Raw genomic sequence first — 72,089 nt, forward strand, 5'->3', positions numbered from 1 at the left:
TTTTCAGCAACGATACCACAGTAGTACAAGCCACCTGCTTGCAACCAAGGCTTGAAGGAACTGAAAATATCACCAGCATCAGTCCAGAGAAGAAGGGGTATTTAAGCACCAAGAGAATAGTGATGATCAGCAGCTGGAAGGAGAGCTCCGCTGGGTCCAAAAGGGGGAGAGATGAATCCAGAAGTAAAGATACCTATACCAACAAATGTATCACACACTTTCCAGCCCAAAAATTAGCAGAAAAAAAAACCAAAACAGTGTCAAAGTCAAAATGAAAATATTTTTATTAAATATAATTAAAACCAGCAAAAAAAGGTGCCTTATATAAACAAATATAACAGGGACATAACCGCTTTAAACTATAAAACAAACCCTGGTGGAATACTATAACAACGGCCTGTGCACAATACACAATAAGAATAACTTCCTAACACTACGCCAATGAGGTATGGACACAATAGTATTGAAAGAAGAAAGAAGGAAAATTCATGTGTTTTAAGCTGAGATCAATGGTGGCAGGGAAAGAAATCCGAGTGGCCATGTCCCCTCACCTCGACACGTTTCGCTCAAGTGTCCTACAAATGGTAGCTGAATGAAGGCCTCCTTCACACATCGTTTTTTTTTTGGATCAGGTACAATCTGTTTTGTGACTGATGCGACGGATTCGTTGCAGATTGTGGTAAAACTGATGCGACGGATCCTGTAAAAACAACGGATCTGTCGTGCCATTATTTTTTCATGGCAAAGATTATTTTCTATTGAAAACCTATGTGAAGAGAGAGATTGTATGACCAGAAGTGAATTTACAAACAGATATAAAAAAACGGAACCGGTTGATGGATCCGTTATTTGACAGATGACAACTGATCCTGCGCCCATAGGCTTCCATTACAAATGGAATGTCCGGTGCACCGGAGCACTTTTATGTTGTCATTATTGTCACTTTCGTGATGTAAATTTTGATGGTTTTGTCAGCCGTGTTCCGTCTTGGTCATGACGGAAATCTCCACCCGCCCTTCAAAATGGTGGTGCTGGATAAGACTGGTGTACACACAAGGAAAGTTGAATTTTACGAAAACTGAACAATCGGGGCTATGTGTAATTTTTTTTTTAAATAGTATGAAAAGCAATACTAATAAAAACAACTAATTTTATTAATGTAAGAAAAAAAACCCCCACAAACTGGCCCAACTTTCCCCACCTCCTCCTTTATTAATACTGAAATGCAAAATTCCGTTCTTCATGAATTAGGGATATAATTGTGCATGACTGTCTGCCAAGAAATAATGAAACACTGCAGAGACTTCATTCTTGATGTCTCACTATGGAGATGACTAGATCGGAGTTGCTGAACTGAAGCTCATGATATCTGAGCTCACAGTACTGTGTATAAGGACAGCCTCGGCCAGTCCACGCGTTCCAAGATCGTACCAACATGCATAGAGTTCTGAATACATGAAGGCTCCCATACACAAAAGGCTAAAGTTGCCAGGATCAGACAACAATCTGATGTGTATGGAGGCTTCCCTCCTCTACCTCGAGAATGGATGCCAAGGGAGAAGGAACTGGCCCATTGCAACTCCAATTGTTGATCCTTTTGTTCATTTCAAAGATGACCTTCCATCAGAGGAGGCCGACATCTGTTCTCTGATAGAAAACACAAGTACACTTGGCCGAGCACTCCTGTATGTGATACTCAAGACAGAGCTGTTGGACAAACAATTGTAGGGATTTGTTGTTTCTGGGCCTTAAAAGGGTTTGTGTAGTGAAAACAAGTTCTCAACCATCCATGGGATAGGCGATATTTTGCTAATCAGAGTATCTGATCACTGGGACCTGCACTGATTGAGAAAACGGGGAATTTTTCTCTATTACAGAATGGAGCAACAAGTTGCACATCTCTGACCACTGCTATACTCAATGTGGCTGCCAGACACAGAACATCAATTGGCAGCCCCATAGGACAAGAATGGAGCTTAGACTTAGCCGGTGCACCACTGCTCAAATCTAAAACAGATAAAAGCACCGCATTCTGCCGGAAAGATGACGCAATAAAAGGGATGGCTGCTCACTCTCCCCAGTCTCACAAGCTCGGTGCCTCGGAGTGACCCTCGACTCTGCTCTATCCTTCAAGCCACACATCCAAGCCCCCTTCACCTCATGCAGACTACAACTCAAAAATATCTCCCGGATCCGTGCTTTCCTTAACCAAGAATCAGCAAAAACATTAGTGCATGCCCTCATCATCTCCCGCCTCGACTACTGCAACCTCCTGCTCTCTGGCCTCCCTTCCAACACTCTTGCACCCCTCCAATCTATCCTAAACTCTGCGGCCCGCTTAACCCACTTCTCCCCTCACTACTCCCCAGCCTCGCCACTCTGTCACGTCTCCACCAGAGCCCGCTCCTGCGATTTCTGCTCCGATTGCCAGACGACGCCATGTTCCCACCATGGATACTGCTGGTGATGGGAGAGGAGTCGGTGCCCGTGGCTCTGCGGAGCACAGGCTCTGCTCATCCACTAGGCTGGGTTTCCCTGGAACCTGCAGAACCACTGGCTGACTGTAGGTGGCGTGTGTCTTCCAGCTAAAGTTGCCAACATTCACCTGCAGCCAATGGGAAGACACCACACCCTTCTTATTCCCCCTCCTGTCATGTGACCACTGCCAGAGATAGTTCTGTTCTCCTGGCTCATGTGCTGTTTGTATGTTGATTCCTGTGCGCTGCCCTTTGCTTGTTGTTTGACTACCCTCCTTCCTGTCGTTTTTGTACCTTGCTGCCAGTTCCGGATATGACCTCTGCTTTGTCTCCTCACTACGCCCTTGCCTGCCGACTCTGTTCCTGTTTTGCATCTCCTGGTTTTTGACTTTGCCTGGCGACCACGGACTACAGCCTACCACAGGTAGTGATCTCTGGAGCTCTGTGTAATTCCAAATCCCTGTATAGGGGTTAAAGGGTTGCAGAGTTCTTGGGGTCCTGCTTTGTGAACAGCTTTTCTCTAGACTCCCCTTACAGCCAGTCTGAGTCTGTGGCTCCAATCAGGCATTACACAATCCCTCTACTGGCTTCCCATTGCCCAACGACTCCAGTTCAAAACATTAACCATGACATACAAAGCCATGCACAACCTGTCTCCTCCCTACATCTGTGACCTAGTCTCCCGGTACCTACCTGCACGTAACCTCAGATCCTCACAAGATCTCCTTCTCTGCTCCTCTCTTATCTCCTCTTCCCACAATCGCGTACAAGATTTCTCCCGTGCCTCTCCCATACTCTGGAACGCTCTACCCCAGCAAATCAGACTCTCTCCTACAATGAAAAGCTTCAAGAGGAACCTGAAGACCCACCTCTTCCAACAAGCCTACAACCTACAATAGCCCTCATTCCAGTAGACCACTGCGCAACCAGCTCTGTCCTCACCTATTGTTCCACCACCCATTCCCTGTAGACTGTGAGCCCTCGCGGGCAGGGTCCTCTCTCCTCCTATACCAGTCTGTCTTGTACTGTTAATGATTGTTGTACGTATACCCTTTTTCACTTGTAAAGCGCCACGGAATTAATGGCGCTATAATAATAAATAATAGTATTCTGGATCCCCATCTATGTAGAATAGATTTGAGTTTCTGCACATTATGTTCTCTTCCTTGGCTAAAAATACTTCTCAAAAGTAGTGAGACGAGTATTGCTACTTATCTGTAAAATATGTAGTGTGACCTCTCCTATAGCCTGTCCTATGGAACAGTGGTGGCAACAGTTTCATACCCTCAGCAAAAAGAAACTTACACTACAGTTCAAAAGTTTAGGGTCACTTAAATATTTCCTTATTTATTTATTTATTTTTTTTGCAATGAAGCTAACATTAAATTAAACAGAAATCCCCTCTATACATGGTTAATGTGGTAAATGACTATTCTAGCTGCAAACGTCTGGTTTTTAATGCAATATCTACATAGGTGTATAGAGGCTCATTTCCAACAATGACCACTCCAGTGTTCTAATGGTACATTGTGTTTGCTGTGTTAGAAGGCTAATGGATGTTTAGAAATCCCTTGAAAACCCTTGTGCAAGTTTTGCTGATTAGAGAAGCTATAAAACTGACCTTCCTTTGAGCTAGTTGAGAATCTGGAACATTACATTTGTTGGTTCCATTAAACTCTCAAAATGGCCAGAAAAAAAGAACTTTCACGTGAAACTCGACAGTCTATTCTTGTTCTTAGAAATGAAGGATATTCCATGCAAGAAATTGCCAAGAAACTAAAGATTTCCTACAATGGTCTGTACTACTCCCTTCAGAGGAGAGCACAAACAGGCTGTAACCAGAGTAGAATGAAATGGAGGCCGTGCTGCACAACTGAGCAACAAGACAAGGACATTACAGTCTCTAGTGTGAGAAAGCGACGCCTCACAGGTCCTCAACTGGCAGCTTCTTTACATAATACCCGCAAAACGCCAGTGTCACCGTCTACAGTGAAGAGGCGACTCCGGGATGCCGGCCTTCAGGGCAGAATGGCAAAGAAAAAGCCATATCTGAGACTGGCTAATTAAAGGAAAAGATTAATATGGGCAAAAGAACACAGACATTGGTCAGAGGAAGATTGGAAAAAAAGTGTTATGGACAGATGAATGGAAGTTTGAGGTGTTTGGATCACACAGAAGAACATTTGTGAGACGCAAAACAACTGAAAAGATACTGGAAGAGAGCCTGACGCCATCTGTCAAGCATGGTGGAGGCAATGTGATGGTCTTTGGTGCTGGTAAATGGGAGATTTGTACAATGTAAAAGGGATCTTGAATAAGGAAGGCTATCACTCCATTTTGCAACGCCATGCCATACCCTGTGGACAGTGCTTGATTGGAGCCAAGTTCATCCTACAACAGGACAATGACCCAAAGCCACCTCCAAATTATGCATGAACTATTTAGGGAAGAAGCAGCAGCTGGTATCTATCTGTAATGGAGGGGCCGGCCCAGTCACCAGACCTCAACCCTATAGAGCTGTTGTGGGAGCAGCTTGACTGTATGGTACCAAAAAGTGCCCATCAAGCCAATCCAACTTGGGGGAGGGGGGGGGGGGAAATATCTCCAGATTACCTCCGCAAATTAACAGCTAGAATGCCAAAGGTCTGCAAAGGAGCATTCTGTGCCGAAAGCGAAGTGTGAAGAGAAAATTATTATTTCAAGTAAAAATCATTATTTCTCACCTCGTCAATGTCTGCACGATATTCTCTATTCATTATGCAACTCATCTGATAAATAAAAGTATGATTTTTCATGAAAAAGACAAAATTGTTTGGGTGACCCCAAACTTTTGAACTGTAGTGTATGTCCCAAAAAAAAAAGTTTCGCTCCATCGGCCCTAAGCAGGTGGTATGAGCCACATGGAGCCAAGTCACCACTGAGGCACAGGGCTGTAATCTAATACAGTGGTTGCATAAGTGAGGATCATGTTTATTTTAAGGGAGTTGCTAAAGACAATAAATAAATGGTCACCGATATCTGCACAATTTACTGTGGGTCTACATGTGGGGACTTTGTGAGTTGTTGAGGAAACTACCTTCAGCAATGTGTGAACGCAGCCAGATACAGATCCAACCGGCAGTAACTGTTACTAAATGTCACGCCAAGCTTTATAACTATAGAACTGAAAATGCATCCCATACTTCTAAAACTGTTAACCCCTTAACGACCGCAGGCAGTAATATTACATCCTAGCGGTCATATTGTTACTGCCTGCAGTCTGCCGCCGGCAGCATGCCGCGATCGGCGCACATCTCAGCTGATTTTCACAGCTGAGATGTGTGCCTGCTAGGCACAAGCAGAATCGTTATCTGCTCGTGCCGTTTAACCCCTTAAATGGCGCTGTCAATATGTGACAGCGCCATTATAACAGCATCGGCGGTAAACATTTACTTACCGGCCGATACCGGAAGTCTCGTGACGTGATAACGTGACTTCCGGTGGTTGTCATGGTAGCACAGGGTCATGTGATGAAGAAAAAAAAAAAAAAAAAAAAAAGTTTTAAAAAAATTTACAAAAAAAAAAAAAAAGCAAAAACCTAAAAGTTCAAATCACTTGCCCCATTGAAAAATAAAGGGTTAACAAAAAAAAAAAAAAAACACACATTTGGTATTGCCTCGTTCAGAAACTACCAATCTGTCAAAATATAAAATCAATTAATCTGATCAGTATACGGCGTAGCGGCAAAAAAATTCCAAAAGCCAAAATTACGTTTTTTGGTTGCCACAAATTTTGCGCAAAATGCAATAACAGGCGATCAAAACGTAGCATCTGCGCAAAAATGGTAGATAAAAACGTCAGCTCGAGATGCAAAAAAATAAGCAGTCACTGAGCCCTAGATCCCGAAAAATGAGAACACTACAGGTCACGGAATATGGCGTAAAACGTGCGCCACTTTTTTCGGACAAAGTTCCGATTTTCTTTTAACTTCTTATACAAAAGTAAACCTATACATGCTTGGCGTCTACGAACTCGCACCGACCTCAGGCATCACATCCACACATCAGTTTTACCATATAGTGAACACAGTGAATAAAATATCTCAAAAACAATAGTGCCATCGCACTTTTTTTGCAATTTTTCTGCATTTGGAATGTTTTTGCTGTTTTCCAGTACACTATATGGTAAAACTTATGCTTTCATTTAAAAGTACAGCTTGTTCCGCAAAAAAATGAGCCCTCACATGACCATATTGACTGAAAAATAAAAAGGTTACGTCTCTCGGAAGAAGAATGGGAAAAAAAAACAAAAAAAAACAGAAAGTAAAAAAAAAAAAAACAAACAAAAAAAAAATGGTCGTGAAGGGGTTAAAACAAGTATATGAAAAATTCTAACAAAAATAAATGTATTTATACATTTTTATTATTATACATAGAGAACCATTGATTCCATGCTGTACATGGGAATGGGTTACTCACAAATTATGGATATAAATTACAGTGAATAAACCAATCTTGACAGACGGGTACAGAGGGGAGCGGACCCTGCCCTCGGGGGCTACAGTCTACAGGGTAATGAGGGTGGGGGAGACAGAAGGTCGGGGATACAAATATATAACAATCAACTTTACAAATCAATACGTAGAATAAAGCCATGTTGGACATTGGTGACAATGAAAGAATAAAAATCTTTTGTATCCGAGTCCCGTGCATTTTAGGTGTAAAAATTTTTGTAAAACTTGTATTTCTGCATTTACCACAAAAATCGTCTCTCGTTGAATACATTGGAGTACACAGGAGGGGTGATGTGGATTACACCACACTTTTCTCTCAGTCTATAAAGGTGGGACGACGGGGGGCAATTAAGCTGGGTTCACACATAGCGACAGCGACATCGCTGTTACGTCACCATTTTCTGTGACGTACCAGCGACCTTGTAAGTCGCTGTTATGATCGCTGCTTAGCTGTCAAACACAGCGACGCAGCAGCGATCATAACGTCGCTACATGTGCAGAGAGCAGGAGCCGGCACTGGCAGCGAGAGCGGCGGAGGCTGGTAACGAAGGTAAATATCGGGTAACCAGGGAAAGGGCTTCCCTTGGTTACCCGATGTTTACCTTGGTTACAGTTTTCCGCAGATGCCGGCTCCTGCTCGCTTCATTTCGTCGCTCTCTCGCTGTCACACACAGCGATGTTCTTCACAGCGGGAGAGCGACGACGAAAAAATGAAGCTGGACATTCAGCAACGAGCGGCGACCTCACAGCAGGGGACAGCTCGTTGCTGGATGTCACACACAGCGACAGCGACGGGACGTCGCTGCAACGTCACAGAAAATGGTGATTTAGAAGCGACGTCGTTGTCGCCGTCGCTGTGTGTGACACCACCTTAACACCCAGTGCCGATAATCACAAACTGGATTTGAAAAACGAAAGGGAGAAGATTAATAACACAAAACAGAGTTCCCTGGTGTGAGCCCCCCCCCCCCCAACGTGCAAAATCACCCACTTCTCTGTGCAAACCCCCAAACACGCAGCAGCAGCACCCCCCCCGCCCAGTACAAGCCCCCAAACACGCAGCAGCAGCACCCCCCCCGCCCAGTACAAGCCCCCAAACACACAGCAGTAGCACCCCCCCGCCCAGTACAAGCCCCCAAACGCGCAGCAGCACCCCCCCGCCCAGTACAAGCCCCCAAACACACAGCAGCACCCCCCCGCCCAGTACAAGCCCCCAAACACACAGCAGCACCCCCCTGCCCAGTACAAGCCCCCAAACACACAGCAGCACCCCCCCGCCCAGTACAAGCCCCCAAACACGCAGCAGCAGCACCCCCCCCGCCCAGTACAAGCCCCCAAACACGCAGCAGTAGCACCCCCCCGCCCAGTACAAGCCCCCAAACGCGCAGCAGCACCCCCCCGCCCAGTACAAGCCCCCAAACACACAGCAGCACCCCCCCGCCCAGTACAAGCCCCCAAACACACAGCAGCACCCCCCCGCCCAGTACAAGCCCCCAAACACACAGCAGCACCCCCCCGCCCAGTACAAGCCCCCAAACACACAGCAGCGCCACACGCAGCAGCGCCCAGTACAAGCCCCCAAACACGCAGCAGCAGCACCCCCCGCCCAGTACAAGCCCCCCAAACACGCAGCAGCAGCACCCCCCCGCCCAGTACAAGCCCCCGAACACGCAGCAGCAGCACCCCCCGCCCAGTACAAGCCCCCAAACACGCAGCAGCAGCACCCCCCCCGCCCAGTACAAGCCCCCAAACACACAGCAGCACCCCCCCCGCCCAGTACAAGCCCCCAAACACACAGCAGCACCCCCCCGCCCAGTACAAGCCCCCAAACACACAGCAGCACCCCCCTGCCCAGTACAAGCCCCCAAACACACAGCAGCACCCCCCCGCCCAGTACAAGCCCCCAAACACGCAGCAGCAGCACCCCCCCCGCCCAGTACAAGCCCCCAAACACGCAGCAGTAGCACCCCCCCGCCCAGTACAAGCCCCCAAACGCGCAGCAGCACCCCCCCGCCCAGTACAAGCCCCCAAACACACAGCAGCACCCCCCCGCCCAGTACAAGCCCCCAAACACACAGCAGCACCCCCCCGCCCAGTACAAGCCCCCAAACACACAGCAGCACCCCCCCGCCCAGTACAAGCCCCCAAACACACAGCAGCGCCACACGCAGCAGCGCCCAGTACAAGCCCCCAAACACGCAGCAGCAGCACCCCCCGCCCAGTACAAGCCCCCCAAACACGCAGCAGCAGCACCCCCCCGCCCAGTACAAGCCCCCGAACACGCAGCAGCAGCACCCCCCGCCCAGTACAAGCCCCCAAACACGCAGCAGCAGCACCCCCCCGCCCAGTACAAGCCCCCAAACACACAGCAGCACCCCCCCCGCCCAGTACAAGCCCCCAAACACACAGCAGCACCCCCCCACCCAGTACAAGCCCCCAAACACACAGCAGCACCCCCCCACCCAGTACAAGCCCCCAAACACACAGCAGCAGCACCCCCCCGCCCAGTACAAGCCCCCAAACACGCAGCAGCAGCACCCCCCCGCCCAGTACAAGCCCCCAAACACGCAGGAGCAGCACCCCCCCGCCCAGTACAAGCCCCCAAACACGCAGCAGCGCCACACGCAGGAGCAGCACCCCCCCGCCCAGTACAAGCCCCCAAACACGCAGCAGCGCCACACGCAGCAGCACCCAGTACAAGCCCCCAAACACGCAGCAGCAGCACCCCCCACCCAGTACAAGCCCCCAAACACGCAGCAGCAGCACCCCCCCGCCCAGTACAAGCCCCCAAACACGCAGCAGCAGCACCCCCCCACCCAGTACAAGCCCCCAAACACGCAGCAGCAGCACCCCCCCGCCCAGTACAAGCCCCCAAACACGCAGCAGCAGCACCCCCCCACCCAGTACAAGCCCCCAAACACGCAGCAGCAGCACCCCCCCACCCAGTACAAGCCCCCAAACACGCAGCAGCAGCACCCCCGCCCAGTACAAGCCCCCGAACACGCAGCAGCAGCACCCCCCCGCCCAGTACAAGCCCCCAAACACGCAGCAGCAGCACCCCCCCACCCAGTACAAGCCCCCAAACACGCAGCAGCAGCACCCCCCCACCCAGTACAAGCCCCCAAACACGCAGCAGCAGCACCCCCCCACCCAGTACAAGCCCCCAAACACGCAGCAGCAGCACCCCCGCCCAGTACAAGCCCCCGAACACGCAGCAGCAGCACCCCCCCACCCAGTACAAGCCCCCGAACACGCAGCAGCAGCGCCCCCCCGCCCAGTACAAGCCCCCGAACACGCAGCAGCAGCGCCCCCCCGCCCAGTACAAGCCCCCGAACACGCAGCAGCAGCACCCCCCCGCCCAGTACAAGCCCCCGAACACGCAGCAGTGCCCCCTCCCCCCACATGCATTGCCCCCCTGCCCAGTGTAAGCCCTCCCCAACACATTGCATTGCCCCCCTGCCTTGTACAAGTTCCCCAAGATCTCCCCTTACTCCTGGAAGCCTTTGCGGCCCCGTGCTGCAGCTTCGGGACATTCCCTGTGAAATATACACGATGCATCTTGGCGTCTTACCCCCGCTTCTATTATAATCACCTCTATGCTGAAGTGGACGTAGAAGAATAATGTATCTTCTTCATATGAGCAATGTGGGTGGAGCCGCCCCTTCCTGGTCACATGGGCGTGACGTCACAGAGGTCCTTCTGGCCACTGGGATTAGACGTTACCGCCCTTTCCGGTGATGTCATGTCCTAAAAAAAAAAAATAAATAAAATAAATAAATTAACTCCTCCACTGACGCTACAGACACAGACGGAGAAGTCTCTGCAGGCGCCGGATGGACAATGGAGGCCAGTGCTGAGGTAAATGACGGGGGCTTATGGCTGCGGTCTGTGCCGGGACATCAGTGTTCGGTGCAATGTGTCGGGGCACTCCGCCCGCTGTACGGCTCTTTGGAGTTATCGGGTGGTACACTTTATATAGGAGACACTGTTCAAAGTAACTGGGCTGCTGTTACCTTGGACGCCTGTCTCCTTGGTGCTAGTTGCTATGGCAGCTGCAACAGTTCTTTGTCTGTTCTTTTGTTTGTGTGGTGTTTTTTTTTATACAAATTTGCTGATTTTTTTTTTTTTTCCCGCTGTGGTCATTTAAATTGCGCTGTCACATTTTTGTCATCTTGATCTACCTGGTTAGCAGGTGTGTGTAGATCTGTGATCCACCTGTGCCTGTTAATCGCATACCTTTGGATTGGATCAGCGGGGATTACTGCGGGCTCGCAGCCAGAGCTAAGTGCAGGGACACGACCTAGGATGTATATATGTCCAAGGTCATGAAGAGGTTAACAACGGATAAAAAAAAAAGTTGTGTTTCCAGAATTTCTTTTGTCAACGGATCTCTGCAGGATCCGATGTAACGGATGATTGCCGGACATGAGAACGTACGGCTGCAGCTGCGCCCCCACTCCCCTCTCTTAGCAACAAACCATTACTGTATATGCCTGGCAGTACCAAGCCATTTCCTTGTGTTGTGCTGGATGTGCTCTATGGCAAAGGGGTCTGCACTGTTCCACTGATCCAGGCTTCGTGGCAGCCAGCTCAGCCGCTACGTGTCACCTTCTAGCTCGCAGACTGAACAACCTGGAGGAGGAGATGTGTGATACGAACCAGAAGCTGCACCTTGCACCAGCACTTCCCATGAATGACAGCATTGCAGAAAACATGACTCTGCAGACAAAGAGGTGCCTTGTCTCATGCAGATCTGGTACCATAATGTCCAACAAATACACTAATTGTTTGCTGCTTCAGGTGCATTTATGAAAAGATTTTGGGGGTTACTCACTCTAGAGCAAGCAACATTTGAGCAGCACATACCAGATCATTCCAAGATAAATTTTTTTGTTTTTTTATCTTGATAATGTTCACATATTACGGCCATTTTGGCTATTATGACTTTCAGATGTGACCTGTAGTCCGGAATTGGGTTGTAGTGAACTAGTGATGAGCGGGCACTACCATGCTCGGGTGCTCAGTACTGGTAACTATTGATGAGTGGGCACTACCATGCTCGGGTGCTCAGTACTCGTAACTAGTGATGAGCGGGCACTGCCATGCTCTGGTGCTCAGTACTCATAACTAGTGATGAGCGGGCACTACCATGCTCGGGTGCTCAGTACTCATAACTAGTGATGAGTGGGCACTACCATGCTCGGGTGCTCAGTACTCATAACTAGTGATGAGTGGGCACTACCATGCTCGGGTGCTCAGTACTCATAACTAGTGATGAGTGGGCACTACCATGCTCGGGTGCTCAGTACTCATAACTAGTGATGAGCGGGCACTACCATGCTCAGGTGCTCAGTACTCGTAACTAGTGATGAGCGGGCACTACCATGCTCAGGTGCTCAGTACTCGTAACTAGTGATGAGCGAGCACTACCATGCTCAGGTGCTCAGTACTGGTAACTAGTGATGAGCGGGCACTACCGTGCTCAGGTGCTCAGTACTCGTAACTAGTGATGAGTGGGCACTACCATGCTCGGGTGCTCTGTACTCATAACTAGTGATGAGCGGGCACTACCATGCTCGGGTGCTCAGTACTGGTAACTAGTGATGAGCGGGCACTACCATGCTCGGGTGCTCAGTACTCGTAACTAGTGATGAGCGGGCACTACCATGCTCGGGTGCTCGGTACTCGTAACTAGTGATGAGCGGGCACTACCATGCTCGGGTGCTCGGTACTCGTAACTAGTGATGAGCGGGCACTACCATGCTCGGGTGCTCGGTACTCGTAACTAGTGATGAGCGGGCACTACCATGCTCGGGTGCTCGGTACTTGTAATTAGTGATGAGCGGCCACTACCATGCTCGGGTGCTCAGTACTGGTAACTAGTGATGAGCGGGCACTACCATGCTCTGTACTCGTACTGTGAAGGTAGCCTGGGCTATAGGTTGGTTGTTCAAATGTAATAAGATTCTATGTGTATGTAAATAATCAAAATATAGGTTTCATTGCATAATTATCTGTGTGTCTATATGACAATCACACAGACTCCTTAATATGATTCTATCTGTATGTTCAAGAAAGGGTTTAACCAAGGACGAGTGAACAGATGTATAAACAATGATCAGAGAAGGCATTCATGCTTATCAGTGGTTTCACACAAAGAAGGATTGTATCTGTGGGATGCAATGTGTGTTCCTACACTCACCAACCCTCCCTATGCGGCTTCGATGTATAAGAAAAGACAGATTTTGATTCTTTTGTACATGTCTGAAAGTTGAAATGTTATTCTAAAATCTGAGCTATTGATTACACGAGTCAGTCACCTGTACTGGCTGGAAACAGTGAACACTTCTCGTAGTAACTTCTGGAATAAAGGAAGCACCGCAATAGATAATAATGTAACTATACAGCTTGGGGTGCTAATGTGTTGCCTCAACAACAGTCGAACTGCTCGGATCCGGGGTTCCTGGGGCTCGAGGGTCTCCGGACCCGGGGGCTTGCGGCCAGTTCAAATGTAAGGGGATATTTACAGGGGATGAATGTTCGTTACACCACCCGCGGCTTGCGGTAAGGTGAGTACCGCCGCTGCCGATGGGAGTACCTGGGCAGATGGTGTGGGGCAGCAAGGTGTCAGTCCCTCTGCAGGTAGGGAAGACCCCAGATTGTGGGGATTTGGTGAACGGGTAGCTTGCTTGGCCTTTTAAAGCAGGGTGCAGGGGTCAGAGTACTCACTGCGGTAGTCTTGGTGCTTGATCAGGTGGATTTAGCAGATACTCACACAAATGGTAAACCAAAGTCTCTAGGTACCGCAATCTCTGCGAGGGGAGCCCGTCCAGGTCCCACTCCCACCAGTGTCACTTGGTAAGTCCGGAGCCCTGCCCCCACAAATTAATTGACAGTTGTGGCCCCTCGGCTTGAAGCTTTCGGGGCCTCGCTACCAGTGTGTATGGCAGCTGTGCTCTTGGTGGCTGTCACTTAGGATTTTAGTGGGTAGTGTGCTTTGGAGAACCCTATCCCCTCGTTGTGCTGATGCCTCCAGTCTCTGAGCTCTTGGGGACAGTTCATAAAGAGACTATCCTCCATAGTCTAATTATAGGCGCTTGAAGCTCTTCCCTGATCTAGGGTCCTGTTCCCCGCCGTGCTTGGTACCTTTAAGGTGGCTGGGCTTTCTGGTGCCAACAGTCCTCCTAGACTGTGTCTGTTACACTCCTGTCCGGTGTTCCTGATACCGGTCCCCGACTCCTGTGGTCCCGGACCACCGTTTGAGACCCAACCTGTCGCCTCCCTGGGAGCTCCAACTCCCCAGCTCCTCACTCTCTGAGGGCTCAACTCCTTGTCTCCCCTCCTAACAGTCTCCCTGACCCCTAGGTGGGCGGTCATTCTCCAACTTTACCAACCCACTGGTGTCTGTCCAGCCCTGGTATGAGGTGTGGCTGGGATTTGTAGTGCGGATGTCAGTGACACTGTTGATGGGAACCATGGGGGGGTAGGCTCTGCACCCTGGAGTACGGGATGCAGTTCCCTGTAGCAGCCTGATATAGTCAGGGGCGCTACACTAACATTATATAAACCAGACAAGAGGAATGAAGTGCAATGAAAAAGAGGAAGCTGCCTGGTGTTGCTATGATGCCTGCTTCCCTGTTCTGTATACAACACCTCCTTTATATACTGGTATTACCATGACACCTATGGCTATGTGCACACGCTGCGTTTTTGTTTTTTTTTTTTTTTTTTGATGCTGCGTTTTTGGCCACTAAAAATGCACCCGCGGCAAAAAAACGCATTGGTAAAAAATGTATGCGTTTTTACCGTGTTTTTCTGCGTTTTTCCAATACATTGCATGGGGGAAACGCAGGAAAGAATTGACATGTCTGTTTTTTTTTTTGTTTTTTGTTTTTTTTTAAAGCTCAAAAATGCAGCTTAAAAAAAAAAAAAGTTGTGTGCGGACAGTAAAAATGAAAAGTCATAAGCGGGCTTTACACGCTATGATATCGCTAGCAATTTCTAGCGATATTGAGCGTGTAAGTACCCGCCCCCGTCGCACATGCTATATCGTGTGATCACTGCCGCAGCGAACATTATCGCTACGGCAGCTTCACACATACTTACCTGGTCGGCGTCGGTGCTGTGACTGCCGAACAATCCCTCCTTCAAGGGGGAGGGACGTTCGACGTCACCGCGACGCCACTAAGCAGCCGGCCAATCAAAGCGGAGGGGCGGAGATGAGCAGGATGTAACATCCCGCCCACCTCTTTCTTCCGCATTGGGGCCGGCGGCAGGTAAGGAGACGTTCCTCGCTCCTGCGGTGTCACACATAGCGATGTGTGCTGCCGCATGAGCGATGAACAACATGGATAAACAACCCTTACCGATTTTTGAGTTTGGGACGACCTCTCCATGGTGAACGATTTTCACCACTTTAGAGGTCGCTAAGGCCCTGTGCGCACTAATGCGTTTTACCCGCGGATTTACTCGCTGATTTGCAGCGGAAATTTCTTGAGAAATGTCTGCAATCTTTGTGCAGACATTTCCCAGCGCAAATCCTATGTGAAAAAAAAATAGCTGTGCGCACGCTGCGGATTTTTCTCAAGAAGTTTCCTTGAGAAGAATTTCTTGAGAAAATGAGCATGTCCGTTATTTTCCGCAGGTACCTGCGGTATACCCCCGGTATTTCACTCCATTCACTGTAATGTAATCGCGAAATTCCGGGGGTATACCGCAGGTAGCAAATGATGTGCGGTATATCCCCGGTATAGCCGCGATTTACCTGCGGTAATGCTCATCACTGCCTGCAGTTTTGCAGGAAGTGATGTCATTATGCCAGAAGAGGAAGCGGAGCAGAGTAAACACACACATCACGCTCCCTGGACGCCGCACAGAAGCGCTTCCGTGTGACCTCCAGGTGCCCGTGCAGTCTGTGTCCCGCTCCAGCCTCGCAGCTGCCTGCACTGCAGCGTGTCAGTGTCTGCCTGCAGTGTCAGCAGCCTGTCACGCTGCAGCGCAGGCAGACACTGACACCCTGCAGTGCTGGCAGCCGCCGGGATGACGATCGCTGCTGTCAGGAGGTGAGATCATTACCTGCTGTGACGATCTCCTGCCTCCTGACATCACTGCTGTCTATGCCCGTCTCGCGAGCGGCCCGAGACTGTCACTAGCGGTGACATCACGGGCTCTCGCGATACTTCTGACAACGCGGCAGTCATAGTAGTCAGTGACAGCGCTGATGTCAGCAGTACAGGAGATGATCACAGCAGGTAATGATCTCATCTATCCTCCTGACAGCAGCGCTCGGCATCCCATGCAGTGACCTGGGCTATTGATGTTCGCTCAGGTCACTGCATTGCTCTCCTAGCCAATGGGGAAATGGGGAACATTCTGTTCTTCATTGACTGGGACAGTGACCATGGTATGGATCGCTGTGGGACCCCCCCTTATTGGATTACACCGGACGTGGAATTGATTGTTCTTTTCAATAAATTGGTGAAAGAGGGAATGTTTTGGGGAGTGTTTTTTTCAAATAAAACTTTTTTTGTTGTCTATTTTTACTGACTGGGTTGGTGATGTCGGGTATCTGATAGACGCCTGACCTCACATACCCCAGGGCTTGATGCCAGGTGACATTACACATCTGGCATCAACCCCATATATTACCTCGTTTGCCAACGCACCAGGGCAACGGGATGAGTTGGGGCGAAGCGCCAGGATTGGCACGTCTAATAGATGCGCCACTTCTGGGGTGGCTGCGGCCTGCTATTTTTAGGCTGGGGAGTGTCCAATAACAGTGGACCTCCCTAGTCTGAGAATACCAGACCACAGCTGTCCGCTTTACCTCGGCTGGTGATGCAATTTGGGGGGGACCCCACGTTTTTTGTTTTAAATTATTTATTTAATGTAAAATAACAGCGTGGGGTGCCCTCTGTTTTGGATTACCAGCCAAGGTGAAGCTGCCAGCTGTGGTTTGCAGGCTGCAGCTGTCTGCTTTACCCTAGCTGGCTACAAAAGATGGGGGGACCTCATGTCGTTTTTTTTTGTTTGTTTTTTTTTATTTATTTATTTTATGGCTACATACAAGGCTAAGCACCCTTTAGTGCCACATAAAAGTCACTAAAGGGTGCCAGCTTAGAAAATGCAGGGAGGTGGGACATTATGTAGGTCTTTCTCATCTATCTATTATCTATCTATCGTTCCCTCTATCCATTATCTGTCTATCGATTATATATATTATTTATTGCAAAACCGCAGGGACCAACCTGCAGTAAATCCGCGGCAAATCCGTATGCATTTTTTCCCGCGGATTTTTCCGCAGGTGCGGAAATCTTCAACTCCCAGAAGTTTCTCAAGAAATTTTCTTGAGAAAAATCACTTTTCTAGTGCGCACATAGCCTAAAGGTCGATGGTCAGTGTCACACGCTGAGATATCGTTAATGACGCCGGATGTGCGTCACTAACAACGTGATCCCGACAATAAAACATTAACGATATCGTAGCATGTAAAGCCCCCTATAGACTTTGCTGGGGAAGCAAAGTCATGCAGTTTTGAGCCCAAAAACGCACCCGAAAAGTGCACTGTGTGCACATAGCCTACTTCTGCGTCAGTGGAACGCATCTGACGCCTGCCTGACCTCGCTCTTTATACTTCCGGGTGTCCTCCCAGCACACACGGCTTTCTCTAACGTCACCACATCCTATTGCACGGTTTCCTGCCGCGCACTGGTCACGCCGCTCCTGAGTAAGTGCACTTACCACATAAAGACTCGCTTCTGACAGACAGAAGGCAGACAGCACAGGATGGGACCGACCCCTGAAGAAGCTACTGAGGCAGCGATGTGCGTAGCGGAGCAGGTAACGCTGGACGTAGGTTTCCTTATTTGTTGCAGACAGTTATTGGGGCTGCAGGAGAATTCTCTTCTGTCTTTTATGCGGTGGTAATATCACATTCTGCATGTTTGTGGTTATCATTACACTTTGCAGCCATTCATTTCTTTCACTGCTAGATACTGTATTTTCCGTATTTTAAGAAGCACTTTTCACCCCAAAAATGTGGGAGGAAAATGAGGGGTGAGTCTTAACATCCGAATGTAGCTTACCGGGGGTGATGGACACGGGTCACAGGAGGCAGGCACAATGCTGCGCTGCTCTGTGCGGCTTTGGACGGCGGCCGGTGGCTGCGCTGCTCTGTGCGGCTTTGGACGGCGGCCGGTGGCTGCCCTGTGCGGCTTTGGACGGCGGCCGGTGGCTGCCCTGTGCGGCTTTGGACGGCGGCCGGTGGCTGCCCTGTGCGGCTTTGGACGGCGGCCGGTGGCTGCCCTGTGCGGCTTTGGACGGCGGCCGGTGGCTGCCCTGTGCGGCTTTGGACGGCGGCCGGTGGCTGCCCTGTGCGGCTTTGGACGGCGGCCGGTGGCTGCGCTGCTCTGTGCGGCTTTGGACGGCGGCCGGTGGCTGCCCTGTGCGGCTTTGGACGGCGGCCGGTGGCTGCCCTGTGCGGCTTTGGACGGCGGCCGGTGGCTGCCCTGTGCGGCTTTGGACGGCGGCCGGTGGCTGCCCTGTGCGGCTTTGGACGGCGGCCGGTGGCTGCCCTGTGCGGCTTTGGACGGCGGCGCTGCTCTCTGTGGCGGGAGGTGAGGTATGGGCCATTCTGAAGATGTCGGAGGTGAGGACTTAAAAAAATGGCGCCATAGTCCGCGCGTGTTCAGATAGAGCTCTCGGTTCCAGATCTAATCTACACGCACAGCCTCTGGGCGCCATTTCTTTGAAGCTCTCACCTCCGATATCATCACAATTGCGTTTTTGTTTTTTTTTTTTTTACCCCAAACTCTTCAAAATAGCGCCTACAGTTCATACATTTTCTGCATTGTACAAACCCCGGAGAACTGAAGACAGTGTCATAGTCATTAAGGCACAAGAAGAGCTCCTCCAAGTCCGGTACGTCCGTCTACGCTGCAGTACCGCCGCTCCCCGGGATCCTCCGGCGCCTCCGCGTCACCCACACAAGTAACAAAGTAGAACAGAAAAGCTGCCAAATTGTACAAACCCCCCCCCCCCCCCATAGTTTTGCAAGTATGGTCTATAAAAAATTGTGCCTAATTTCTTAGGACGGGGTGACTGGCGCACGCTTGCAACAAATTTTGCTACTTTTTCAGACGTCACAAATGATGAATTGGGTAAAAACAAAACTGCTCACAGTTGCGAACTAAGGCTGCTTTCACACATCAGTTTTTTGTTTTGTTTTTTTTTGCTTTGTTTTTTTTTTGCATCAGGCACAATTTGGCTCAATAACCTATGCAATGGATGCGTCGAAAAAAATGGATCCGTTGCATAAGTTTTTCCATGCGGCCCGTCCGTTTTTCAAAAAAGTTCAAAAAACAGCATCCGGCTGCCGGATGTGGTTTTTGCCGCAGAACGCTGCATCCGGCGTCCATAGGCTTGCATTGTAAATCGCGCTGGATGCGGTTTTTTTCGCCGCACAAAAAAAGTGCCAGGCAACGTTCCATCCGGCCGCCGCATGGGCTAAATATGCCGCATCTGGCAAAAACCGGACGCAACGCAAGGCCATGCGGCACAATACGGCACTAATGCAAGTCTATGCGGAAAAAAAGCAACCGGCGGGGAAAAAAAAGGTTGCGTTTTTTTCTGCAAAACGCCGTATTGTGCCGCTCAGCAAAAACCAGATGTGTGAAAGCAGCCTAAGAAATCACAGGTGATCACTTATATAAAACCGACTGAAAAAGAGGTACAAATGGAAAGATGAATAAAAAGGACAAAACACTAAAAGCTTGACAAAAAAAAAAAACAGGCGTAAATACTATAATGAATTGTGCCCTAAGACTCTAGCGGCTGATATAAGTCTGGAGCCGCCGCGGGGCCGAGCGATGGGTGATGGGACGCCTGTCTGCCTTGTTAGTTTACACTTGGGTGATATACAGTGACAGAGGCCGGCGAATGATCCAGATTGTACCATGGTTCTGTGCGCGTCTCTCGTAGGACGATCTGACGAGAACTGAAACCTTGCTTGTTCGTCGGGTTCGTGTTCCCCAATCATTGGCTCATCTGAGTCTACCATACACTACAGATCTGCAGCCAAAAGGACAATTTAGACCCGTTTCTGCAATTTTCAATTCCTTTGGGGGGGGGGGGGGGCAAGCTGCTGTTTCCGCCTCATGTACGGGGGGGGGGGAGAAGCTGCTGACTACTGTAGAAGCCACAGGTGGCTTCTATGTCTGAACCGAAATAACCTTTCTGTGGCTTTCTTTATGTAGCTGATGTTTCAACTATATTTGGCAACCGAGCCTTTCAGAACTAGGGATGTGGTTTGTTTTTTCATTTTTTTTTTTTTTTTTTTTTTTTTTTTTTTTTTCTTCCACATGCAGGTGTCGCTGCTTTTATCCTTTTTTGGTTATCAACAAAATGTCAATTTCTTTATTTAGCTTTTTTTTTCCATGATCCGTGGAGATTTCAGGCGCTATTTATAACGTCTTGTACACAATATAGCATACAGTGGCCTACGTCATCCATAGGACCCCATGAGAAGAAAAAAAGTTTTTATGGTGGCTCATTACACAAAAAAGTGTAACACAAGTTTTGATATGAGGAAGCAAATGAGAAAAGGTTGTGACGTGCTGAAGCTGCAGGGAAACAAGATTCATTTGACATGACTTGTTATTCTTCTGGAGAATTTTTACATGTGGTGGGCCGCATGCATCTAACACTGACATATTCAGCATTCCAGCTGATAATCACTGTAATTACTTTATTTCACTTGGTATATGTACCCCACACTGGTATGTGCTTTCCACCCCCCTCCCTGGTGGGTGTGCTTTTCTCACCCCGTCCTGGCGGGTGTGCTTTTCTCTCACCCCCCCCCCCCCCCGTCCTGGTTGGTGTGCTTTTCTCCCCCCCCCCCCCCCCCCGTCCTGGTGGGTGTGCTTTTCTCTCCCCCCCCCCCCCTGTCCTGGTGGGTGTGCTTTTCTCCCCCCCCCCCCCCCCCCCCGTCCTGGTGGGTGTGCTTTTCTCCCCCCCCCCTGTCCTGGTGGGTGTGCTTTTCTCCCCCCCCCCCCCCCTGTCCTGGTGGGTGTGCTTTTCTCTCCCCCTGTCCTGGTGGGTGTGCTTCCCCCCCCCCCCCCCCCCACCCTGGCATATGCGTTCCTCAACCTGGTATATGTACCTTCATCCCCCCCTTCTTCCTCGTCCAAGTATATATGATTTTATAATCTTCATCCTGATGTATACAGTAGTAGTATTAATAATGACAGTGTTGTAGTTTCTGGAAATTTGCATGTGCATTAGCCGCAATCTACCGATTCAACCCCCCCTCCCGTTTTTATATACTTTGTTTTTATTGAAGCAGCTGATGAACATGTATAGAGGTCTTTATAAAGCGTGGGGGAGCAGGATCAGCTGTGATATCACCTATTATGATTAGTGGATCCTGTGTAATCAGCGGTGTATATAATCCTGCCTCTGCTGATAATGAGACCTGTGAAAAGTCTGTCTGAAAAGACAAAATTGAAGTCTAAAATAGCCCCAATGGCCAGTGTGAAAATTGCAAGAGCACAAATTAATTACACACGCAACACAAAACCGTGAATTAAGCGCTCAGTCATTTTCCGATGACACTTCCCTTTATTGCTTGCAGGTGCTTCTCCAGCAGGTGTTACAATCGAGTTTCGTGTCATTTTGCATTTTATGTCTTTCTTTTTTCAGTTGGATTCAGTAAAATCGTCACTGACAGGAGACGTGGAGTACAAGCCGAAAAAATGTCATGGTAAACGTCATTCTTTTATATTATTTACATCACTGGGGGACAATGTTTATCACTGCCATCCTGGCTACACTGGGTGGAGGTCGCCCATTTATCATCCAAACTCCTTTCCCTATAAAATGAAGCACATGTGGTGTTCTGGAAACTGAGAAAGATGAGTGATGACCACAGAGGAATCAGTGTTGTCGGCTGGGTTGACCCCCGAGGAATCAGTGTCGGCTGGGTTGACCCCCGAGGAATCAGTGTCGGCTGGGTTGACCCCCGAGGAATCAGTGTTGTCGGCGGTGTTGACCCCCGAGGAATCAGTGTTGTCGGCGGTGTTGACCCCCGAGGAATCAGTGTTGTCGGCTGGGTTGACCCCCGAGGAATCAGTGTCGGCTGGGTTGGAGGACCGTTACCCACCTGACCGTTGTCTGAACAGCAGTGGGTTTTTAAAAAAAATCACATTTCTAATGTAGGTGTGAATGTCTTCCTGCCATCTATTCCAAGGAACACCTTCAGTTTTTAGATCTAATTCTATCCAAAAATAAAGAGGAGGAAATCAAGTTGATGTCAATAGCTACCATATTTTTCGTTTTAGAAGACGAACCAGATTATAAGACGCACCCCGAATTTAGAGATTAAAAAAGGTAAAACAAAAAAATCATTGGGTTTGTCTTATACTCTGGTGGTGTCTTACCGGAGGAGAGGCGGCAGCGGTGGTGGAGCGGGGTCATAGGAGGCAGGGGTGGTGCTGGAGTAGGGTGATGCTGCTGGCAGCGGAGGGGGGGCTGTGCTGGCCTTGTGGCGGGTGTCCCAGATGCTCTGTCGGTGGTACGGGCTTCAAAGAAATGGCACATGCACAGATTGAGCTCTCAGCTGAATGACGAACAGAGATCTCATCTGTGCATGCGCCACCTCCGGGCGTCATTTTCCTGCTGCTAGGGATCCATGTGCCAGAGGAGTCGCGTGCGTAGATGAGATCTTGAGCTAAGAGCTCCATCTGCACACGCGCCGACTGTGGGCACCATCATTTGAAGCCAGAGCATCTGGGACACCCACCGTACCGCCCTGCTCCACACAGCCGCAGCACGCCGGCACAGATGTCCGCCCGCACAGACGTGAGGGAAAACTACGTCTTATAATCTGAAAAATACAGTATTAAGGCGTCACTAGAAGTCTCCTTCCCAAGTGGATAAAGAAGGTTACCTACGGCTAATATTGGCGTTTCTGAAAGAATTGCATGGAAGATGCAGATTTTTCCCGGGAATCTGATATCTTAAGAAGCCGGTTTCTAGAGAACGGCTCCTTAGGAAATTGATTCGGGATGACTTCAACAAAATAAAACACATCTTTCAGGAGGATTAATTAATTATCCCAAAAATTGAGGGGAGAATAAAAACTAAAAGTTAAAGATGGGAGAACCGCTGTGAATTATAAACCATCTTGTCACTACTTTCAGTAGTTTGTTCAGGTGTGTTGAGGGGTTGGTCAAAAAGTACTGGCATAATTTAATAAGTGACCCTATAATGTCCAATTTAGTATGAAACTATTTTGGAGTGATTTTTAGGAGATGTACTAACGTGAAAAATCTACTTGGAGCAAGCCGCATTTCATCTATTACTACTCATAATGTGAAGCAACCGCAGGATGAACCGTGACGGAAGGAATGTTCTGTTGTGACAATCATCTATGCCAACGCTATAGAGCTATTCAACGTGGCAGGAAACTGTTTTCAATCAATGATCACAGGGGAATACATTTCCATTAATCAGAATTTAAATTGTAAATCCTCCTATGTAATACATTTTTCCTGGAGTGTGACTGTGATCTCCAATACATCGGCCGAACACTCCAACCAATGCATAATAAATAGGCTGAATAAATATCAACAAATTCCGGAATATGTAATAGATCTCGAATAGAACCATAAACAAATACACCTTATTATTATTTATTTACTTATAGAGCACCATTGATTCCATGGTGCTGTACATGAGAAGGGGTTACATACAGAATACATATATGTTACAATAGACAGACTAGTACAGAGGGAGGAGGGCCCTGCCCTTGCAGGCTTACATTCTAAAGGATTTTGGGGAGGAGACAGTAGGTGGGGTGTAACTTACAATTTGAATTAAAAATAGTGTATGTGATTGAACTAAAATAGGCTCTGGTTCTATAAATAAACACAACCATAAAATAATTCAACATAATTGCAGTAATCACTGTGTTAGTGGTGAATTGGATTAGGTTACAGACTATTTTAGTCACTACAATGAACTATAAATATAGTATATTATTATACCCTTTGTCATTCAGTTACTAGTTACTCATCTATTTATATATTCACTAATACGTGGGTTCAATACGAATGCTGAAGTCTTCAGGGGTTAATGTGGCCAGCTTAAAAATCCAATAGGATTAATCAGTCTCTTATCGTATTTTATTATGGTATTATTGTGTGACGCCCTGGCAAAACCAGGTAGTCACAAAAGTTTCCATCCTCCTTGTCACCACCAAAAGCCACACCCAGGTACAACACACAGCCATTAAAGCCTAGCCACCCCCTCATGATAATAAGAACACACCAGTGGGTGGGATCAGGCGGATGAGAACCCCACCTAGGGGTCCTGAGGTGTCAGAGGCGGGAACACAACAGAACAGAGTTGACAGTGGGAGCTGACAGTTGAAGTTGAAGTGTGGAGTACTAGTGAGTGGAAGTGAAGTGCAGACTGTGCAGTGGAATCAGGGGTAGGGGCCCCTGGACTACTCGGTTAGGTGGCAGACAGTGAACAGGGCCACAGGCGACGGAGATCCGGTCGTGGGAAACCTTAAGTGGACCAGGGCATGGTCAGAGCCCACCGGCGCTAACAGCGGGAATCCGATCCGGAGGCCGTGCACAGACGGGGTGCCTGGACCCTAGGACGAGGAAGGTTGCAAGCCCCTTGTTAATTAACCAGTAGAGGAAGAGGTTCCAGGCCTTGTTCTCCCGAAGCCCAGAGAGCGAAACGGAAGCCCATCGCGGGGGATAGGGTGTCCGTCAGAACCCACAGAGATCCGAAGGGTCAGATTTCGCGGGCCACAGCTCCCAAATAGACACAGAATTGGGAGTGGACTTCTCCGTTCCATGCGAAGTCGTCCAACAGGAGAGGAAAACACAGCGAGCAGGAGGAAGGGACACCCGTTCACTAACTCGGGTGTGGGACCCGAATACACACTCTAACGGCAGCTGGTAACTGGCAACTTGGTTTACCACTGGACTTGTGTGAAATTACTGAACTGTGAGTACATCACTGACCCCCGGTCCAATCCAGCACGCCACCTCCAGCAGCCATCACTCCTGTGTTCAGACCGCGGGCCCCCGGGACTACACCTCCCCTACCCGTGGAGGGGATCCCAGCTTGCTACCCTGATCCATCAGCCCTGGGCGCCCCATCACCAGGCAGCGGCAGTGTCTCCATCCCTCACCGCAACCCACGGGTGGTGTCACCGACACAACAAATCCCCTGTAAATATTTACACCACCACCGCAGCCACCCCATCACTGACAGAGCATCTCACCCGCCGCACCGCCTGCTCCACACAGCCCCACCGCAGCCACCCCATCACTGACACAGCATCTCACCCACCGCACCGCCCTGCTCCACACAGCCCCCACCGCAGCCACCCCATCACTGACACAGCATCTCACCCACCGCACCGCCCTGCTCCACACAGCCCCACCGCAGCCACCCCATCACTGACAGAGCATCTCACCCGCCGCACCGCCTGCTCCACACAGCCCCACCGCAGCCACCCCATCACTGACAGAGCATCTCACCCGCCGCACCGCCTGCTCCACACAGCCCCACCGCAGCCACCCCATCACTGACACAGCATCTCACCCACCGCACCGCCCTGCTCCACACAGCCCCCACCGCAGCCACCCCATCACTGACAGAGCATCTCACCCGCCGCACCGCCCTGCTCCACACAGCCCCACCGCAGCCACCCCATCACTGACAGAGCATCTCACCCGCCGCACCGCCCTGCTCCACACAGCCCCCACCCCATCACTGACAGAGCATCTCACCCGCCGCACCACCCTGCTCCATACAGCCCCCACCGCAGCCACCCCATCACTGACAGAGCATCTCACCCGCCGCACCGCCCTGCTCCACACAGCCCCCACCCCATCACTGACAGAGCATCTCACCCGCCGCACCGCCCTGCTCCATACAGCCCCCACCGCAGCCACCCCATCACTGACAGAGCATCTCACCCGCCGCACCGCCCTGCTCCACACAGTCTCACCGCAGCCACCCCATCACTGACACAGCATCTCACCCACCGCACCGCCCTGCTCCACACAGCCCCCACCGCAGCCACCCCATCACTGACAGAGCATCTCACCCGCCGCACCGCCCTGCTCCACACAGTCTCACCGCAGCCACCCCATCACTGACAGAACATCTCACCCGCCGCACCGCCCTGCTCCACACAGCCCCCACCCCATCACTGACAGAGCATCTCACCCACCGCACCGCCCTGCTCCACACAGCCCCCACCGCAGCCACCCCATCACTGACAGAGCATCTCACCCGCCGCACCGCCCTGCTCCACACAGCCCCCACCCCATCACTGACAGAGCATCTCACCCGCTGCACCGCCCTGCTCCACACAGCCCCACCGCAGCCACCCCATCACTGACAGAGCATCTCACCCACCGCACCGCCCTGCTCCACACAGCCCCACCGCAGCCACCCCATCACTGACAGAGCATCTCACCCGCCGCACCGCCCTGCTCCACACAGCCCCCACCGCAGCCACCCCATCACTGACAGAGCATCTCACCCGCCGCACCGCCCTGCTCCACACAGCCCCCACCGCAGCCACCCCATCACTGACAGAGCATCTCACCCGCCGCACCGCCCTGCCCCACGCAGCCCCACCGCAGCCACCCCATCACTGACACAGCATCTCACCCGCTGTACCGCCCTGCTCCACGCAGCCCCACCGCAGCCACCCCATCACTGACAGAGCATCTCACCCGCCGCACCGCCCTGCTCCACACAGCCCCCACCCCATCACTGACAGAGCATCTCACCCGCTGCACCGCCCTGCTCCACGCAGCCCCACCGCAGCTAGCCCAGCGCCCATTCTTCACCTCCCAGTAAGCTATATTTGGATTTTAAGACGCACCCCTCATTTTCCTCCCAAATTTTTGGGGAGGAAAAGTGTGCCATATAATCCAAAAAATACTGTAATTCTTCACAATGACATTGTTTAATTCACCCTATATAAAGTGAGTGTGAGCGAGCACTTGATGAAGGGGACGGAGCATCCCAGAAACTGATTGTGCAATAAATTAACGCAATCACCTGGATCTGTGCAATGTCCGGACAGCCGCTTCCTTTATTTCATTTTGACTTTGTCAGACAATAGTCTGGGAATTCATACCGCAGATGAAGGCGATCCGTCTTGCAAAACCCCTGTAATATAATCCTTCTGTTCTCTACAGCACAAAAAAATCCACATATATCGTGTTAGAATAATATCAGTATACCTACACAAAGCAGCAGAAGAGGCGGCGTCAGTCGGTCTTCACTGCATTGTAGTGTTCTGTTCATGAACCTGGAAGAACTGGATGAGCAGGACACACTGGGAGCAGATCTATTACTCTTCCTGGTTTTTTTTTTTTTGGCTGGGGGTTTCGCCATTTTCATGTTGGTCTGCAAAATGTCTACATTCCAGGGTGTAATTGTTCATCATTATAGTTTTGGTCACACAGGAAAAAGGAAGTGAAAGAAGAAACCAACCAGATGTTACTTCCTACCCGGCCTTTGTACATATGGCTCATAAATCTCCGTTTCCGCACCTCAAAAAGAAGGAAACCATGCATTCCCAGAAGTGACTTCCAAATCGGAAAATCTTTTGCTTTATGATCATCCAAAAAAAAACCCCAAAACTTTTGCGTGAACGTAGTTTTAGGACACAGGGATGTGAGAGAAGGGGACGGAGGGAGCAGTGATGATGCAGCTGAGTCACGTGGATGTCCAGGGACATCAGGTCATACACTGCTTCTATTTCTCAGTGCACATATGACACCAGCATATGTCATAGCACAGTATAGAGATTGGAAGCACAATTAAAACAAAAGGGGATAGCAACAAAGACCAATGTAAGGACCAGGGGGCACTCACTATGGGTGGAAGAAAGACGATTCCGACAGCTAAATAGGAAAGGGTTCTTTACAGTTAGAGCAGTCAGACTGTGGAATGCCAACCACAAGAGGTAGTGATGGCAGATACTATAAGGCTCTGTGCGCACTGGGAAATGAAATTTCCTTGAGAGAATTCCGCATGCTCTCAAAGATTACCGCACCCGCGGTAAAAAACCGCGGGACATTGCACCCGAAAACCACATGCGGTTTGCCGCGGTATTATTCGCGGTATTGCCGCGGTTTTGCCACGTGCGGGTTGGGATGTGCTTTATTGCATTCAATGCAATAAAGCACATTGAAGAAAAAAAAAAAATACATTTAATTCTGATAGTAGATAGACAGAAGAATAGATAGAGGACAGATCGCTGCATTTCCCACGGTCGGCAGTGAGTTCACATTACCGGCCGTGGGAAATGACCGGTAATTACCTCTGCTGTCTGCTGCATTCAGCCTGTGTCTGTGACAGTCGCGGCTGGATGTCAGCAGTGCAGGACGCAGGAGCCGGAGCGGTGGATTACGCCGGAGCTTTGTTTGGGGGGGGGGTAATAAAATGGTGAACGAGGCTTGTTGGTTTTATTTAAAATAAAGGATTTTTGGTGTCTGTGTTTTTTCACTTTACTTACGGGTTGATCATGTCAGCTGTCACATAGACGCTGCCATGATCAAGCCTGGGGTTAATGGCGGTGGTCCCCCACCAACATTAACCCCTTGTATTAGCTTGCCGCCACTGCTACACGGTGGCAAAAAGAGCCGAGGACACGCCGGTGCTGCCGCATATTGCATGCAACAGTGCCGGGGCAGCTGCGGCTGATATTCTCGGCTGCGGGAGGGGGAGTGAGGCGGGGGACATTAACCCTGCCCCTCTCCCTCCCCAGCCTGAGGATACCGGGCCGCCGCTGTGTGCTTACCTCAGCTGGAAAGTAAATATGCAGCGGAGCCCACGTGCTTTTTTTTCCTATATTTCTGTTTTCTTTCTATGTGTGTTCTATGTGTGTGTGTCTATGTGATCTGTGTCTGTGATGTGTGTGTGTGTGTGTGTGTTTACTCTCTACACGGCTTCCTCTTCCTGTAATGACATCACTTCCCTGCAAAACCACAGGCAAGCAATGTACATTACCGGAGGTAAACCGCGAAATACCGCAGGAAAACGCAGGAAAACGCAGTGAACCGCACAGAATTTGCTGCCTGCGTTATTCCCTGCGGGATTTCATGATTAACATTGAGTCAATGGAGTGAAATCCCGCAGCGACGTTCGGAAAAGAAGTGACATGCAATTGTTTTTGCTGCGGGATTCCCGCCCAGTGCGCACAGGATTTTTTTTCTCCATAGGATTTGCTGGTGATTCACTGCAGAGATGTTATGAACATTTTCTGCAGCGAAACATGCAGCAAATCCGCGGCAAAATCCGGTAAGTGCGCACATAGCCTAACAGCTTTTATATCAGGGCGGATGATTTCCTCAGTGCACATTGTGGGGTATAGATGATTTAGTGACAAAATGTATAATGGTGGAGGAAGGTTGAACTACGGTAAATGGACCAAGGGGCTTTTTTTCAACGTAAGTAACTATGTAATATAGAGAGAAGTTGAAAAATCCACGCAAGTCCACGTAGTTCACTGTATAATGAATGAAGTAGCTCTATGCAAAAAAAAAAAAGTGCATTGACCTGTACAGAAAAGTGCAGTGCACATCGTGGGAAGCAAGGAAAATATTAATTTGTGCAGCTGGTGGTTTGTCCTTGACATGTTATACAATAGTGGAATCAAGCACCAAAAATGTATAAAAAATTATTCCTTCTATTCGAACATGGCTAAAAATTATCCGTATACAGTACAGACAAAGTTTGGACACACCTTCTCATCTCTAGAACAACTGTTAAGAGGAGACTTTGTGCAGCAGCCTTCATGGTAAAATAGCTGCTAGGAAACCACTGCTAAGGACAGGCAACAAGCAGAAGAGACGTGTTTGGGCTAAAGAACACAAGGAATGGACATTAGACCAGTGGAAATCTGTGCTTTGGTCTGATGAGTCCAAATTTGAGATCTTTGGATCCAACCACCGTGTCTTTGTAGAAAAGGTGAACGGATGGACTCTACATGGCTGGTTCCCACCGTGAAGCATAGAGGAGGAGGTGTGATGGTGTGGAGGGGCTTTGCTGGTGACATTGTTGGGAAGTTATTCATAATTGAAGGCATACTGAACCAACATGGCTACCACAGCATCTTACAGCGGCGTGCTATTCCATCCGGTTTGCGTTTAGTTGGACCATCATTTATTTTTCAACAGGACAATGACCCCAAACACCTCCAGGCTGTGTAAGGGCTATTTGACTAAGGAGAGTGATGGGGTGCTATGCCAGATGCCCTGGTCTCCAGTCACCAGACCTGAACCCAATCGAGATGGTTTGGGGTGAGCTGGACCGCAGAGTGAAGGCAAAAGGGCCAACAAGTGCTAAGCATCTCTGGGAACTCCTTCAAGACTGTTGGAAAACCATTTCCGGTGACCACCTCTTGAAGCTCATCAAGAAAATGCCAAGAGTGTGCAAAGCAGTAATCAAAGCAGAAGGTGGCTACTTTGAAGAACCTAGAATATAAGACATATTATCAGTTGTTTTATATATTTGTTTTTCATTCCACATGTGATAATAGTTTTGATGCCTTCAATGTGAATTTACAGTTTTCAGAGTCCTGAAAATAAAGAAAACTCTTTGAATGAGGTGTGTCCAAACTTTTGGTCTGTACTGTATATGTGTGATTAAAAAACATTTATAGCAGCTCCAGAAATGACATATAATGACAAAAGGTCAGCAGCACTGTGAAATGCTAAAGCATGCAATCAATGAATTTACGAATATAGATCTGCATTACTGCAAAAGAAAAATTAGGAAAAATTGAGATCTTTAGTATACGAAAATGGCCATTTCTATATCTGCCCAGTAGCCACGTCAAGGCATATCTCTACTGAGTACCTACTCTCATGCCTGTCTCTGGGTTAAAAACCTCCTCTGTATGGGCAAGTAGGAATTTTCTACTAGAGAATAAAATCACTTGTGGCTAATGGGGGGAGGGGTGCACAGTCAGAGGGCATGAGTCTCTATAATTTAGACCAAAAAAAACCTGACACTCCAGACTTGCAGTCTGAACAGGTGCTAAACTGAACATGACACATAATAACCAAAAAGACAGTTGCACTTCATGGTTTGCACGCTTTAGCAACATGACCTATATAGAACAGACAGCTGCACTCTGAAATGCTAAAGTATACAAACCATGGAGTGCAATGTTTTTTTTGTTTTGCTTTTTTTTTTTTTTTTTTTTGTCTCCATAAATATCATATCGGACTAGTGCACATACAGAGTGCTATGCTAGATAATGATCTATCCTAGATAACAACCCGCCCTCAGAAGTGTAACATGTAGCTGGCAAACATGCAGCACTCACAGGGAAATACAGAGCAGCTGGCAATGTCGTCAGTGGCAGCTGAGCCCTGGGTTGACTTCTCCGGATCAGTGCACTTTCCGGGAAATCTCTATAAGGCCAGAGTTGCACAAAGGCTATGTGCACACTGAGCATCTTTCCTGGCGTTTTCGGGTGCATTTTTGGCCTCAAAACTGCATGACTTTGCTTCCCCAGCAAAGTCTATGACTCCATTTTTGCTGTCCGCACACAACTTTTTTTTTTTTTTTTTTTTTTTTTCCAGCTGCGTTTTTGAGCTTAAAAAAAAATGGTCATGTCAATTATTTCTTGCGTTTTCCCCCCATGCAATGCATTGGAAAAACGCAGTAATCAAAAACACAGCAAAATGCAGCCAAAAATGCACTGGTGCGTTCTTGCTTCGGGTGCGGTTTTTTTGCGTGTTTTTTTTTTTTTTGTATGTGTTTTGTTTTTTGTTTTTTTTTTTTTTTTTGCGGCTCTACTTTCTCTTTGGTGTTCTTCCTCATTCTCACCATGCTGTGTATAGTCTCTTCTGATCTCCTCATGAGAACAGTTTCTCACATCCTCCTCTGATCCTATTGATGAGTTGTTACTTCCTCAGTCGCACAAAAATCTATATAGTCTGCGACACTGGAACAAAGTTCGCTAGTTAGAGAAGAATACTCCGGCCATTATAGGTTTGATAATGATCAATTGTTCATAGTCACTTGGTTCACAATAAAACTTATGCTTGGAGAGCTAATTACTTTTATGCCACACTCCGTGGTCACGTCCATACAGGAAAAATCCAATTCTAAAAGGCTGCGTGTCTAATGAAGCGGCCCATCACCGCAATGTCACTCGTTTCACCTATACGTTTGTGTTAATTTTTAGTCTGGATGGAAGAATGTTGTACCTGCTGCACTTTATGAGCTAGAATTTCACTTGGCTAATGCGGCCTGCACTACATCATTGGAGATGGCTTTTTTTCATTGCTTATATTTCCAGAACTTAAAGCACCACTCCCAGCATTTTATTTCCTTTTTTTTCCCCAACACTTCACAAATCTGATGTCCTTTTTTTTTATGCTCTGGACCTCGGGGTATGAAAGTTTACATGTAAAAAGCAAAATAAAGAAAAAACCCTAATATTCTCCTCCACTACCTGTTCTCCGCGCCTCCTCTTACTGCTGCTGCGTACTGACACCATCTTCACGTTATGCAGGGACTTCCGGCCGTGACTTCATTGTGTGCCGTGATCTTATGATGTGTGCTCTAGGTCAAGGCGTAACTGCACATGGGACATACCAAGACTAATGTGAAGATGGCGGTGTCAGGGCGCAACAGTAAGAATACGTACAGACAACTCTACGCGGGACCGTTGGCAGTGTCAGCTGATATTTTGCTGAATTTTCACAAAGCAAATTTAAAGAAAGAAAGAAAAAAAAAAAAAATCAGCCGATTCCCAGGAATCACAGTCTTTCCTGCTGGCCCTCAAAATTCCTCTTGCACTGCAAGCATGCGCATACAGCATTCACTGCAGAAAGCTGCAGGCTCATTGAAGGATTTACATCTTATCTTGGTCAGTTCCAGCGTCAGGACGTATTTCGTGGGTGGAGTTAGCACGCGATGCGCTGCCATACCGCAGATGAAGACCGAAGCAGCAGGTCCCTGTGATGTGCTGCAGCCTCTATCCCAGATGTCTCCTGTGATATATATGCTCCTGCCCCAATGTCTCCTATGATTTCTAAACTGCAATCTTGGTGTATTGTGTAGATGTATTTATGTGTATTATTTATGTCTCTGTGTCTTCTATGGTATGTATATAGTGCTTGATGTCTCTGTGATGTCGACTCCAGCCTCTGCGGCTCGGCCTGTCGGACGTCGACTCCAGCCTCTGCGGCTCGGCCTGTCGGACGGAGACTCCAGCCTCTGCGGCTCGGCCTGTCGGACGTGGACTCCAGCCTCTGCGGCTCGGCCTGTCGGACGTGGACTCCAGCCTCTGCGGCTCGGCCTGTCGGACGGAGACACCAGCCTCTGCGGCTCGGCCTGACGGACGGAGACTCCAGCCTCTGCGGCTCGGCCTGTCGGACGGAGACTCCAGCCTCTGCGGCTCGGCCTGTCGGACGGAGACTCCAGCCTCTGCGGCTCGGCCTGTCGGACGGAGACTCCAGCCTCTGCGGCTCGGCCTGTCGGACGGAGACTCCAGCCTCTGCGGCTCGGCCTGTCGGACGGAGACTCCAGCCTCTGCGGCTCGGCCTGTCGGACGGAGACTCCAGCCTCTGCGGCTCGGCCTGTCGGACGGAGACTCCAGCCTCGGCGGCTCGGCCTGTCGGACGGAGACTCCAGCCTCGGCGGCTCGGCCTGTCGGACGTTTGTACCGCTGACCTCCCACTGCGGAGTTCTATAAATGATGTGTTAGCAGTGATGCATTTCGCACTGTGGGAGACCTGCAGTGTAATATACGTCTGTGTTCAGAGCACCTCACTGGGATCAATTCTGTGCACAACTCATCAGTCAGTTGCGCTCCAAACCGATGGAAACCTGGAAAAGCCGCTGTGAGAAGCAACAAGGTCAATATCACCAAACCTCACAGCTACAGCAAAGAGAAGCCGCTCCAGGCAATGCGTTTCGGGGAAGTTAATTGTTTGACCAAATATAGCTGGTAATTTTATGCAGCCCCGAATGATGGTTGAAATATCCAAATGGCCTTAGCAAAAAAAAAAAAGGGGTCCTCACCCGTGATCTAATATATTGTATGGTGTGAATAGAGAAACTTTAAAACAATGACATAAATGATGTTTTGTTTTTTTTTTTTTTTTCCCTTTTTATATTCTCCTATGTAAATTGCATATTTATTTTTTCTTTTTCAGTAAAAAGAATGACCCTTCTAACAGCCCTGATATGTGTGATATGTGTGTTATTATTTATCGGTCTGGTGGTCCTTGCACTTATTAAAGGTGAGTCTCGTCCTGAGAGGAGAAATTGTGACATATTGCACTGAAGACTGGGGGGGACAGGAATGACCATTGGGGTACTGAGTTGTCTCTGCTATCTGGCACTAATATTTTGCTCCCTGGGTGCGGCACTGTTCCCCTATGACTAGGCACATATTTGGGTCTATGAAGAATGGCCGGAGCACTGCCCCCCCCCCCCCTCCCCCCGGGCATGTGAGGAGGCCAGCATGACACTGATTGGAGTGGAGGTCATGGTGTCATGGGTAGGGGAGGTGGGGTAAGCCCGGGTACAGGATAAAAGGTGAAGCTGGGGGAGGAGTGACACTTTTCCCGCTTTGGGACACAATTGAGAGTCCCCATCCCTGTACCTGTTATGGACTCCGTGGATCAGCTCCTGGAGCGGCTGAGAGCTGCTGCTGGGACCATCCCCCCAGGTGGCTGCAGAGCATGGTAGCGAGAATCTTCGGTGGGAGTCCGGGGGGGGCAGGGACTGCACCCCTGCGACAGCGGCGCCCCCGGAGGTCTGGACCGGCAGAGAGGCGGTCACCTGACCTGACTCCCAGGGCCCAGCGTCGCCGCAGAAGCCCCTCCGGGGACCCTCCAGGCCGGACGCCGCGAGCTGCGAGGTCCAGCAGGCCCCGGCCTGTGAGTAATTCAAACGGGCGGCTGGGCCCAGCGGCGGTTGGCAGGCCTGCGCTGGAGTTGGGGGCGGGGCCTGCTGCCGCCTTGTCGGCGAGTGACGTCAGCGGTGCGGCGGGGCGCTCTGGTGATGTACCTGCCGAGCGCCCTGAGCCCCTCCTCCCTGCAGCATCGATGTCTCAGAGGGATCCCTGTGAAGCGGGCGAAGCCAGGCGGCTGCGGTCGGCAACACATCGGGCCTGGCATTCAGGGCCTGAGGCTACAGAGGCCCTGTCTGGAAGAGGAGCCACATGGAGCGGGGGGGGGGCTGCGCTCGGAGAACCCTGAAGAGAATATGCAGCTCCCTCTCTTTTGTCGGCGCCACTGATCGACGGGTCCAGGATGTGCGGCCTCTGGGGCCTCGGGCTGTGCGGCTGCAAGAGCCAGTGGAGCGGAGTCAGAGGGGAGGATCCAAGTCAAGCTAGATCGGAGGGACGTCAGGATGCAGGAGGTCCGGCTGGCGGGGTTTCTACCCTTGTGCAGCTTGGTGAGTATGATTCTATGTTTTGTTTGTCTTCACATTCTGTCATGTACACAGTATGGGGGGGGGTGACAGGTCGGCGGGGGGGTTCGGATTTGGGGGGTGCCGGTGGGTGTCAGGGGGAATGCGTCAGGTGGGGAGTTTTTCAGAATTTAAGTTGTGTTCACACGTTGCTGACGCGGATGGGGGGCCAGAAAAACCCCCGGCGCTAGTGGCAGCTTGGCTTCATCTGTCTGTCATTGCGGTTAGTGAGTCCACGGTGGGGAGTATTTCTTCCCCAATATCGGCTCAAACAGAAAAGAATAAGGAGGATAGGATTAATTTGGATGATCGCACGCGCGGAGAGGTTTATGTGGGTTTTGAGGGCCCATTGGATTCCCATCTTAAGAAGAAAGTGAGGAAAAAGATCTGGAAGAATGAGTATGTTGAGACATTTTCCCTCCCCCCATTGGCAAGAAGTTTAGTTGGACAAAAAGGGGAAAATGATGTTAGCAAGCAGGAAAATGAGAAGTGGCGGTGGAGTTTGATTCCTCAGACATTTGATATTTGATTGCAGGCGTTGCAGTTTGGGCAAGCAATTGGCAAAAAGGGCCGGAGAATTGTTCTCATTGGTTTTGCTATATGGGCTCCATTGGGGAGGCCTATAGGGTTTATGAGGGGCAGACCTGGCTGTGTTCTATCAGTCCAACCATAACATGGGATCAGATGGATATAGGTTTGGGGTGCGGGTGATGGAGCCTGCCAGGTATGGGCAGTCCATTCAGGGCATGGCTGGGTTATACGGCCAGTCTTCAAGCCAGGGTGCTAGTGGTCAGTACGGAAAGGCCGGGTCCCAGAAGCCAGTTTGTGGGGATAAGTTAATGAGGGGTAATGCAAGTTCGGTGCCATTTGCTGTTTTTTTAAAATACCTCTGCACCCGAGCAGCAGAACATCCCATGGGCATCCAAGTGTTTTTAAAAGAATAAGCCCAAGTCCGCTACCTCTAATACACAAGGATCAGACGCCGGTGAGCTTAGTCGGATGCTTCCGTACCTAAATAGGTATCCTGATAGGGACTAAACTGACAATTTTGAGGTTAGGTTGGAGAGGGTTTTAGGATTCCTGCTCCTGTTTGATGTTACAGGGACAACCAGGAATCTGCCTTCGGCGTATCAACATGCGGTGGTTGTAGCTGAAAGGTTGGGAAATGGGGAGGCGTTGGGGAGAAGGGAAGGCCCGTTTTGCCCTCCCCCCCCCCCCCCCCTTTTTCTAATTTAGGGTTTCGCCATTGGGGGTGGGGCCGAGGAAGGAGCCAGGTTAATTTCGGCAGATCCACCATCTGTCTCATCCCGGGGTAGGTCAGTGAATGATGGTATACTGGCTGAGCTTTGTTCAGTGGTGTATACGTCATTTTGAGGAGGCTATAAAATGGGAGAAAAGTTGTGGGAGGGGTGTTTTGATGGCAACAGGCAGATGTTGAGTCAGCTTTTTGGCTCTTGTCAGTTCATCCGGAATGGGTTCGGTTATTGGGTTGTTGTTGGGAGGGATATTATTTGGTGGACCGCTGCTTGCCAATGGGTGGTTCAATATCATGAGCATTTAGTGAAACTGTTAGTTCTTTTTAGAATGGGTGGTCCGTGATATTTTTGGTTTGGCTTCACTGGTACATTACCTGGATGAATTTTGTGGGATCGGTTGTTTCGGCACAGTGTACCAGCATTCTACCAACAATGGAAGGGGTAGCGAGGTGTTTTGGGGTGTTTTTTGCACCTGAAGAACTGTTGGGTCAAATACTTGTATTTGTTTTCTGGGTGTTGTAATTGACTCAGTGATTTGGGAGGTTCGGCTTCCTGACGACAAGGTCGCGGCGCTTAAAGTGGATGTAGCAAGGGCATGCCGGTTAAGGAAATTACAATTAAGGGAGGTTCAATCACTTGGGAAAACTTAATTTTGTGTGTTGGGTAATGTCAATGGGCTGAGTTTTTTTCACGTCGGCTAGCTTGCGCTACAGCTGCAGTGCTTGCTCCTCACCACGACATACTTTTGTCGGCGGAACAATAAGGGGACTTGTCGGTTTGGGGAGAGGTTTTGCTATGGGATAATGGTCGTTGCTGCTAAGGGATGAGAGAGGGAATATTTCGAATGGGAGTGGTTTACGGATGCTGCGGGTGGCTCAGGTTTCGGGGCCTTCTTTCAGGGTTAGTGGTGTGTGGATCAGTGACCAGAAAGTGGGATGGCGGAGGGTGTGATAAGGAATGTGTCGCTATTGGAAATTTTTCCAATTTTGGTCCCACTTCATTTGTGGAGGCACCAGTTGTCGAATACGTAGAATCAGGTTTAAATATGACAATATGGGTGTGGTGCTGGCGATTAATCATGTCTCAGCATCCTATTCCCCAGTTGTACGAAGTGTTGCGGCAGCTGGTGTTGAATTGTTTGAAACTTAATGCGTGCACAACAGCTCGTGTACCGGGTATAGTGAACCTAATAGCGGATTCCCTTTCTTGTTTTCAGTGGGGTAGTTTATGGGTTGTGCACCGGAGTCAGACGTCAGCAGCTTGTAGTGCCCTGCGCAGTTTTGGAAAGTGGGTCTTCCAGCAGGAGGACCACTGATTCGGGCCTTTTTTGACTGGTACCACGTGGGCGGCGTATCAAGCCACATGGGTTCTCGGGGAGCAGTGCGTGAGTGGTTGCAGGTTGACGGCCTGTGTCATTTAGCTTATTGGAATGTTTGGGTAAGGAATTTGCATGTAGTTTGTACATCGGCATGGTAGTATCATTGTTATGGTTGGCTTTTTCGTGGGCGTTTTGTCGGGGCGTTGTGTTTTGGTGAATTGGCATCTCCCAGTATGACGTTCACCGGGGGATGGGGTAGTAGTGGCATCCTAATTTTGGAACATGGGGATCAAATTTGGATCTGGAAATCAAAAATGGATCAAGTGGGGGCACGCAGGTGGGTTCGTTTAAGGAAGTTCACGGCACCGGGTATGTGCCCGTGGCAGTGTTTTGAGTTTGGCAAGGGTCCACCCGAGTCAGGATGGCCCATTGTTATGTCACGAGGATGGGTTTTGTGTCCGAAGATCAGTAATTAGTGTTTTTCGTCCATGTTTGAGATCATGGGGGTTAGATCCGGTGATTTGTGCGTTGCATTCTCTTGGTATTGGGGCGGCGACGGAAGCCTCTATGTGTGGTCTCCCTGCTGAGACAGTTAAACAGATTGGCCGAGGGAAGTCTTAGCGTTGTTAAGTTGTAGGTTCAGCCGGTTTTTGTGGATAATTGACCGGGGGACGGGTTTCGATAGAGTGGGGCCTGGGGGGTGTCATTTTTGGTGTTTGTATGGGAGCTAATTGGTCTTGGCGGTTTGTGCATTTTGTTTCAGAAGCCCCCCCCCCCTTTTTTTTTTTTTTTTTTTTTTTTTTTTTTTTTTTTTTTTGCTTGGTCTGGATCCTGGGCCATTCTAATGCGTACTGGGGGACATAGGGAGCAGAGGCGAGAGGGAACGGGAGACAGCTGGTTTTCAGAGGGATAGGGTTCTTGTCAGATGGCCCGGGATCAGGGGTATGGGGTGGAATAGGGTATTGCAGGAGGTGCATAGGTATGCCCGTTGCCCGTTTTGGGCAGGCTTCCTGAATTGTTGTTTTACACGTCGGGGGAAATGGGTGAGCGGCTTTTTCGCATTTTGATGAACAATATTTAAGCTGATTTGTTGCGGTTATGGGTGTCTTGTCCAGGCATGATAATTGTGTGGTCGGACATGGTTTCCGGCAAGGGTTTGGGCGGAAAAGCACAGTATGGGGAGAAGCTGAATAAGGCTCGAGTGAAGGCTCATAGGGTTATCTCAAAAATTGTTAGCCGCAATGGGGGTGTTGCAGTACGGCATTTGGAGTTGGAGCGGAAGGATGAAGAATTTTGGTAGGGGAATGGGGTGCATTTGAATGCAGTAAGGATCGTTGTGTGGGCCCTTGGATCACAGGGAGATATTGAACGGGCTTTGCCATTGTGGGGGGTCTCAGGCACTTGAAGGTTATCAAGGTGCCCTCGTTGTGGCAGGTTTATTGGTGGGTCCTTGAAGTTGGTTTAAATTGGTTCGGGGAACCCATCCGGGTATGGATCCCCTCATTGGCAGAATGGTTGGTCACCTGGTGATTTTTGGGGGATCCCGACGGGGTATGTCGGGGCCCCCGTGGGTGTTTGGTGGTTAATGGAGGAATAACCCTCACTGTTTGGTGCTCCTGAGCCAGTGTGGGTAACGGCTGGGAGCAATTTGGTTCTATGTTTTGGTTATGTGAATCACCAGGGTTTTAGCTTCAAGGACCTTACCATAATGCAATTTTTTACATGTTATGTATTTGTTTAATAAATGGCTGCTATGGCCAAAATTATCCAAAGATAAATTGGTGTCTGAGTGGTTATTAACGGATAAGGGGGAATTGAAAAGGGAAGTGTGTGCTAAATTCTGGCCGGAATCTACAATTCCAGGGTCATGAATCATCGTAATGTGTGTGAGTGCCGGAGATAAGAACCACAAATGGTCACAATGCAGAAAACGAAGTTCAGTAAAGTCCTGTATCCCAGCACATTATATTTGTGTGTGTGTGTGTGTGTGTGTCTCTGTCTGTGTGTGTGTGTCTCTCTCTCCCTCTCTCTGTCTCTCTCCCTCTGTCTGTCTCGCTCTCTCTCCCTCTGTCTGTCTCGCTCTCTCTCCCTCTGTCTGTCTCGCTCTCTCTCCCTCTGTCTGTCTCGCTCTCTCTCCCTCTGTCTGTCTCGCTCTCTCTCCCTCTGTCTGTCTCGCTCTCTCTCCCTCTGTCTGTCTCGCTCTCTCTCCCTCTGTCTGTCTCGCTCTCTCTCCCTCTGTCTGTCTCGCTCTCTCTCCCTCTGTCTGTCTCGCTCTCTCTCCCTCTGTCTGTCTCGCTCTCTCTCTCTCTCCCTCTGTCTGTCTCGCGCTCTCTCTCTCCCTCTGTCTGTCTCGCGCTCTCTCTCTCCCTCTGTCTGTCTCGCGCTCTCTCTCTCCCTCTGTCTGTCTCGCGCTCTCTCTCTCCCTCTGTCTGTCTCGCGCTCTCTCTCTCCCTCTGTCTGTCTCGCGCTCTCTCTCTCCCTCTGTCTGTCTCGCGCTCTCTCTCTCCCTCTGTCTGTCTCGCGCTCTCTCTCTCCCTCTGTCTGTCTCGCGCTCTCTCTCTCCCTCTGTCTGTCTCGCGCTCTCTCTCTCCCTCTGTCTGTCTCGCGCTCTCTCTCTCCCTCTGTCTGTCTCGCGCTCTCTCTCTCCCTCTGTCTGTCTCGCGCTCTCTCTCTCCCTCTGTCTGTCTCGCGCTCTCTCTCTCCCTCTGTCTGTCTCGCGCTCTCTCTCTCCCTCTGTCTGTCTCGCGCTCTCTCTCTCCCTCTGTCTGTCTCGCGCTCTCTCTCTCCCTCTGTCTGTCTCGCGCTCTCTCTCTCCCTCTGTCTGTCTCGCGCTCTCTCTCTCCCTCTGTCTGTCTCGCGCTCTCTCTCTCCCTCTGTCTGTCTCGCGCTCTCTCTCTCCCTCTGTCTGTCTCGCGCTCTCTCTCTCCCTCTGTCTGTCTCGCGCTCTCTCTCTCCCTCTGTCTGTCTCGCGCTCTCTCTCTCCCTCTGTCTGTCTCGCGCTCTCTCTCTCCCTCTGTCTGTCTCGCGCTCTCTCTCTCCCTCTGTCTGTCTCGCGCTCTCTCTCTCCCTCTGTCTGTCTCGCGCTCTCTCTCTCCCTCTGTCTGTCTCGCGCTCTCTCTCTCCCTCTGTCTGTCTCGCGCTCTCTCTCTCCCTCTGTCTGTCTCGCGCTCTCTCTCTCCCTCTGTCTGTCTCGCGCTCTCTCTCTCTCCCTCTGTCTGTCTCGCGCTCTCTCTCTCTCCCTCTGTCTGTCTCGCGCTCTCTCTCTCTCCCTCTGTCTGTCTCGCGCTCTCTCTCTCTCCCTCTGTCTGTCTCGCGCTCTCTCTCTCTCCCTCTGTCTGTCTCGCGCTCTCTCTCTCTCCCTCTGTCTGTCTCGCGCTCTCTCTCTCTCCCTCTGTCTGTCTCGCGCTCTCTCTCTCTCCCTCTGTCTGTCTCGCGCTCTCTCTCTCTCCCTCTGTCTGTCTCGCGCTCTCTCTCTCTCCCTCTGTCTGTCTCGCGCTCTCTCTCTCTCCCTCTGTCTGTCTCGCGCTCTCTCTCTCTCCCTCTGTCTGTCTCGCGCTCTCTCTCTCTCCCTCTGTCTGTCTCGCGCTCTCTCTCTCTCCCTCTGTCTGTCTCGCGCTCTCTCTCTCTCCCTCTGTCTGTCTCGCGCTCTCTCTCTCTCCCTCTGTCTGTCTCGCGCTCTCTCTCTCTCCCTCTGTCTGTCTCGCGCTCTCTCTCTCTCCCTCTGTCTGTCTCGCGCTCTCTCTCTCTCCCTCTGTCTGTCTCGCGCTCTCTCTCTCTCCCTCTGTCTGTCTCGCGCTCTCTCTCTCTCCCTCTGTCTGTCTCGCGCTCTCTCTCTCTCCCTCTGTCTGTCTCGCGCTCTCTCTCTCTCCCTCTGTCTGTCTCGCTCTGTCTCTCTCTCCCTCTGTCTGTCTCGCTCTGTCTCTCTCTCCCTCTGTCTGTCTCGCTCTGTCTCTCTCTCCCTCTGTCTGTCTCGCTCTGTCTCTCTCTCCCTCTGTCTGTCTCGCTCTGTCTCTCTCTCCCTCTGTCTGTCTCGCTCTGTCTCTCTCTCCCTCTGTCTGTCTCGCTCTGTCTCTCTCTCCCTCTGTCTCGCGCTCTCTCTCCCTCTGTCTGTCTCGCGCTCTCTCTCCCTCTGTCTGTCTCGCGCTCTCTCTCCCTCTGTCTGTCTCGCGCTCTCTCTCCCTCTGTCTGTCTCGCGCTCTCTCTCCCTCTGTCTGTCTCGCGCTCTCTCTCCCTCTGTCTGTCTCGCGCTCTCTCTCCCTCTGTCTGTCTGTCTGTCTCTCTGTCTGTCTCATTCCCTGTCCGTATATTTTGTAATGTCCATCTGATAATTCAGAATGTCAGAGTGATAATCAGTAATTTAGATCTATTTTTTCATATATGACCGTCCGCTATTACAATGAAAAGTGATCTTGGATTATGGAAGGTCAATGTATAATGTTTCTTTACAGATAAATGTCAGTCCCCTAACTCCAAAATTACTCTACCCGACTCCCGTGACCCCTGTGAAGACGGCTGGATCTGGTACATGAGAAAATGTTATTATTTCTCCACAAATATTAGTGAATGGGAGAACAGCCAGGATTTCTGCGCCTCCAAGAACGCGTCTCTCGCCATTATCGACCGGAAATATGAGCTGGTAAGTACCTTTTAGGGGGCAGGGCTGGGGTCCGGGACCCCCAAAAGTGCAACTATACAAGGAACAACGGGTACTGTGAGGAGGAGGATTGGCTTACATTACCGCCTTCCTGCAATAGCCGTTTTTAATTATGGGTGGTGGTGAATAGTTGACTTTCATGGCACAGTCAATACTACTACAGATGGCGAATTCAGATCTTTTTCATGAGCTGTCACTTTTATTGGTACTGTTTTTGAAGACAAGACGTATTTTCTCATTTTATTCTATCATCTGCTGGCAACAATGTGGCAACCCCCCCCCTAAAGTTCTGCCAGTGATGATTTGTCATTGCCGTAATCGTAGTAGAAGAATCAGATCTTTTGTGTTTTTGGGGTTTTTTTTTTTTTGCAACATTTCACTCCACTTGGAATTTTCCCGTTTTCCGAGTATCTTTATGTGGTACAGTGAATGGCTTCATTCAAAACTACAAGCCGTCCTGGAAAAAAAACAAGACCGTGCACGGCTATGGGGACGGCATAATGAAAGTCGCTTCTCTTGGAAGAGGTGAAGAAAAAAGAACAAAAGCGCAAAGACTAAAAAAAAAAATCACCCGTTCGTGGTGATGGTGGCTCTGAATTTCTAGAAGTCTTAGGTTGTTTTTTATTTTGCAGGACTTTATTCTCCGATTTAAAGGCTCTTCTGATCACTGGATCGGTCTGAGAAGGGAAAACGAATCTAAGCCGTGGGTCTGGACAAATGGCTCCATCTATGATAACAACATGTAAGTACGTAATCCTGTGTGGCGCCTGTAAAGTGCAATGAGATGGTACCGTACACTATAATCGAATCCTTGGGATCCGGCGGTACTGATCAGATTACCTGGAGGATCATGTAAAAGGAACCTCCAATTATAACCCAATCTTATGCTGTGTCATGGATATATGTGAGTTTACCAGAATCATAAACTATTTAAATACAAATGTTTCTTTTTTCAGTCTTATGCAAATATTCATTGTTTTCTATGGAACAGTTCTGAAAATTTCCATCTTTGGTGTATTTGTGCAAATTTTTTTTTTTTTTTTGTTTTCTGGTGGTTGTTGTTTTGGTTCTGGTGGTTGTTTTGGTTCTGGTGGTTGTTTTGGTTCTGGTGGTTGTTTTGGTTCTGGTGGTTGTTTTGGTTCTGGTGGTTGTTTTGGTTCTGGTGGTTGTTGTGGTTCTGGTGGTTGTTGTGGTTCTCGTGGTGGTTGTTGTGGTTCTGGTGGCTGTGGTTCTGGTGGCTGTTGTGGTTTCAGTGGTTGTTGTGTTGGCAGTTTTTTTTTTTTATGTAACTTAGATCACACAATTAATTTGCTCTTTTTATGAGCTATTCAGACCTTCTTGTACACACTATTGACATTGGTACTATTCTTCATGTTGATATGACGCAAAAATATCTGCTGCATGAAATTCATGCCCTGTACACAAAAAAGAATCCCATTTATACCTTTAAACAACATGGAGTTGTGATCTGACCTTGTGTATGGGGCTTTTTTATTCTCCACACTCTGAGAAGAAGCACAATCCCCTAGACCGTAGTCACACTTTAAATATTTGCGTAAATTTCTAAATGAAAATCGGAGTAATTTTCTGCATAAAAAGATCTGTGCATGGGGTAGAGGAGAGGATGTATCTCAGCCTGTGCTAGTCTCCTCTGTGGCATCTGTTTTTGGGGCTGAGATGTACTTACAGTTTCTGGACGTGTGGAAAGAAAATAACTGATGCACAAAGACCATCTGTTTTTTGCATTAATTTTTAAAATGCTGTTTGCCGAGCTGCGGCTGAACAAAGTGGATGACGATCATGTGCACTGTCTCTCCATTCATTATTAATGTGCCCGCCGGAGATTGCCAAGGTCGGCGCTCCTACTGCAATGAATTCAGCCGGGGGCTCTTCAGAGCGTCCCACAGCCCTGGTTATAGTGATCACTCTGGATTTGGGGCTGGGTGGACCCAGATTATAAAAGTCCAAATTCGCACTGTTTCAAAGTTTCCCGTGAGATTAATTAAGAAGATTAATAAATAAATATTTTATGGGGGAGGGAATAAGGGTAAATGAGGTAACATCTTATTAGAAGAATTCTATTGGAGAAAATGGGAAGGGATCAGGGGAGGGGGAAGTATTTCTAACCATGTAAAATAAGAGAACTCTTTATGACTTATAAATATAGTACTAAATAACACAGTAAATCACTGATGTACATCTTACTAAATGAGATCAATACGTATCATCTGTGCTCTCATTCCACAACCAAAAGATACGGAGTTTAATACTTAATCTAAAATAACTGGGGGGATAGATAGGGGCGGTTATAGGGGAAGTTTAGGGAAGAAACCAAGTAGAACAGGTGACTGTTTATCCTACATTAATTATTTTTACTTATCATTTGTAGTTTCTGCAATCTGTTTACACTGCCGTCCACACTTTAATTAACAACACGTCATAAATATAAATAGGTTGTTCTTGTCGTCAGCCGGCTATGCTTTAAGTGTTCTTGTGAAGTTGCTGATCCAAAGTCCCCATCTGGAGTTATATTTCCCCATCTGGAGTTATATTTCCCCATCTGGAGTTATATTTCCCCATCTGGAGTTATATTTCCCCATCTGGAGTTATATTTCCCCATCTGGAGTTATATTTCCCCATCTGGAGTTATATTTCCCCATCTGGAGTTAAATTTTCCCCATCTGGTTACTTCTCAATGCTAGGATGAAGTCATAGGAATTATGCAGGGACACTCTTTCTATAAGGTCACTTATTCCTGGTGGTTCTGGATTCCTCCATTTGGCTGCAATTAACAATTTTTATGATAAAATAATGACTGCTTTTTTTATTTATTTATTTATTATTATTATTATTATTAATAATAAAATATTTTAAAGTGCGGTCCCCCTAATTTTGACCCCCAGCCGAGAATGTCTGACAGCTGGGGGCTGGTATTCTCAGGCTGGGGAGGTCCAGCCTAAAAATATCAGCCTGCAGCTGCCCAGGATTATTGCATCCATTAGATGTGACAATCCCTGCGCTTTGCCCCACTCTTCCCGATTGCATGGGTGCGTTGGCAATCGGGGTGATGAGTGGTTAATGGCAGCTACTAAGTCCTGGATTAGTAATGGCAGCTTCTATGATGCCTTATCACTAATCAGTAAGTGAAAGTAAGTAAAAAGACACCATAAAATCCTTTATTTGGAATAAATACAAAAAACACTTTATTAACCCCAACACACCCTGCAGGTGTGACGTAATCCACACAAGGTCCCACGACGATTCCAGCTTTACTACATCTCTGTCACAGTGAGCGGCCATAGAGCATGACTGCCTGCTGTGCGCTCCACGGAGAGAATTAAGGAGCCGTGATGAGAGGTGGCTGGTTGCAGTCACAGGATCACACAGGCTGGGGGCGCGTCTGACTGCAACCAGTCACAGAAGCCAGACCGACCAGTGGGCGGGGAAAGCAGTGTGGTGTGCATATGGACGAGCAATGATATGCGGCCCAGGGAGGCTGGAGGAGGGTACAGCCGAGCCGGAGCCTTGGTGAGTATGAAGCGCTTGCTTCATTCTTATTTTCTTTCTTTCCTTTTAGTTAGCAATTTTTTTTTCACCCAGTTACAGATTGTACCCACCTAAGAAAGATATATTTGCACAAATCCTAAAGACATGGTGATCTTTTACATTATTACAATTTTTCTTTCTTTCTCCCTCCAGGTTCCCGATCGTCGGCTTTTCGAACTGTGTGCTGGTGAACAGCGGCCGCATCTCCAGCGTTTCCTGCTACTCGGATAAACACTGGATCTGTAACAAACCGGATGCTCACACTCAGAATCCTCATTTTTAATAGGAGGCACTATGAGACGGAGTACACAGATATATGCAGATGCCTTCATGCCTTCTCTGTGTAGGAAAGGCACGCTGGAAGGATACTCTGCACTGACGATTCCCAAGAAGGATGAAATATTTGTGTCCATACAAGACCGAGATTGCTTTGAGCACAATTTGCATCTGTCTAGTTGCGTTCTGCAAATCAGTGGTGTTAGGGAATGGAAGGGAACGTTTTGCAAACCAGTTTACCCGTTGTATCCTAATAGCCAAATTGGGCAGAGCTAATGAATAATATCGGACATGTCCATGTAATCATAGGGGTATGTGGTCACCGGAGTTCTGCCGTGCAGGCAAAACTGCTGAATGGTCAGATATCCAGATATGTGTCCAGTCCTTTCACCCTCCCCAGGACGTATCTTGGAAAGAACTGTGAATACAAGGACATGGCTCCGTCATTATAAGCTAATCTGTACGATCTATAAAATACCTCAATTTCTATGGGAAATATTCCATGTAATGTGATATTTTAAAAATCGGCATATGACTGATTTTTCAGTTTCCTAAGAATCTTAGAAGTATCCTAGGGGCAAGACATGAAGGCTTCTGCATATAAATCTCGGGATCTGCTCAGGAAGACTTAATTGTCTCTTTGGTGAGATGATCGTGAATATTTTTATTGTCTGCATTATACACTGGAATTCCTTTAATCCGGCAGCTATGGCACAGAATGAGGCATTCCTTAGCTATACTGAAGCCCTATAGTATTCTGAGACGGAGTTTTGCCGTTGAGAATCTGCCTCCTTATGTGGAATTACATGTCTTTTGGCTCCTCGGGGGCGGGGCTTTTTCTCCTGCTCAGAAAGGACTGTGCACCAGAATGTGCCGCCTTTCTCCGGAGGAACTGTGTGCTGGGCAACAGAACGTGCCGACCTATCACTAGTGCAACCTGTGCAGCCCCACAAGAGGTCGGGGGCCCATTTCCACTTCCAACGTAGGTGTATAATAGTGCATTACGATTTGTTATTGGGCTGCAAAGGGCCCAGTTACTGTTCTTGCACGGGGGCCCTCTTCTTTTGTGTCTGCCAGTGCTGGACGTATTATGCAGACGACGTGTGATGAATACGGCAGAGAGGCCGGTTGCGATCTCTACGCATGGCATAATCACTCCATTTTATAGTAAATTGGTGTCCCTCTTTTTGCCAAGTTTCGGGTTAGGCCAGTTTCACACATCCTTCTTTTTGCCGGTTTTGCGGATCCGGCGCGCTCCCGTACAGTGAATATAGTACAATGACAGCGCAACAAGCGCCAGTCACGTGCTGTCATGTGACCCGGAAGTTACAGCGCTGTCATTGTACTGTATTCACTGTACGGGGGCGCGCCGGATCCGCGAAACCGGCAAAAAGAAGGATGTGTGAGTGAGCACTTAAAGGAATTTTACACTCACGTTTACGGCTATAATGTGAAAGTGAACTGAGGAATGACTAAAGAATAACTAAACTTTTGACTTGCTGTAATATATAAAGTCATAGGCTTGATCGGTGCACTTCTGAGCTGTGGAAGACTTGGAGGTCCTCTGAACGATTACGGTAGGAGTCTCGTGGTGGACCCCCTACTGCCCAATTAAAGAACCTAAAAAGTGAAAATTAAAAATAGGTCAAAAGTTTGGTTAGTCTTTAAAGAATGCGAAATCTGTAGCTGCTGAGGTTCTGATCTCTGCAGCATGTCCGAGGAGTGTAATGCGGTTGCATTTCTGCCTCCATGATATGGCATGGAGTCTCCTTGTATTACCGGGGAGCTGCTGGTGATGAAATGCGCCCATATTACACTAGTGCAAAATTGGCAGACATTAAAAATTGACATCTTCAGATATGTGTACAAAGTCTCCTATCTGCCTCCTATTAAAAGTTGTTTTTTTTTGTTTTTTTTAATTTTTGTGTATTTTTTAAATGTTTTTACTTTTTTCTACTTTTGGAAACTAATTTTTCTTTGAAATAATATGAAGGTTTTTTTAACAAAGGGAAAATACCCTCTCGTGATAATGTCAAGAAGTGAGGAATTATATAAATATTTAAAATGCTGATTTCCATTAATTGATTGTTTATCTCGCAATTGTTTTATGTAATTTTTTTTTTTTCTTTTTCCAATTCCGTATCTGTGTAAATTTGAAAAGCTTCCATAAGTGATTTACTTTGGAAATTAATTTGTATCCTTTTGTGCATATGTCAGTCTAACTTATGGATAACGTTGTCAGTACATGTTTTGCATTTTTTTTAAAAAAAAAAATAAAAAATCTTACTTTAGATGGACTCAATTTTATAACCCCCGGCGCTGCTGTTCCAGAAGTTTGTCAACAGAAAAAAAAACCATGGGACGCTCATCCAAAGAACTGATACATTTTTTTTTTTTTAATTTTTCTTTTTTTTCTTTTTTTAATTCAGTCACGCCCCCTGCAGTGTAATAGATTATATACAGGTCCTTTTAGCAGAATTTCTCTGCTGAGCTCCACCCATTACAGTCGGAGAATTCAGCCGTGAATGCTGTGTGCCAGCGTGGATTAAAGGGCCGGCACCTGCACTATCCAGGATGCCAGCCCAAGCATTGCAGTCCCTGGAACTCCGCCTGGGGCCCGCAGGACTGAAGACATCATATGGGCCTCCTCAGCTGTCCAGGGCCCCAGCATTTCCATGGGTGCTGACACTGGCCCTGCTTTTAAGAAATTTTAGGTGATGTGGACTTCATACAGTCTGATCAGAATGTAGAAGACTTGAGGTTTTTTAGTAAACCTCTGCGGTATATGAAGAGTATGATTTGTGCTTCACCAGAAGGCATAGTATAATGAATATGTAGCTGCGCCTTTGTATTAAACAAGATTTTACTGGTGTTTTTGTATTTATTATGAGACCTCTTATAATGAAGCTGTAGCAAAACGTACGTCGGGGATCTCTGTGTTTAGTGTGGCGGTGTTTACATTGGTAACAATGTCCTTATCTCTTAAACCGTACTTAAATTGGTTATATGTATTGTCTATTCAGCCTTTGAGAGGTGACCTTGTATATGTGACCTTATTTGTCTATAGTATATATTGGCAGTTATGTTTCTACTTTAGATGTCATATGTGAATTATATTTGCTCACATATACTGTATATATTAAGCCCTACTCATTATGTACTGGTTTGATTAAATTATATGCACTTGACACTTTATTATTATTCTCATGTCAGCAATATTTTAAAAGAAATCTCCGTTTTTTTGGTTTGGGGATTTATTTAGTTTTTTTAGGTTTTTTTTTTTGTTTTTTTTTTTTTTTAGATTTACTTCTGCCCATTGTTTGATGTGATGAGGATTAGTAATGGTAGCGGCATTTTTTTTCTTTTTCAGGATTGGCTGCTAATCTCCAGCCCTGTAGTTAAACCCAGCTTTATAGAATAGTGCATCCATCTAGTTCCAATAATTTTTTTTCCCCATATACTGTAGTAGATTTATTCTACAATTTTTAACAAAGCCACTATTTTTTGGTTTCATATTTTTTTTTCAAAAAGGATCTCAGCAGCTTCGTAGGCATATATGAAGTTGTGGAGCTTGGGGCAGGAGACCCGTGGTCAGTCCAGACATTGTGGTCCATACTTTGACTAAATTCAGATACCTGTATAACGTGGTTAAAGTAAGATGATATTTCGTCCTCATCAGTGCCTCACTGAAGAGGATATTTACAGATCTAGATTCCCAGAGGAGCATTGCATGGCCTTGAAGTCTCCTTACATCAGCTAGTGACTCTCCACAAGGAGAAGCTTTAGACGCCCTATCGGAAGTCTCTCACCCAACCAAATCCAATTTGATGCTTTTCACTAATGAGGGGCAAACGCTCCAAAACAAATCTCAAATACTGTCCGATTTGGCTTCTTATCCTATGTCATGTGCCAAGGCTCGTTAAAGGGTCGATAGTGACTTAGGGTTTTTTACATCCAATAATTATGATGAAGTAGAGGGAAGAAAAGGGGTTAATCTACGCTGCCAGAAGAAGATTGACGGAGATTAAAACATCTGATTTTATTGTTTTATGCATTTCAGAACTGGTATAACGCCTTCTTCAGGAATAAAATGTACATTGTTGATTTTGTTCCTGTAGGGGTTATACAGCTTCGAAACGCGTAGAACAATAAAATCAGATGGTTTAATCTCCATCGATCTCCGGTGATCTTCTTTTGGCAGGGCAGATTAACCCTTTTCTTCCACTTCATCGCTATCTTCCTGGGTTCTGCAGCAGCCTTCCTTTATTACGTGGTGTTAGTTGTATGTCTGTAACACAAACCACACCAGGTTAGTGCACCTATTTAAATCTTTTTTGGTACCACCGAATTAGACACCATTTCCCCCCCCCCCTTCTTTGTCTTTTCAGTTTTTATAATGTACATCCAATAATTGGCGCTAGTGTATATAGTGACAGCTTCTGACATCTCCTGGTATTTACACCTGGGTGTGTGTGTGTTTTTGTTAAATACAAGTGGTATGATGTATTTGGTTTGATCACAGTATAAATATGTGATGAATCCCTGGACTGATTCTCTTATCCTGTCCTCGCCTAGTCCGGGCGGTCCAGTCCTGCACAGGGCTGCGTGCTCACGTGTAAGAATGCACACAGGTGTTGTGTAAATATCACTGGGATTAGGACGAAGCCTATTTATGTCTCCATTCTAGAACATACAATTATTAATTATTTTTGACAAATTCTTGGCCAAATGCTTGTTGGTCTGACCATTGTGTCTCCTCACTCCCCATTGCACATCATTAGCCTTGGCCAAGTATGAGTCTGTTTTCAGTGGGGAATCCTCCGCTTCCGACACCTCCGTCTCCTGCAGGAGCAAAAGAACTGACGTTCCCAAACCCTACGTGCAGATCTATCTTTCCCATCGGGGGGAGAGTTGTGGAGCCTTCATACTTAGGAAAAATAAAGAGGGTTGGTTGACTAATACTATAGGCGCCATCAGGTATCAGCTGTGATTATAGCTACTTAAAAATATTTTTAACTAGATGCATTAGGGAAATCACACCACAGTAACCACGTCGGAAGGGACACGCGATTACTGGATCTGATTCTGTAGGGGAATGAAGCAAGAAGCATTAGAATTTCATTTGAGAATTCTCTGGATTTCAGACTTTTAGGTCGGATTCATATAGGATTTGCAGCGGTTTTGACACTGCGTTGTACAGTACAAACACAGTGGATGCGATTTATAGAAATCTCCTGCCCACTATATTTCTGTTGTGCGCAGGGTAAAGTCACCTGCGAGGTGGAAATCTGAGCCACCACATGTCCATTTATGCATGCGGAGACGTGAGTCTTCTCAACGGGGAAAACGCAGTGAAAGGCCTCAGCGCCCAGACTCCAGATCGTTGCCACGGACCGCTGTGTTCTGTAGAGGTCACTAGCGTTTAGACAAGTGTCTCTGTATTGTGGGAACGTACCCTAAAAGTTTGTATTTTTTTTTTTTTGTTTTGTTTTGTTTTTTTTTTTTAGGGTAAATGGGCACAGTGTTGTCTTTTAAATTAAAAAAAAAAAACACAACAAACTATACATATACACACACCAAGATTGAAATTGTACCATCAAGAAGAGAAAGATGTAGAATGCTGGAAATCACAGGAAGGAGACGTGTTACTGATCTGGAAATAAAAAAAAAAAAAACAAACTTTAAATTAAATTGAGATTTTTTTTTTTTTAGTCTTGAGTATGAGTGCCACATACAGAGATCCTGGCACTTATACATCTTGGCAGCTATTACTAAGTCGGGGCTTTGCACACTACGACATCGCAGGTGCGATGTCTGTGGGGTCAAATTGAAAATGACACACTTCCGGCATCGCATGCGACATTGTAGTGTGTAAAGGCTCGATGATACGATTAATGAGCGCAAAAGCGTCGTAATCGTATCATCGGTGCAGCGTCGGCGTAATCCATGATTACGCTGACGCGACAGTCCAATGTCGTTCCTCGCTCCTGCGGCAGCGCACATCGCTGTGTGTGAAACCGCAGGAGCGAGGAACATCTCCTACCGGCGTCACTGCGGGTTCCGTAGGATATGCGGAAGGAAGGAGGTGGGCGGGATGTTTACATCCCACTCATCTCCGCCCCTCCGCTTCTATTGGCTGCCTGCCGTGTGACGTTGCTGTGACGCCGCACGACCCGCCCCCTTAATAAAGAGGCGGGTCGCCGGCCAGAGCGACGGTCGCAGGACAGGTGAGTCCATGTGAAGCTGCCGTAGCGATAATGTTCGCTACGGCAGCTATCACAAGGATATCGCAGTTGCGACGGGGGCGGCCTGCGATGTCGCAGCGTGCAAAGTGCCCCTAAGATTAATAATGGTTGTCTGAGGAAGGTTCTGCTGCGCTGAATGCACTTGGGTAAATTCTCAAGATTCGCTGCTGGCAACTCCTGTGTAATCCCCAACCAATGATGTTCCCAATGTGCTCGATGGGAGACTACTCCGGAGATGCTGCCGCCATGGGAGACCAGTCCAGTCTGGAGATGCTGCAGCCACGGGAGACCAGTCTGGAGATGCTGCAGCCACGGGAGACCAGTCTGGAGACGCTGCAGCCACGGGAGACCAGTCTGGAGACGCTGCAGCCACGGGAGACCAGTCTGGAGACGCTGCAGCCACGGGAGACCAGTCTGGAGACGCTGCAGCCACGGGAGCACGTTTAGGCCAGACATCTTGCTTTTAGTTGCATCAGCAATATGTGGCCTGCTGTGTTGTAGAATAGCTATTGGGACACATTGGAGAAATTATTGCACTACTGGTTTCATGATCAAATCAGTGTAATGCCAAACAGTTAAGACCCCGCTAGTGTTTATTGCAGATCATTAATCCTACACACACACACACCATAATCTCAGGAGTAGGACCTGTGTGACGCTCCCTCGTGAAAAGGTAAGCATGCCGGCACAAGCCTTGTATATATATACTAATTATCCTTGAAGATTGGTGTTTGTATTTGCCTAGCAGTGGGTGCGCGTCTACACCAAAGTGATCACCGGCCTGAGCACCTTGTGCTGGTAAAGGTGCTACCCCAGAATGTATTTGTTTTGTTTTTTTAACTCCCTGATGTGTAATAACCTCTCTAAAGTCGCCCTCCAGGGCCAACTGATATTTACTGGCTAATTTATTACATTTTTAGCTCCTTCATAAATGTATTTTTGCAAAAAAAATGCCCTTTTACTTCTCCTTTTCCTCTTTGATTTATTAAGCAACCAAGCGGCACAGCTGGAGGAAGGATCCCTGTGCCTCCTTTAACAGCAGCGGGGGCGCAGTGCCCATGTCCAGCCTGTGCAGGGAGGACAGAATCTCTCCTGCGCCATCTCCCTGCACAGTAAGAGATGACCCGCTACAGAAGAGCAAGTATCTACAGAGCAGGTGTGATCTGTCATGAAAGATCTAAATCCATGTGCAACCGGGCGGTCACAAGCTTCAGAAGTGGTGTATTTTAGGAGGCGATATCCAGAGCAGTGAGCACACTCGGGAGTAGATTGCATCAGACAACCTTAAGATTGTAAGCTGCTGAGCCGTGATAATGTGGGAATACCCCTATAAGCTCTGAAACTTGGGTCTCCGCGTGAATACTCAATACACGACTGCATGACTCACACCGAAAATGTCAAAATGACTGCAGAAACCAGAAAAAAAGAGCTGATGGCTCCTAGTCTCTCTCATCGTTTGGCCGCAGCACAATGAACGTGACCTCAGTGCTGCAATTACTGAGCTCAGCCGCCCTGAGCATTTTGGGCCCTCTGTTCGCACAGAGCCGCTGAGCCCAACAATTGTCTGCAGCGCTGTCGACGGGATGTCAGCGCGGCAGACAATACACCAAAAACTGACTCGGAGCTGGACCCATGGAGGGTGAATCAAACACATTTTTTATAAAAACAAAACCGGTTTTCTAAAATCAGAAGACCTCTTTAAACCGAATACAATAAGCACCGCAGCGCCCTCTAGTGGTGACAGCGGCCATTTTGAACTATATTCTAAACAGGATACCCAGCTGCTGAAATTAAAAAATAATAATAATAGTATAATTAATTCTTAAATTGGCCATTCCCTGCCCAGTCACCGTAATGAGCGTATTAAAAAAAAAATAAAAAAATGTAAAAGCCTTTTTAAGATTAAAGGAGTTGTCCAATGCTGGACAATCCCTTATTCCAGGGAGGTGGAAACCATTGATTCTCGCCTCCCAAACTAGTGCTGCCTCCAAGTATTTGCCGCTTTTTCCCCGTCGTATTTATGTAATTGAGACTAAGCTACAAAAGCAGCGCCCAAGAAAAAAGTAAGAAAAAATGAGCAAATAACCTAAAATAAATAAATATTAATATCACATGTAAATAGGGTACTTAGTTAAACTGAACCTGTCAGGTCCAATATGCAGCCAGAACCCCGAGCAGTTCTGGGTGTATATTGCTAATCCCTGCCTAACCGTCCCTGTATACACTAGCATAGATATAGAGAGCTCTAGAAAAAGTGTTTCTAAAGATCCTTTATGATATGCTAATGAGCGCAGAGACTAGTCCCTTGGGCGTTACTTCCCTTGGCTAGTCAGCCCCCTTAGCACACCCACAGGGGCGTACTAACATGCTATCATGCTAATGAATGTGCAGCGTCAGAGGATGATCTCACTCACCGCTGGTTTTCCCGCTTAGTGTGTATGGATCAGAAGTGTCCGGACTTCCGGTCATGCACACTATGAAGCTGGGTGTACGCGTCTCTGCTTCAAACTGGTGAACTGCACATGACCGGAAGTGTCCGGGGACTTCTGATCAAGCGCATGAGCTGAAAACCAGTGTTGGTCGCAGTGGCAGCAGATAGGCATGAGTGACCATGCCTCTAATGCTGTGCATTCATTAGCATGTTAGTACGCCCACAGGGGCATGCTAACATACTATGTGGGCCGACTAGTCAAGGGAAATAATGTCCTTGCGTCTAGTCCTGCACTCATTAGCATATCATGGGATTTTTAGAAATAATTTTCCTACAGATCCCTTTATCTATGCTACTAGATACAGGGACGGTTAGGCAGGGATAAGCAACATGCACCCAGAACTGCTCGTGGTTCTAGGTGCATATTGCACCTGACAGGTTCCCTTTTAACATAGTTTTGATTAAAAAAAAAAACATAAAAGCCATCCCACCACGACAAGGTGACCCATATCAGGATGGTCCTGACGTCTAATATTGAAAATATCACCATCTGTCTAGTGCTGTAAATGTGGACAAAGACTGAGCAGAAGTTAGGGTCCAATATCCAAGTTAGGACCATCCCGATATGGGTCACCTTGACGTTTGGGGATGGCTTTTATATTTTTTTTATCAAAACAATGTTAACTAAGTAACCTATTTTATTTACCTATTCTATTGCTATTTATTTATTTATTTATTTATTTATTTTAGCGATATTTGCTCATCTTTTTTCTTGGGTGTTGCTGTTTTAGTGGCCAGTGTGAACACGCTCCAGCCTCCTACACATTGGATGTATACAGACTTTAATTGGCTTCATTTTTTTATTTTTTTTACAGGGTTTTCTCAGCTGTAGAAGCAGCAAGACCAAAAACTAATGTGGGATCGTGAGACATAAGATCGGAAATACCAAAGAGAAAATTTATTGCGGTGTATAATGATTTGCACATTGTGGGATTTCTGGTCTTGGTGTAAATACTATTATCTTGGTTTTTTTTTTTTTCCTTTTTGAAGGAGTTTTTCTCTTTTAAAGGACTTTTTCTGTTTCCTGATAACAAAATCAATGGAAGGATGTGATAACATAGGAAAGTACCTGCCTGTTAAATTCCTGCCATTCTCATTGCTGTAGTCGAAATAGACAATCCTAATTCCAAGGCTGAGTTCACATAAACAGAAAAAAAAAATCATTTGATTTTCATCCAGACAAATAGTTGGGGGGGTTTCCGCTCTTTATGGCATCAGTGTGTAGGGGAGTGCAGGGCTTGGCCCACCCCAGATCTGCAGACTGGCTGTGACATGTAGTTCTACTGTGGATTGCCATGTAAGGCGGCTTTCACACTACGTCTTTTTAACATGCGTCCTGAACGTTTTTTTGCTGCAAAAGCGGATCCTGCTTTTACAGCAAAAAACGCATGCAAACGCATGTGTTACTTTGCAGGATCCTGTCACTGGATGTTTAGGGGCGGGAATTGGAGTCATGTGATCGGGAGTGAGGGGAACTAAACATGCCAGACTGGGAGCCGGCTTCTTACAACTGCGGAGGTTCGTAACCAAGGTAAACATCGGGTATACTTGCTTGGATACCCGATATTTACTTTGGTTACAAGCGTCTGCAGCTGCTAGGAGCCGGGCTCCCTGCACACGTTGCCAATGTAAACATCGGGTAACTAAGAGAAGTGGTTACCCGATATTTACGTTGGTTACGAGTGTCCGCAGCTCTCAGGTGGGGGAGAGGGAGGGGGAGAGACAGAGAGGTAGGAGAGACAGAGAGGGAGGGGGAAAGAGGAACTGATCACGCCAGGCTGGTTTCTGGGCATGCTCAGTAGAGCAAGCAGGATCCTGTCTATAAGCATGCCAGCGTTCACCTGCGTTTGCATGCTGTTTAGTCAGGATCCAGCGATTTGTAGTATTTGGACGCAGCTCAAAAACGCTACATGTAGCGTTTTTGAAAGATGTTAAAAAACTGCAAGTCGCTGGATCCTCACTATAACGCACGCAAACGCAGGTGAACGCATGTTAACGCGAGTCCATTGCAAATGCATTGAAATGAAAACGCATTTGCACTGGATCCGTTTTTGCGTTAAAAAAACGTTCAGGACGCATGTTAAAAAGACGTAGTGTGAAAGCAGCCTAAATGTGTTGTATGGCCACAAGGTGACCACGGTGTGCTCAGCCAGTTCCCTGGTCCTGTGAGTTAGGGAGGGATTAGTGGGGTGGAGCAACGGACAAAAGGAGCAGGAGGAGAGGAAATGATAGAAGAGTCCTCGGGAGAGAGGATACCACACCTGTGGGAGGTGTGGAGTGAAGTCCCCAAGTAGAGCAAATTACTGGACTCTAGGGGTCAATCCTGGACCAGTGGAACATGGGATCCTGGAACTGGAGGATTGAGCTTAACCACGTCCCCTGCTAAGGGTTTAGTCCGGCCGGTCGAGAAGACTGTTTTCCCCGCTGCAATTACCCAATGAACCCCCTGTCAGCTGAAGGTCAGTTGCGCTCTCCGGAGTAGGGTAGGTCTGGTCCTGGCCAGAAGCAGTAGCCTAGGGAAGTATATGCTGTGGACCCCTTCTGGCATAATGCAAGTCCCTGTGGGTGGGATGAAGGGGTTCAGAAGCTGGAATGATCCGGTCTCTGTGTGTGTGAAAAATGGCTATTCAGTCTTTTGGAGCGCTGATGAAGATATTTGCCAGAGGAATATTTCCGAGACAAAATTTATTAGCAGTCTCTTATAACCACAATGCGTTTCAACAATCCACAGTTGTTTTACTCAGGTGGACTGTGTGTGTGTGTGTGTGTGTGTGTGTGTGTGTGTGTGTGTGTGACACTTGCCAGGGGGTTGAGGGGTCTACGAGTGCCCGAAGGTGCCAGGGAAGCAGCCAGCCGCCAAATTGTACAGTTTATGGATGAATGTGAAGTCTAAGGAGAACCCCTATGGAACCAATGCCGGTGCCCTGAAAGTGTCTGCAATAAATGTTAAAGTTCTGTTGGAACCACGGAGTGAAGGTGTAATGATTGAAATCCTATCCCGAGTGTGCTGTATAAAGGGAGTAACGAGTGAACGGCACAGAAGATCCCCTATCAGTAGAGTGCAGCTTGGCAGGAATGGGGTTATCCGCTGGCTGCATTGCGGCCTGGTAACCCCTAAACGTACGGCCACCACTGCCTGACCAGCTCACCCTACAAGTGTATCATGTTTTTATAAATCTCAACAGTTAATACTTTACAAGGCCAAATATAGTTATATATATTATATATATATATATATATATATATATATATATATATATATATATATATATATATATATATGTAACATGTATGTATATGCATATGTATATAATATATACAGTATTATATATATGTGTGTGTGTGTGTGTGTATATATATATATAATATATATATGTGTCTATATGTATGATGGATGTATATGTGTGTGTGTGTATATATATATATATATATATATATATATATATATATATATATATATACACATGTGTGTGTGTGTGTGTGTATATATATATATATAATATATATATGTATATGTATATATATATATATATATATGTATATGTATGTGTGTGTGTATATATATATATATAATATATATATATAGTATTATGTATGTGTGTATGTATGTATGTGTGTGTGTATGTGTGTGTGTATATATATATATATATATATATATATATATATATATATATATATATATATATATATATATATATACTAGAAGGTGGCCCGATTCTACGCATCGGGTATTCTAGAATTTACGTATTGTGTAGTTCATGTATGATTTTTGTTTATATATATATATTATATATATATAAACAAAAATCATACATGAACTACACAATACGTAAATTCTAGAATACCCGATGCGTAGAATCGGGCCACCTTCTAGTATATATATATATATATATATATATATATATATATATATATATAGATGTTGTTGTGTGTAGTTACCAAGTGTTTGTGTAGGGGCTGTACATGTTCTGGGTGTGGCGGGGGGTGAGAGCGGTGTTGTATGTGTGTTGCGTGTGTTGCGTTGTTTATGGAGCGCTGTGTGTCTAGCGTTGTGTGTGTGTGTGTGTGTGTGTGTGTGTTGCGCGGTTTGTGTGTGTGTGGTGTGTTTTGGGGGGAGGTATGTTTTGTGCAATGTGTGTGTTGTGCGGTATGTGCGTATATTTGTGTGTGCAGCGTTGTCTGTGTGTGTGGGTGTCTGTGTAGGGCAGTTGTTTGTGGTTCCCAGTGTGTGTGTGTGTGTGTGTGGTGTGTTGTGCAGTGCGCGCGCGTGTGTGTGTGTATGTGTTGAGGGGAGGTGTGCACTTCCCATCGTGCTCCATCCCCCATGCAGCGCACTCCCCATCGTGCTCCATCCCCTATGCTGCGCACCCCCCATCGTGCTCCATCTCCCATGCTGTGCACTCCCAAACGTGCTCCATCCGCCATGCTGCGCACTCCCAAACGTGCTCCATCCGCCATGCTGCGCACTCCCAAACGTGCTCCATCCGCCATACTCCGCACTCCCCATCGTGCTGCATCCGCCATGCTGGGCACTCCCAAACGTGCTCCATCCGCCATGCTGCGCACTCCCAAACGTGCTCCATCCGCCATGCTGCGCACTCCCAAACGTGCTCCATCTGCCATGCTGCGCACTCCCAAACGTGCTCCATCTGCCATGCTGCGCACTCCCAAACGTGCTCCATCCGCCATGCTACGCACTCCCAAACGTGGTCCATCCGCCATGCTGCGCACTCCCAAACGTGGTCCATCCGCCATGCTGCGCACTCCCAAACGTGCTCCATCCGCCATGCTGCGCACTCCCAAACGTGCTCCATCCGCCATGCTGCGCACGCCCAAACATGCTCCATCCGCCATGCTGCGCTCTCCCAAACGTGCTCCATCCGCCATGCTGCGCACTCCCAAACGTGCTCCATCCCCCATGCTGCGCACCCCCATCGTGCTCCATCCCCCATGCTGCACCAGCATCAGCCTCTCTGCCCGCAGCATCAGCCTCTCTGCCCGCAGCATCAGCCTCTCTGCCCGCAGCATCAGCCTCTCTGCCCGCAGCATCAGCCTCTCTGCCCGCAGCATCAGCCTCTCTCCTCCCAGCATCAGCTTTTTCTGTCCCCAGCATCAGCCTCTCTCCTCCCAGCATCAGCCTTTTCTGTCCCTAGCATCAGCCTCTCTCCTCCCAGCATCAGCCTCTCTCCTCCCAGCATCAGCCTCTCTCCTCCCAGCATCAGCCTCTCTCCTCCCAGCATCAGCCTCTCTCCTCCCAGCATCAGCCTCTCTCCTCCCAGCATCAGCCTCTCTCCTCCCAGCCTACCCCAGCATCAGCCTCTCTCCTCCCAGCATCAGCCTCTCTCCTCCCAGCATCAGCCTCTCTCCTCCCAGCATCAGCCTCTCTCCTCCCAGCATCAGCCTTTTCTGTCCCCAGCATCAGCCTCTCTCCTCCCAGCCTACCCCAGCCTCAGCCTCCCCCAGCATCAGCCTCTCTCCTTTCAGCATCAGCCTCTCTCCTCCCAGCATCAGCCTCTCTCTTCCCAGCATCAGCCTCTCTCCTCCCAGCCTACCCCAGCATCAGCCTCTCTCCTCCCAGCATCAGCCTCTCTCCTCCCAGCATCAGCCTCTCTCCTCCCAGCATCAGCCTCTCTCCTCCCAGCCTACCCCAGCCTCAGCCTCCCCCAGCATCAGCCTCTCTCCTCCCAGCATCAGCCTTTTCGGTCCCCAGCATCAGCCGCTCTCCTCCCAGCCTACCCCAGCCTCAGCCTCCCCCAGCATCAGCCTCTCTTCTCTCAGCCTCCCCATCCCAGCCTTCCTCAGGATCAGCCTCTCTCCTCCCAGCCTCCTCCAGCACGCCGTGCTCCTCTGCCGACACTCACACACCCGATCGCATACACTCACACACACCCGATCGCATACACTCACACACACCCGATCGCATACACTCACACACACACACATTGACGATACTGCACATACGCGCTCATACTCACAACATCCGGAGATACCACATGCTTCTAGCCATGTGATCCTCCGGCAGGTCCTGGAAGCTCACAGCACAGTATCGCCGCCGAGAAGCAAGCGATATCCCAGGATGTTGTGAGTATGTGGATGCGATGTGATGTGTGTGTGAGGTGTGTGTGAGAGTGTGATCTGATGTGTGTATGTGTGTGTGTATGCTGTTATGTGTGTGCGTGTGTGTATGTTCCGCAGCTGCAGGACCTTGATGCGCTGGTAACTATGCTACCATGGTTACCAGCGTATCTCGTCCCCCGCTCGCACGGGAGCCCACAACAGCATACGCCGGCCAGCCCCAGCAATGCGAGGGTATGTGTCGGCTGGTTTGGCGGCGTACGCTGATGTGGGCTCCCAGGAGTACAGTACTCACCTGGTAGTCGTGGCTCCGTGACCGTGTCGGTTCGGGGAATGCGTGGGGGGGGCGGGGCCAGAGCTAGCGTGCATTGCGTGAGGGGGGGCGGGGCGTGGCCGAGTTGCCAATGCCTGCAGGGTGCCGGGGCGAGAGGCCAATCCGTGTGGGGGCGCAGCCTGGGCGAGCGGCCAATCCATGCGGGGGGGCGGGGCCATGGCGAGCCCAGCGGCCAATCAGCTTTGTGTCACCGTAAGGACACAATTTTGGAGCAATATGGGGAGATAAGGTATGCACACCAGTGACTATGTAAGGGGAATACATGGAATAGCAGAAACTGCTGTGTGAATACTGACATGAAAAATTCAATAGCTATATGTAAGAATGAAATGTGAAAAATGGAATCTGCATTACTGCCATGAATATATGAATAAAGAGAAATTTAGCTACTGAATTGATCAATGCAATAGAGCCCCATAGTTGTTAGTTGTTTTTCGTTTGGGAACCCTCCCCACACACACCTATTGCCAATCCACATCGTATATATAGCCTGGGTCTCAGCTTCCCATACACGGTAAGTTTTTTAACTGCATGAGAGGACACACATAAGCTAGGGACTCCAACGTAGAGAAATACTTTGGCGTAGTGTTGGGGCTCTATTGCATTGATAAATTCAGTAGCTAAATTTCTCTTTATTCATATATTCATGGCAGTAATGCAGATTCCATTTTTCACATTTCATCCTTACATATAGCTATTGAATTTTTCATGTCAGTATTCACACAGCAGTTTCTGCTATTCCATGTATTCCCCTTACATAGTCACTGGTGTGCATACAATTTTGGAGCAAGACAGACAGACAGACAGAATAAGGCAATTATATATATAGATATATATACAGTTAGGTCCAGAAATCTTTGGACAGTGACACAATTTTGGCGAGTTGGGCTCTGCATGCCACCACATTGGATTTGAAATGAAACCTCTACAACAGAATTCAAGTGCAGATTGTAACGTTTAATTTGAAGGTTTGAACAAAAATATCTGATAGAAATTGTAGGAATTGTCACATTTCTTTACAAACACTCCACATTTTAGGAGGTCAAAAGTAATTGGACAAATAAACCAAACCCAAACAAAATATTTTTATTTTCAATATTTTGTTGCGAATCCTTTGGAGGCAATCACTGCCTTAAGTCTGGAACCCATGGACATCACCAAACGCTGGGTTTCCTCCTTCTTAATGCTTTGCCAGGCCTTTACAGCTGCAGCCTTCAGGTCTTGCTTGTTTGTGGGTCTTTCCGTCTTAAGTCTGGATTTGAGCAAGTGAAATGCATGCTCAATTGGGTTAAGATCTGGTGATTGACTTGGCCATTACAGAATGTTCCACTTTTTTGCACTCATGAACTCCTGGGTAGCTTTGGCTGTATGCTTGGGGTCATTGTCCATCTGTACTATGAAGCGCCGTCCGATCAACTTTGCGGCATTTGGCTGAATCTGGGCTGAAAGTATATCCCGGTACACTTCAGAATTCATCCGGCTACTCTTGTCTGCTGTTATGTCATCAATAAACACAAGTGACCCAGTGCCATTGAAAGCCATGCATGCCCATGCCATCACGTTGCCTCCACCATGTTTTACAGAGGATGTGGTGTGCCGTGGATCATGTGCCCGTTCCCTTTCTTCTCCAAACTTTTTTCTTCCCATCATTCTGGTACAGGTTGATCTTTGTCTCATCTGTCCATAGAATACTTTTCCAGAACTGAGCTGGCTTTATGAGGTGTTTTTCAGCAAATGTAACTCTGGCCGGTCTATTTTTGGAATTGATGAATGGTTTGCATCTAGATGTGAACCCTTTGTATTTACTTTCATGGAGTCTTCTCTTTACTGTTGACTTAGAGACAGATACACCTACTTCACTGAGTGTTCTGGACTTCAGTTGATGTTGTGAACGGGTTCTTCTTCACCAAAGAAAGTATGCGGCGATCATCCACCACTGTTGTCATCCGTGGACGCCCAGGCCTTTTTGAGTTCCCAAGCTCACCAGTCAATTCCTTTTTTCTCAGAATGTACCCGACTGTTGATTTTGCTACTCCAAGCATGTCTGCTATCTCTCTGATGGATTTTTTCTTTTTTTTTCAGCCTCAGGATGTTCTGCTTCACCTCAATTGAGAGTTCCTTAGACCGTATGTTGTCTGGTCACAGCAACAGCTTCCAAATGCAAAACCACACACCTGTAATCAACCCCAGACCTTTTAACTACTTCATTGATTACAGGTTAACGAGGGAGACGCCTTCAGAGTTAATTGCAGCCCTTAGAGTCCCTTGTCCAATTACTTTTGGTCCCTTGAAAAAGAGGAGGCTATGCATTACAGAGCTATGATTCCTAAACCCTTTCTCCGATTTGGATGTGAAAACTCTCATATTGCAGCTGGGAGTGTGCACTTTCAGCCCATATTATATATATAATTGTATTTCTGAACATGTTTTTGTAAACAGCTAAAATAACAAAACTTGTGTCACTGTCCAAATATTTCTGGACCTAACTGTATATATAATTTTTGTAAAAAAAAAATTGCAATGCATCCATACAAAATTGGGTGTTATCCGGAGGATCCTTCTGGAATCCGATTTTTTTTTTTTTTTTTTTTTTTTTTGTATGTTTTATTTCTTTACATCCATAGACTTGAATGGCCAAGTATCATCTGAGATATGGAACAGTCCTATTGATTAACATTTGTCCGAGCGAAATCAGTTTTTTGTTTTTTTTTTGTTGTTTTCTTTTTTTGGGGGGAGGGAGTGGAGACCATGGGCTGCAGAGAAGTAAAATAAAAGTTATTCTGGATTTTTTTTTTTGCCATAAAAGTCCATACTCTGCTCCTCTCGCTCTGTGCTGCGTTACCTACAGATAGGACTACTTGTACTTTCTTTTAAGGTGAGTGTACACTCAAAACTGCTGAGCATGTCGGCTTCTTCTCATAACATATTATTTTTTTTTTTTTTTTTTTTTTTTAGAAAAGTGAAAAATAATTTATTTCTTTTACGACAGGTGGCGTACATGTACAGCATAAATTGGGAGTGAGTGTATGGAGGGCGCTCACTGGATGAGCTTGGCCTGTACATGGCAGATGATGGCTGTTATAGTGGTATTAAACAGTGCACCGGCATGGAGGTGTGCCATTTTATACACCGGTCAGTGCGCTTTTGATGTAATTGCTTGGCGCCAATGTGTTGCTATGACAGCCAGGGGTCTGCTGAAGACCTCCGTACCTGACATTATGGTGCTTCCAGAAACCTGTCTGTGGCGGGGCCACAAAGGCGACCGTGATTTTTACTATTTGGAGCAATACTGTGGCACTGTTGTATATAGCACAAGCTATCAGTCCATCACAGGTTATAGTCTCCTAAGGAGTCTATTAAAGAACAGTGAAAAGTTAAAAAAAAAATGTTTTGAAAAGTATTTACCCACTTCACAATCAAGGATGTAACTGTACATCCTTGGCCGTATCTTTCCCGTTACCGCAGGCTCGCGTAGCGAACCCGCTATCATTCATTCACATGCCTGCTGATCTGATCAGCAGACATGCATCTATCAGGCACGGTTGGATCGGAGATTCACCCACGCCTGTTAACCCTTTAGATTGCGCTGTCAAACTCTGACAGCGCTGTCTAATGCCCTACGGCAGGAAATGCGCCGTTCCACTGCCGCCATCGGTGGCCCCATGACACTATCACAGGGTGCCAGTGGGTTGTAATGACAGCGTGGGGTCAAATGATATCACCTGTCTCTATGATGACTCACTTCTTGTGAGCACAACACTCACAGGAGGTAAGCATTTCTGATCAGAAGAATGCTGACGCATCGCTCTGATCAGGAGAAGGAATCGGACTGTACAGTGATAGTCTCCTGGAGGGAGTAATCAAATGAGTAAAAAAAAGGTTTTTGTTCAAGAAAAAAATATGAAAAAAAAAACCCCTAAGGCTATGTGCACACGTTGCGTTTTTTCCCACGTTTCTGCAGCGTTTTCAGCAGCAGCGTTTTTGCGCAAAAACGCATGCGTTTTTGTTTTCCAGCAAAGTCTATGGGAAAAGCTGAAATCCTGTCTGCACTTTGCTTTTTTTTCTGCATATTTGTGGTCAAAAACCATGCTGAAAAAGAAGCAGCATGTCAGTTGTTTTTGCCATTTCTGCAGCGTTTCCTTAACATTGGAGTCAATGAGAAATGGCAAAACGCAACCAAAATCACAATTCCTGCGTTTTTCATGCTTTTTACCTGCTTTTCAACTGCGTTTTTGGCTCCAAAAACGCATGCTTTTCTGGACAAAATTTAATGGGTTCTAATGTTCCTTTACACACACACAATAACCGAAAATTGAAATGTTAAAAAATTAGAAACTTCACCTATTTTTCTGATAAAATGTGCATAACCACTATTTTCTCATTAAAAATGATAATTTCCCATATAGTTTTATTAAAAGTTAATTTTATACTTTTTTTCTCTTTTTTCATTCTTTTTCACTAATTCAACTTTATTTCTCAGTGTCTTGATCTCAAAAACGCATCTGCAGAAACGCAGGTGAAAACGCAGGTAAAAAGCGCTTAAAACGCACTAAAAACGCTGTAAAAACGCATGCGTTTTTAGCGCTTAAAAAATGGTCAAAAGCCATTTGGTCAAAAACCAAGGGAAGGAAAACGTGCAGAATAAACTGCAGGTACTCCGACGCATCGTGGGCACATAGCCTTAAAGTGCTCCATTGAAAATAAAAACAATAATAATAATAATAAAAATACACTTATTTGGTATTGCCACATTCAGAAATACCTGAACCAACAAAATATAGTATAAATTAATCTGATCGGTCCACGGTGTAGCTAGAAACAAAAATTCCAGACTCCAAAATTACGTTTTTTTTCGGTTGCCGCAACATTGCATTAAAATGCAAAAACAGGTGCTCAAAAAGTCACATCTGCGCATTATGTTATAATTAAAAACATCAGCTTAAAACACAAAAGATAAGCCATCACTGAGCACCAGATCCCAAAAAATATAAATGTTAGGGGTCTTGGAAAATGGCGACAAAACTGCAATTCTTTTTTTTTTGTCAAACTTCTGATTTTTTTTTTTACCACTTTCAGAAACGTAAACTATACATGTTTGGTGTCTACGAACTCATACCGACCTGGGGAATCCGAATTCCAGCTCAGTTTTACCATACAGTGAACACAGTGAAATAAAAAAAAAAATAAAAAGTAGTGCAATTGCACTTTGGAAATTTTTTTTTTAGAATTTTCCAGTATATCATCAGGCAGAATGAATGGCGTCATTCAAAAGTACAACTCTTCCTGCAAGAAAACCCCAAACAATCCCTCATACGGGTACATGGACTGAAAAATAAAAAAAGGAAAAAATTAAACCACAAAAATGAAAAGTAAAGATTTACATTCATGAAGGATCATCCTAGGAAGATAAGAATACATTATACACACACACTCTTGGAATGAACGGAAGACTCCCAGACCCCAGGATATCTTGGCCTAGCCATTTCATCAGGATCTGTGCCGAGCAGCTGATAAGTGCTACCTTTCTAAACTGGGTAATGTGCCTGGTTAGTGTTATTTTTATAGGGAAGTACAAAGGGGAGTTGTGACGGGGTCCGTCTCCAATATCACACAATCAACAGAGCAAGAGATGAGTGACAATCCAAAGAACATTTATTCCAAGCAAATCAGAGAGTCCATCAAATAATCCACTACACAAAGGGTAAAGTCATCCAGTAATGGTATAAATGTCCCAGGAAGTTAGCCATAATCCTCCAGCAGTCCTTTTCCAGGGAAATTGGGGTTTCTCACAGTCTCTCTGGGGTGTTAGCTTCTCCCTCAGCGGATCAATCTTACCCCTTCTCTCTTGAAGTTTAATTTCCCAGGTAAGCAGAGTTTGGGTGGATTCCAGGCCCCAACCCCCAGACCTAGGCACAGAAGCACTGCAAGGGGATATAACCTGACTTAACAGGACAAACAATACATCAAATAGACAGACCACCACGCCCAAAACATGAACCCACACAAAATGAATACTGAATGCAACAAAAAAGTCCCATAACCGTGCGGGAAGAGGACAATAAGCGATTCATGCAGGATAAAATACACATTTTATTGAGAACAATGTAAAATTCATAAAAAATAGAGAAGGATTGCTGAGGAGCAACTACAATGTGGCGCTGAGTGTGAGACCGCAACCACATCAATAGTACAGTGCCTATAAAAACAGTGGGTACGGAAAATATTCAGACCCCTTTAAATGTTTCACTTTGTTTCACTGCAGCCATTTGGTAAATTCAAAAATATTCATTTTTTTCCCTCACTAATGTGCACTCTGCACCCCATCCCCCATCTTGTAAAAAAACCCCCCATAAATGTAGAAATTTTTGCAAATTTATTAAACAAGAAAAACTGAAATATCACACGGTCATAAGTATTCAGCCCCTTTGCTCAGACACTCATATTTAAGTCACTTGCTGTCCATTTCCTTATGATCCTCCTTGAGATGGTTCTACTCCTTCATTGGAGTCCAGCTGTGTGTAATTAAACGGATAGAACTTGATTTGGAAAGGCGCACACCTGTCTATATAAGACCTCACAGCTCACACTGCATGTCACACCAAATGAGAATCATGAGGTCAAAAGGAACTGCCCAAGGAGCTCAGAGACAGAATAATAGCAAGACACAGATCTGGCCAAGGTTACAAAAGAATTTCTGCAGTACTCAAGGTTCCTAAGAGCACAGCGGCCTCCATAATCCTTAAATGGAAGAAGTTTGGGACCAGCAAAACTCTTCTTAGACCTGGCCGTCCAGCCAACCTGAGCAATCGTGGGAGAAGAAACTCAAGATCACTGTGGCTGAGCTCCAGAGATGCAGTAGGGAGATGGGAGAAAGTTCCACAAAGTCAACTATCACTGCAGCCTCCACCAGTCAGGCCTTTATGGCAGAGTGGCCCGACAGAAGCTTCTCTTCAGTGCAAAACATATGAAAACCCGCATAGAGTTTGGTAAAAATCACATGAAGGACTCCCAGACTATGAGAAATAAGATTCTCTGGGCTGATGAGACGAAGAAAAAACTTTTTGGTGATAATTCTAAGCAGTATGTGTGGAGAAAACCAGGCACTGCTCATCACCTGTCCAATACAATCCCCACAGTGAAACATGGTGGTGGCAGCATCATGCTATGGGGGTAGGAACAGGATGACTGGTTGCAATTGAAGGAAAGAGGAATGCGGCCAAGTACAGAGATATCCTAGAAGAAAACCTCTTCCAGAGTGCTCTGGACTTCAGACTTGGCCAAAGGTTTACCTTCCAACAAGACAATGACCCTAAGCACACAGCTAAAATAACAAAGGAGTGGCTTCAGAACAACTCTGTGACCATTCTTGACCACCCCAGCCAGAGCCCTGACCTAAACCCAACTGAGCATCTCTGGAGAGACCTGAAAATGGCGTCCACCAACGTTCACCATCCAACCTGACGGAACTGGAGAGGATCTGCAAGAAGAATGGCCGAGGATCCCCAAATCCAGGATCCCAAGAAGACTCATGGCTGTACTAGCTCAAAAAGGAGGGGGCCTCTACTCAATACTGAGCAAAGGGTCTGAATACTTATGACCATGTGATATTTCAGTTTTTTCTTGTTTAATAAATTTGCAAAATTTCTACATTTCTGATTATTTTCTGCCGAGATGGGGGATGGGGGGGGCAGAGTGCACATTAATGAGAAAAAAAATGAACTTTTTTGAATTTACCAAATGGCTGCAATGACACAAAGAGTGAAAAATGTAACAGGATCTGAATACTTTCTGTACCCACTGTAAGTGCAGGAATATCACTGGATGAACAGCATTACTGAATAATGATAGCTAAGTGGCGACAATTTTTCTGAAACCCAGTGGAAATGCAATAATATCAAGGCAACATGAAGGCAAATATTTGCAGGAAAGATAAAGTACTACAGGAAATACAGTACATATAATTACAATTACACTGAAGTGATGTAACTATTAATAGAGGAAATTAAATCGTGCAGCAGAGACCGGGCATAGCAATGTTGCAGCAGAGACCGGGCATAACAATGTTGCAGAGCAGAGACGGGGCATAGCAATGTTGCAGCAGAGACCGGGCATAGCAATGTTGCAGCAGAGACCGGGCATAACAATGTTGCAGAGCAAAGACGGGGAATAGCAATGTTGCAGCAGAGACCGGTGATACAGTTAGGTCCAGAAATATTTGGACAGTGACACAATTTTCGCGAGCTGGGCTCTGCATGCCACCACATTGGATTTGAAATGAAACCTCTACAACAGAATTCAAGTGCAGATTGTAACGTTTAATTTGAAGGTTTGAACAAAAATATCTGATAGAAATTGTAGGAATTGTCACATTTCTTTACAAACACTCCACATTTTAGGAGGTCAAAAGTAATTGGACAAATAAACCAAACCCAAACAAAATATTTTTATTTTCAATATTTTGTTGCGAATCCTTTGGAGGCAATCACTGCCTTAAGTCTGGAACCCATGGACATCACCAAACGCTGGGTTTCCTCCTTCTTAATGCTTTGCCAGGCCTTTACAGCCGCAGCCTTCAGGTCTTGCTTGTTTGTGGGTCTTTCCATCTTAAGTCTGGATTTGAGCAAGTGAAATGCATGCTCAATTGGGTTAAGATCTGGTGATTGACTTGGCCATTGCAGAATGTTCCACTTTTTTGCACTCATGAACTCCTGGGTAGCTTTGGCTGTATGCTTGGGGTCATTGTCCATCTGTACTATGAAGCGCCGTCCGATCAACTTTGCGGCATTTGGCTGAATCTGGGCTGAAAGTATATCCCGGTACACTTCAGAATTCATCCGGGTACTCTTGTCTGCTGTTATGTCATCAATAAACACAAGTGACCCAGTGCCATTGAAAGCCATGCATGCCCATGCCATCACGTTGCCTCCACCATGTTTTACAGAGGATGTGGTGTGCCTTGGATCATGTGCCGTTCCCTTTCTTCTCCAAACTTTTTTCTTCCCATCATTCTGGTACAGGTTGATCTTTGTCTCGTCTGTCCATAGAATACTTTTCCAGAACTGAGCTGGCTTCATGAGGTGTTTTTCAGCAAATTTAACTCTGGCCTGTCTATTTTTGGAATTGATGAATGGTTTGCATCTAGATGTGAACCCTTTGTATTTACTTTCATGGAGTCTTCTCTTTACTGTTGACTTAGAGACAGATACACCTACTTCACTGAGAGTGTTCTGGACTTCAGTTGATGTTGTGAACGGGTTCTTCTTCACCAAAGAAAGTATGCGGCGATCATCCACCACTGTTGTCATCCGTGGACGCCCAGGCCTTTTTGAGTTCCCAAGCTCACCAGTCAATTTCTTTTTTCTCAGAATGTACCCGACTGTTGATTTTGCTACTCCAAGCATGTCTGCTATCTCTCTGATGGATTTTTTCTTTTTTTTTCAGCCTCAGGATGTTCTGCTTCACCTCAATTGAGAGTTCCTTAGACCGCATGTTGTCTGGTCACAGCAACAGCTTCCAAATGCAAAACCACACACCTGTAATCAACCCCAGACCTTTTAACTACTTCATTGATTACAGGTTAACGAGGGAGACGCCTTCAGAGTTAATTGCAGCCCTTAGAGTCCCTTGTCCAATTACTTTTGTTCCCTTGAAAAAGAGGAGGCTATGCATTACAGAGCTATGATTCCTAAACCCTTTCTCCGATTTGGATGTGAAAACTCTCATATTGCAGCTGGGAGTGTGCACTTTCAGCCCATATTATATATAGAATTGTATTTCTGAACATGTTTTTGTAAACAGCTAAAATAACAAAACTTGTGTCACTGTCCAAATATTTCTGGACCTAACTGTATCTGAGGTGAAAGAATCCGATCTGTGGTTGCTGAATAATTTTCCTCTTACATTTTCATGATGACGTCTTCTGTGCATCGGGGAGGGACCTGGGGGTCTTCTCCATTCTCTGTATCTTCTACAGGTCACTGATTATACAGAAACCTGCCTCCTTTTTGAAATTCTGCGCCACCATGATTGTAACTGTTCATTAAGTCAGCTATGGAGGCTCATAGGGGTCAAAAATCCAAAATGATAGTGTATTGTCAAAAGCAGTGTAGCTGCCACTAGAGCGCCTCATCGTGGTGGTTTGTAATCTTCCCCAATAGATTGATAATTTGATTGACCACTAGATGTCACTGCAGAACCTAGGATATTCTGAGGCTGCAGTTCTGATGGTTTTGCCACTAGATGTCCCCGGTGCGGCTGTTACTAATTGTCTCTATTGGATGCAATAATTTCTACCACCACTGGATGTCCCTGTGGCTCCTATTTCAATGTTATTGGAATGATGTCCAATACATTATATTGTGGTCCCATGTCAGCCAGACAAATCTACAGTGGGGGAAAAAAGGAATTATTCAGCCCCCAATTGTGCAAGTTCTCCCC

At 47.3% G+C, this 72,089-nt stretch overlaps 1 protein-coding gene across 4 annotated transcripts; it reads left to right on the forward strand.

Moving 5' to 3' along the window:
- The first annotated feature begins 10,763 nt into the window (after nt 1–10,763).
- Nucleotides 10,764–48,798, forward strand: LOC142310721 (C-type lectin domain family 2 member D-like). Of its 4 annotated transcripts, none has more exons than XM_075348341.1 (6): nt 10,764–10,827; nt 21,667–21,727; nt 34,194–34,280; nt 42,480–42,667; nt 43,318–43,427; nt 46,385–48,798. In XM_075348341.1, exons 1-6 carry the CDS (start codon nt 10,810–10,812, stop codon nt 46,512–46,514), a joined length of 594 nt encoding a protein of 197 aa, XP_075204456.1. In that variant the 5' UTR covers nt 10,764–10,809; the 3' UTR covers nt 46,515–48,798. The 4 variants fall into 4 exon arrangements, with proteins under 4 accessions (XP_075204456.1, XP_075204458.1, XP_075204455.1 ...); XM_075348340.1 differs by lacking the exon at nt 10,764–10,827 and adding an exon at nt 17,706–17,808; XM_075348343.1 differs by lacking the exon at nt 34,194–34,280.
- The last annotated feature ends 23,291 nt before the right edge of the window (nt 48,799–72,089 follow it).

Source organism: Anomaloglossus baeobatrachus, chromosome 5 (assembly GCF_048569485.1).
Source record: "Anomaloglossus baeobatrachus isolate aAnoBae1 chromosome 5, aAnoBae1.hap1, whole genome shotgun sequence".
Taxonomy (NCBI): domain Eukaryota; kingdom Metazoa; phylum Chordata; class Amphibia; order Anura; family Aromobatidae; genus Anomaloglossus; species Anomaloglossus baeobatrachus.

What these genes read in the sequence shown, in the direction of transcription:
- LOC142310721 (XM_075348340.1), top strand. Translation starts at nt 17,755, where the DNA reads ATGGGACCGACCCCTGAAGAAGCTACTGAGGCAGCGATGTGCGTAGCG. An exon ending in CAAGCCGAAAAAATGTCATG is followed by an intron (nt 21,728 to 34,193) that starts GTAAACGTCATT and finishes TTTCTTTTTCAG; the next exon opens with TAAAAAGAATGACCCTTCTA. An exon ending in GGTCCTTGCACTTATTAAAG is followed by an intron (nt 34,281 to 42,479) that starts GTGAGTCTCGTC and finishes GTTTCTTTACAG; the next exon opens with ATAAATGTCAGTCCCCTAAC.